Source organism: Lactuca virosa, chromosome 6 (genome assembly GCF_052849685.1).
Source record: "Lactuca virosa cultivar CGN04683 chromosome 6, Lactuca_virosa_CGN04683_v6, whole genome shotgun sequence".
Taxonomy (NCBI): Eukaryota; Viridiplantae; Streptophyta; class Magnoliopsida; order Asterales; family Asteraceae; genus Lactuca; species Lactuca virosa.
The window spans coordinates 165,813,658-165,885,746 of NC_136431.1; the positions used below are offsets into that span (position 1 = coordinate 165,813,658).

A 72,089-nucleotide genomic window follows, 5' to 3' on the forward strand; every position below is an offset into this window, starting at 1 on the left:
CTGTGTAATATTCATATGTGAATAAACTGTGTAATATTCACATATGAATATACCATCTAATATTCATAAGTGAATATATCATCTAATACTTACAAGTGAAAATACTATGTAATATTCACAAGTGAATGCATCATTTAATATTTAAATATGAATATACTATATCATATTCACAAGTGTATATACTATATATTATTCATATGTGAATATATTGTGTAATATTCATGAATGAATATACCATGCAATATTTAGATGTGACAATTTTATATGTTATTTATATGTGAATAATATATAAAAATTATATATATATATTTGTGAATATACCTTGTAATATTCATATGTTAATATCCTGTGTAATATTCATATGTGAATAAACTGTGTAATATTCACATATGAATATATCATCTAATATTCATAAGTGAATATATCATCTAATACTTACAAGTGAAAATATTATGTAATATTCACAAGTGAATGCATCGTTTAATATTTAAATATGAATATACTGTATCATATTCACAAGTGTATATACTATATATTATTCATATGTGAATATACTATTTAATATTCATGAATGAATATACCATGCAATATTTAGATGTGACTAGAATGCGTAATATTCACAAGTAAATATACCATATAATATTCATATGTGAATATACTATGTAATATTCATTTGTGAATATACCATGTAATATCACATGTAAATATATAATATAAACAACATATATCATATAATATTCACATATGATTATACATTCATGTGTGAATATACCATGTGATAACTAGAATGTGATAAATCGCTATTATTATGAACTAAAATTATATTTTTAACATTTTTTATGTGTATTCACATATTTTTCAGGTATCGTATAATATTCACATTTTTTATGTGTATTAACCATATATCATATAATATTCACATTTTTTATGTGTATTAACCAATACAATGTTGTTTGTTTTAGTATAATGTTGATTTTACATGTAAAATAATATTGTTACAATATACAAAAAAACTATTCACAAACCAATTCTTATAGTGTATTATTTATTTTTATATATAAAGGTTGTATTCACAAAATAAATAAATCAACATGTGTAGTTTATTCACATAAATAAAAATAACAGATTACAATGATGTTTTTACTAGTGAGATTGAAGTTAGTAACATCATCAGTAAATATGTCGTAATGATTTCTAAACTTTATTCATATATGAATAAATAGCATGTCATGATGATGTCATCACTAGTAGGAATGAAAATTTAGTGACATCATCAAAACAATTTGCCGCAATGAAGTTGAGTCTCGGAATTGGACGAAATTCACATATTTGATGTAAAATGGTGCGATTTAAAAAACTCACCGCTTCGCCGTGACGTACGGTGTTTTTCGGCCATTCGGGACTGTTTAGGGCCTCAAAATGACTTTTTCCTATTTTTATAATTTTCCGAAAAAAAAAGTTATCATTTATTCACAAATGAATATAACATTAATAAAAATATATATGCTTATATAATTATTTTATTAACCTAAAAAAATTAGTTGTATGTGAATAAATATATATTCTTATCAAATACTTTTTTTTATCTTTAATTTTATATATTTTGTAGTCCTCGGTTTTATTGACAGTTTTATTCATTTGTGAATAATACATATATATTCACATTTGATTATTACATATATATTCATTTGTGAATATTACATATGTTCACATGCGGATATAATTCTTATATGTTATTCACATATGAATTAGAAACTTGCTTAGGACCTCAAAACAATGTTTTTTTTTCGAAAAAAATACATTATCATTTATGAATATTACCTGTATTCATTTGTGAATATTACATGTATTCGCATGTAAAAATAATTTTTATATGTTATTCACATATGAATTACATAGTTACTCTGTATTTTTAAAAGACATACATTGATTCTCGTGTAAAGACATATTCACTTGTGAATATTACGTTATATATTTAGTTTATGCATTTCATCGAACAGTTGGCGTGCAAATAAATTAACTTATATAATTATGGTAAAAAATTAACAATTGAAGCCAATAATTACAATACAAATCAAATACTATCAAAATTGATCAATAATCAGTAGGTTTAGATCAAAAATTGTGAAAATTTTTATGAAAAACGAAGTTTTTCAAGCCTGAAAAGCGATTTAAAAAAAATCTTCAAATATATGGTTATGTTGATGCACTTTCGATTGCTATCTGTTTTTTGATATTGGTGAAGGTTCGATTGATGAAGTTTCGATGACTGACGATCGCAAAATGATGTGACATCGATAAATATGGATTATGTTTATCGATTTTGCTTGACATCAACGAAACTGGACAAGATTGAATCACGACTTACACTTAATAGTACAAATAAATGTTTTTGATGATGAATCACAACATTTTGATGAAATAACGAAGATTTTTGATGAAGAATTGATGTTTTATGAAGTGTCGATGTTTTTTGATGATGAACAGGTGACGTTGATGTTTTTTTTATGAAGAACAGATGACGTTGATGAAGAACAAATGATGTTTATGGAGAAGATATGATGTTGATGAAGAACAGAGGAACGATCCAAATGAATGAATAACAGATGGTGTTGATGAAGAACGAATGAAAGATTCAGAATGACTTAATCTAAATGTGTTTTACATATATAAAAATGACTGACTGAGAATGATTCCCCCATTCTCAACCTTTTATTTTTTCTCGATATATATATATATATATATATATATATATATATATATATATATATATATATATATATATATATATATATATATATATATATAGGCTTAGGTTATTCTATTCAAAGTAATTATTGTGTTATTGTATGCATAAATGTGGGCCAATCAAATTTACTTATTTTAAGAAAGTGATTAATATATATTATTGAATTAAATATAATTGAAAAATATCATCTTAATTAATTACAAGGGTAATTTAGTCAGTTAATATAGATTTAATAAAGGAAATTTGCATATTTTAAGGGATCATAGATTCTATTTATTTTAAAAATCCGATTTTACGAATTATAAGGTTTTTAATTCGGAAATTCCGGCAGAATATGTTTGAGTATGTTCAAAAATAAAAATATTCTTGAACCATAAAATAATAAAAATATTCTTGAACATATTTCTTGATCATGACTTTAAAAATTTCTTGTAGAATAACAAAATTCTCGAACCATCAATTGAAGAATTAAAACAAAAAATTACATTAATTCTTATATAATACATGTAACAATTGCTAAGAATTACATTTATTGTAAAAGAATAAAACTAAAAAACTTTCAAATCGGAAAAAAAAACATCAAAAATCTAACAAATACACTAATTCATTCTAAAAGAATAATGTTGCTGAGAAACACTTTCAATTTTGTTGTCCGTTCTTCAAGCATCAACTTCTTCAAGCATCAACTTCCAATTGTAGTTTAGAATCCAATAACACATTAGCAAATGATAAATAAAAAACTATATTCCTTTGGAAAAATATGCGGACTTGTTAACTGCACCAAAACCAATAACCAAAAATTGTAGAACATGTATAATCAATGAGAAAATATCCATACTCCATTCCAACAAAATTAGAATTCGTGTTTCCATTCCGATAGAATTTGAATTCGTGATTCCATTCCGATAGAATTGGAATTGAATAAATTAACTTGAATGCTTTCTTTTGTAGAGTTGAAGAGCGCACCACTTCCAAATCCACTAGAACACCGTGAAAATCAATGCCTGAATTAGCTTTTGACCTTTTAGTAACTCCTGTCTTTGTCCACACATTCATCCAACAAGTTACAAAAGGGCAATTTCCTATGAATTTGATAATCCTTTTTATTTTGCAAGATTTACACCAGTGGATGTTTTATTCAAAGCTAATGTCCAACCAAAACAGTTCGGTGTCAAATTGTTCCATTCACAAGTATTGGTCCACCTACACAATGGATGTCTTGAGAAATTTCATTTTGTCTCATTCGACCAGTGAATATGGTCCACCTAAACAATGAAATTGCAGAGAAATATCAAGTGAATCATAGATTGAATAAATATCAATAAATCACAATGCTTTGAAAATCAAAATTAAAGAGTTGACCTCTCGATGCTTAGAAAATCAGAATGCAAAAGCAAAGGGTTGAAGCAGAGTTGAGAACAGTAGGGTTGAATAAACCATCACACACATACAGCAAATCGAACCCTAAGGTGCAATAGAATCGAAGTAAACTCGTTAAAAAAAATCGAACTGATGGAAGATTATGGTTCAAAAATCGAACCTTTGATAGAAATCGAAGATCTTACCTGTGATGGAATCGCCGACTGGAGTGGAGTCGTCGGTTGTGTATACGCCGGAGATGAAAGCCTTGCGGTAGATGGGTGTCGTCGCGTGGATGCCGGCGGGATAGCCGGAGGTGAGCAGTCGACTAAGGGTCGTCTCGTGTGGCCGGAGGTAAGCAGCGTGGAGGAAACGCCAGTGGTGAGCAGCGGAAGTGACCAGCACCGATTGACAGTCTTCTGGTGTAGCCCGAGACGCCTACGTTTGGCCGGAGACGAAATCGTTTGGACTTTGGAGGATTCACGATGTAGGCGGAATCCATCTTTGCCCGATCAAAATGAACACGGGTTTAAAAGCCCTAATCTTTTAAGTGGATCCACTGAAAGCAAAAACACCCTTATTTATTTAGGTTATAAATCAATACCATGATTATAGGGATTATTTTTGGAAGTTACTAAACAAATTACTAAATTACCCATATTTATTTATTTAATTATTTAATTTTTTATTTAATTTTGATTGGCCCACATTGATACATACAATAACACAATACTTACTTTAAACATTTGAACCCTCTCTCTCTCTCTCTCTCTCTCTCTCTCTCTCTCTCTCTCTCTCTCTCTCTCTATATATATATATATATATATATATATATATATATATATATATATATATATATATATATATATATATATATATATATATATATATATATATATATATATATATATATCTTTTCTCTTTTCTGTTTTGCTTTTATCATCTTCACAAAAGCTTGAAAAAAACTTACACCAAAAAAGAAGCTTGAAAAAAAATTAATGAAGATCATGAGAGACGTAACAAAGGAAAGAGCTATAATCCATCCCACGTATCTAATCACTAACCCCACCCCTAGCTCATTTTAAAGATTAAAAGAGACATAGAATACAGGGAAACGAATTTGATTTTTCAAACTATCATGGTTGAATTTTTCGTTAAATATTCACGATTCTCGTGACTCCTTTATTTCGTGAATCACCAAACAATTCATTTTGAAGGTTGGAAGAGATTGGAATTTTAGGTAAGAGAGTGGATTCTTTATATTCTTTTTATCATCCCATGGTGGTGGGAGTGAAGTCGAAGGGGGAGGGAGAGCAAAATTCAGTGTCGGGAGAGGGAATGGGGTGGGGTGTGGGTGTGTTGACCTTTTATTTTAATGAAACATAAAAAAATTATAACAATGTTTATAAAATGTTAAAAAAGGGTAAATACTATTTTCAATTTTGACGATGACCAAATCAATAACTAAAAAAGACCATATCCAAAGTTTTAACAATGTTTTAACTATTTCCAACAAAATAACAACCCGCTGAGATCATTTTTGCAATTTTATCATTACTATATTATTTTTAGTACACCACTCTCTGACACTCACCCTCTTCTCACCTCAACCATTTTCACGATCTAAACATCGATGATCTTCTTTTCTCCTTTCGGTGATTGTTGCATGTTGCCATAAGCATGTGTAGCATTGGTCCAACTAAGGAGCTCTTTGAGCAACCAGATCCGCTTCCACAAAACAAGGCTACAATCGAGGAACTTAGATTATCAATTCAAGACCATGCCGATAAATTTGGGAAGTTTAACTCGGAATCCATCGTCAAAGGTAGGGATGAGCATATGGACCGGGGAACCGGCCGGAACCGGTACCGGCACCGGAACCGGAACCCGATGGAACCGGTCGGGCCGGGACTGGGACGTTATTTTTGTGGATTTTTGGAACCGGGAACGGTAGGAACTGGAACCGATATAACCGGAACCGGTAGAACCGGCAAAAACCAGAACCGTATGATGCTATTTTTCGAGGACCGGTTCCAACATTTGAAGACACGACAAGAACCGGTAACCGGTAGAACCGTCGGGCCGGTTCGGTTCTTGATTTTGGCCGAAGCCGATTCCCGGGTCGGGTCCGGTTCCGGCCGGTTCGGTCCTTTTGCTCATCCCTAGTCAAAGGAAATTGGCAATGTAAACATGGAGGGGGTTGTGATATTCTCATTTTATATGGATTTAGGTTCTTCATGTTAATTTTCTTTTATCATTCTTGTGTGTAGCCAAACCTTGGTGCTTTAAAGGCCATTAAAGGCAAAAAGACATAAAAATTAAAGGCAAAAAGACATAAAAGGGGAAAAAAATAAGTTTATTTATGTTAATATATATATATATATATATATATATATATATATATATATATATATATATATATATATATTTTACGAGGGCATCCACAATGTATTGAACTCTATGAAGTTTAATGAATTGCCACATTATCTTTCTACAATTCATACAAATCTATGATTTTTTTTCTATAATGCATTGAACTCTACAAAGTTTAATACAATATTACAAAATGTAATTTATGGTATACATTTAAGAATTAAAAACTTTCAATTTGTCCATTTTTGAGTTCAATGACCATTGAACTCAAAATCCATTGAATGTCAATGTGACATCTCACAATGGTAGAGTTTCATCCATTGAATGACACTAGACTTATCAACTCATTCAACACTCTCATTAAACTACCATTATGGATGCTCTGGGTATGATATGTAGGAGAAAGAACATTAAAAACACACGTCGATTGTGACGAAGGAGGGTATTTGGTGTGTAATTTCACTTCAAATGCGGATAATACATTTGCACGTGATGATTGAAACCTTCTTCGAACACCAACTAAGTGCACATGAATTGTAAACAAGTTGTGTTGTTACCATCATTGATTAGCGGGGATTTGGAGATATGGTTGAGAATGTAGAACGGTAGAAGCCGAGGAGAAGGTGGTGAGGGTGATTCAATACGACGGGAAGAGAGATGAGAATTGTCGATCGAAGTAATATAATAATTATTTAATATTAAATTATATAATGTATCCATAAGATAAGATAAGGCTAATATAGTCAACTTATTTGGAGTACAACGTTACAAAAACATAAATAAGGATCAAAAACTATAAGAAAAAAATTTATACCAAAAATACAAAAATCAATTAAAATGATGGACCGAAACTGTAATTTACTCGTTATCGTTAAGATTGCGTAGATTTTTATTATATGAACTAGCCAACGAACGGATAATCGTCTAGCTTCATCTCTACACCTGACACGCCACTCCCCTTCAGTTGTTCGTCTTCAATTGCAAGCTCCCCTGTCATCCATTTTGTGCTGCATCTTCGGAGTTCCTTGTAGCAGTGTAGAGCGATTCATCAGCTGCTTTCATCTCTGTAGTGATTCAGGATGCTTGAAATCATGCCAATAAACGGTCTTTCTATGGAACCCGCAAAGCTACCTTCATTTCCATATGCTACTAAGAATGGTGGTCCCAAGAACAAGTCTCGTAGGTCTCTACGGTGCAGTGCAGTGATCATTAATTTGCCTACCGATTATCTCCCAAAGGGCAACAATACGCTGATCAATAGGCAAGTCAATTAGAATTTTGATGATATACAGTTTGTGTTCAATTTATCTTCAGATCAAATGATCTCGTCTGTATATTCAACACGTTTGCTGTTGGTTTGGTTTACCTATGTAGGTTTGTGATGTCCAACCCCAAACCAAATGCCCTGGATTCGTCGAAAAAAGGTCTTCATCTGCTTAAGGCGCTTCAAACCCTCTCTATTTGATATGAAACATTGTTTTTGGGTGACAATTCTAGTGTTTATTAGCATGTTTTAGCTCTCTGGTGAATGTTGTTTTTTTGTTAACTCAGTCCAGCTCCATGAAGGCCTAGAGTCATGCTCAACCATGGAGGAGCTGAAGCAATACCACTCCCAGATCATCAAAATTGGCCTTTCGTATGATAACGATGCCATCGGTAGGATCATCAAGTTCTGTGCTATCTCAAAAAACGGCGATTTGGGTTATGCACTCAAGGTGTTTGACAAATTGCCACAGCCAGACACATTCATTTACAACACCATTTTTAGGGGTTACCTCCAATTCCAACATCCCAAAGAATGCATATCTTTGTACTCCCAAATGTTACAAAGTTCTGTTACACCCAATAAGTTCAGTTTCCCTCCTGTCACAAGAGCTTGCTCTTTACACAACGCCATTGAAGAAGGCAAGCAAGTTCATGCCCAGATTTTGAAATTCGGATACTCTTCAGATGGGTTCTCTCAGAACAATTTGATTCATATGTATGTTACCTTCAAGCACTTGCAGGAAGCAAGGAAGGTGTTCGACAAAATGCCTCACCCAGATCCCATCTCTTGGACAACACTAATTACTGGCTATTCCCAACTGGGATACATCAATGAGGCTCGCAAAGTGTTCGATAAAATGCCAGAAAGAAACCCTGTTTCCTGGAACGCCATGATTTCTGCATACATCCAAAGCAACCGTTTCCACGAAGCCCTTCAATTGTTCAACAAAATGCAATCAAACCACATCAAATTAGACAAATTTATAGCAGCAAGCATGTTATCAGCATGTACAAAACTCGGAGCATTAAAACAAGGGGAATGGATTCACGATTACATCAAGAGAAACGGAATCCAAATCGACCCAAAACTCGCCTCCACCATCATCGATATGTACTGCAAATGCGGTTCACTCGAAAAGGCACTCGAAACATTCAACGAGTTAACCAAATCCAAATCCAATTCCAATTCCGATTCCAATTCCGATTCCGTTTCCGTTTCCATCTCTTCTTGGAATTCCATGATCGGGGGATTCGCGATGCATGGAAAAGGTGATTCCGCCATTGACCTCTTCAAGAAAATGGAAACGGAATCGGTATCTCCGGACTACATTACATTCGTGAACTTATTAAGCGCGTGTGCTCATTCGGGATTAATCGAACAAGGTCGTTATTATTTCAAACACATGGTGGAATCTCACGGGATTACACCCGGAATGGAGCATTACGGATGCATGGTGGACATGCTTGGAAGGGCCGGAATGTTCGATTCCGCCATTGACCTTATAAACGAGATGCCAATGAATCCAGATGTGGGTGTTATGGGTGCACTTCTTGGAGCTTGTAAAATCCATAACAATGTCGAATTAGGAGAAAAAATCGGGGAAAAAGTCATAGAATTGGAGCCTCATAATAGCGGAAGGTATGTATTATTAGCTAACATATACGCCAACTCATCAAAATGGGAATCCGTTGCTAAAATTAGGAAGCTCATGAACGATAGAGGCGTTAAAAAAGAACCGGGTTTTTCACAAATCGAAATCGAGGGTAGTATTAATGAGTTTATTGCAGGGGGGAGAGTTCATCGGGATTCGAAACAGATATATGAAAAAGTCAATGAAATGTTGAGTTCGATTAAATCTATGGGATATGAACCGGAAAGTGAGAATGTGTTGCATGATATTAGTGAAGAAGAGGATGTGGAAAACCCGGTTTTTTATCATAGTGAGAAACTAGCGATTGCTTATGGTTTGTTGAAAAGTAAACCGGGGGAGGTTTTAAGGATTACTAAGAATTTGAGGGTGTGTAAGGATTGTCATGAGGTGAGTAAATTGGTTTCCAAGTGTTTTGAGAGGGAAATAATTGTGAGGGATAGAAGTCGATTTCATCATTTTAAAGATGGCGTATGTTCGTGTAATGATTATTGGTGATTTTGATCTCTTAGGGTAGCAACTAAAGTAAAGAGTTTACTTCAACAACCATATTTTGTTTTGTTTAATCTTATGTGTTTGATTTTTATAAACCATTGTTCTAATTTACACACTATATACATTCCTTTTTCACATATAATCCATAAATGTGTGTTGATAAGTGCTATGGAATACAAAAATGCAACCCGTCTTTGATCTTGTGGCAACATGGTTTTACAAAAAACAACTTAATGTAAGTTATATGAATGTAGCGGAAATAACAGATTAAAATTTTATTCCTTAAGCTATTGATTAAAACTGTCGGTATTCGTTACTTGATATTGTAGGGTTCCTTTGATATATGAGGCAGTGACAAAATCAGTTTGCGTCTATTGATTTCTATTGACAAAACCTGTTTTCCAAGTGTTAAAACTGGTTAATCTGTAAAATTTGACAATAGTGGGAAGAGTTTGAAGACTTTCCGCTCATCTCCCGCCTTCCTAGCAACCATTTCAGGGAACATCTATTTGAGAATTTTCTGATAATTAGAATTGGATTTCAGGTTTGTTATAAAAAAAGGTCAAGTCCAAATTAACTTGAATAAGATCAATTACATATTACATTCACATGGGCTTTAAGATTAGAACTGACAATGGGTCGATCTGAGTTGGATCCAGGTTCAACTCATTTATTAATTGGGTTGAAGTTTTCAACCCAACTCAACATATTTATTTAAATGGGTTGATATACACAATTCAACCAAACATTTTAGATAAATAGGTTATTGTTAGCGTATATATTTTGATTTATAGTTTTTGTATTTAGATTATTAGCTCATACGTGGCCCTTGGCCCATTGAGGTATATTTGTATAAATATGTTTATTGAAGTAGAGGAATGCATGAGGTTTTATCACAATTACATGGTATTAGAGAACCCTAGCCATTGAATCGACACTTCTTTTCTTTCTATTCTCGATTTTGTTTCCCTCCCTCTACTTCATCAATCATGACTAGCAAGGATTCATCCTCTTTTGCGTCTCTTCTTGACAAACCTTCTTCCTCCATTAACATCAAACATGCAATTCCCTTAGTTCTTGATCTTGAAAGAATGAATTATGACATATGGCATGAGCTATTTGAAACCCATTGCAAGGGATACGGTCTCTCCAAACATCTTCTTCCCACCGTTGACAAGTCTCTTGAAGCCATTGAAAAATAGGAACGTTTGGACTCCATTGTAAAATCTTGGATCTACAACACGTTGTTTCAGCCTTTCTCCACATGAATCTGAAGAAAAACTCCTCTGCATATGGACTTTGGAACTGTCTGGAACTACTTTTCAAAGAAAATAAGCATACTACCTCCATCCAACTTGACAGTAAGATCTGAAACATCACTCAAGGTGACTCTTCTATCAATGATTATTGTTCTCGTATCAAGACTCTTGCTAATTTGCTTGAAAATCTTGAAAACCCGGTCTCTGAGATCAATCTTGTGACTGATGCTCTCAATGGGTTGTCTGCCAAGTATATTACATTGCTACTACCATACGCCATCGTGATCCTCTACCATCCTTCACGCAAATGCGGTCCATGTTATTGATTGAAGAACGCCAAATATTACAAGATCAGTAGCTACAAACTACGACTGCTCCCACTTATTCTGATCACGACTCTTCTCCCACCATTTTCGCCAATGATAGCACCTCCAACACAACCAATTAGCACAACTATTACCGTGGAGGCCGCTCTAGTGGTTGGAATGGTCGTGGCGGTCGAGCGGGTCGTAATGGCCGCATGTTCAGTGGGGGTTCACGTCAACAACAATATCCGGTGGATGCGCGCACCTCTTGGTTGGGGGTACAAATGGTATCCTCTGTCAAATATTGCCTAGGTGTAACACTCGAGAATTTGGTATGTTTCCTTTATCCCCTTAATACAAAAATCATATCATGTTAGTCCCTAGCTAGTACGTGGGGCGTACTCTATAAGTACACTTAGCATACTAGCTCATTTCCAGATCGCGGGATTCACCCACGTACGCGGGGCGTACATGGAGTGCGCATGGCATACATAGTGTTGGGGCAAACCCTAAGTTTTTAGGGTTTGCACCCTATTTAAGCAACTTATACCACCTTTGGACATTCTATTGATCATCCTCCATCACCCTATGTCCTAATATCGAAACCCTAAGTGTATTTGGTGAGATTTGAGCTTGAAAGTAAGTTTGTTGGTGTTTTGTGGTGAAGATGAAGAAGAGGAACACTTGGAGGTTTCTTGGGACTAGCTTGAGCTTGTAGATCCAGTGTTATCTTCACCTTAACAAGCCTTTTGAGGTAAAAATCTCTCATCTTGATGGTCCTTTATGCTAGATCCATTTTATGATGTTAATTATGCATTTTTGGTTTTTTTAAGTCATGTATGAAGCTATGGTCTACTCCAGAAGCTATAGATGTTAGATCTTTGTTTATTTGAGGTCCCTTGTCGATAAAAATGCAACCTTTATGGGTTATTTTGGACCATGCAAGTGTTAAGAGTCTTATTAAGCTTTTTTTTGAGTTTTGGACCTTATTAAGTCATGCATGGGTGTAAAGTTTCCAACTTTACGTATTAAGTCGCCATTTAGAACCATATATGAGAGTTTAGCATGTTGGCTTAACCAATTAAGTGCTTAATGGGTTGGGTTGGTAATCTGGGGAGTATGTTGGGCGTACCCTGGTACGTTGCGTGTACTGACCCCGGAAGGAGTACGCTAAGCGTACGCGCTGAGTATGCCCCGCGTACTCAGCAGACTGACCTTCGGATTGACTTCTTCGATTTGGGCTTTTAGGATTTGGGCCTTGTTGGGCCATTGGACTTATGACTTTGGTCCATGGATAGACTATGGACTTTCTTGGGATTAGGACTATGATGATTTTTTGGGCCCAATTTGGAAGTTGGGCCTTATTGGGCCTTGTGATGCCATTTAGGAATTTGGGCCTTTTGAGCAACTGGGTTGGGGTTTGGTTTTGGGCCAAGTAAGAAAAAGGGTAAATTGATCTTTTACCCTAGATATTGGACAAGTAGCTTAGATTCTTGATTATGGGTCGTGATCCAATTATTAATTGGATATTATTTGATGATGTTAGCACAGGGAATTTTCGGACCAGCCGATCGAGATTTATTTGAAAGATTTAACAGCTAGATGTGAGTTTCCTCACTGTGTTTAACGCGTCGAAGGCACCAATGCTGATATGTTTCATATGTATGGTATGAGGTATTTTGGGGAACTCACTAAGCTTTGTGCTTACAGTTTTTAGTTTATGTTTCAGGTACTTCTGGTTTGAAGGGGAAGAGCTCGGGATGATTGCAGTGCACACACCACATCGTTCCGCATTTTTTTAGTACTCTGATGTACTTGGATATTATTGATACACTTTGATTCACTATGGTTTCTATGATGTTGTTAGGATGATGGTTTTAATTAATTTAAAAATCGAAATTTTTAGCCTTAATTTTTGGGATGTTACAAGTTGGTATCAGAGCCATAGTTTGAGGGATTCGAGAATACTCTCGGGTGTGTCTAAACTCAAACTGAGGGTTCAGTAGAATTTTTCAAATTTTTTTTTATAAAATGGGTTTTCTAATAAAATAAAAAGGGTGTGATGCATGCAATCGACCGTAAGTTTTCCCAAAATACTCATACAAGTTTTATGATATGCTTTGATTTATGAATCTGTGAATTGCATGCTAGTTAGGGCTGAGGATCTGCTCAGGGTTTGCATGATAGAATGCTTGGAGAGATGCCGTTATTGTTGGATTAGTGTCTAAGCCCATAACTATAATTGGTATGTACTTGACCCGATTTGGCATGGGCCATTTGGGTTGCATGGCATCGGAACAATTTGGATAGACTTTTGTGAGAAAAGGATATTTATGATTTGTTAATATATTATAAGTTCTAATATATTAATATGAAATCATATTATTTAATTAGTATTGATCAAGAATTAATTTGGAATTAATTTTGTGATAAAAAGGAGACTAATTAAATATATGGGGATTGATTGTGTAAATCATTCATTCTTATATATGTGGGCTTATGGTCCATAGTTCTTCATGTTGGGCTAAACCCATGGATACTCCATTGAGGTTTTAACCCATGGAGCATGAAGAATATGGAAAGACATGGGTTACATGGTGTAACCCTAATAGCCACAATATATAAGGACCCCATGGCTCAAGAAATTGGCACTAGTGTGTGTACACATGAGGGCTAGCCGATTTGAGCATAAGAACTTTTTCTCCCAAGTTATTCCAAGATGTTGGTGATGTTGTGTGAACCATTTGAGGTGTCACACTTGAGGCACTAGGCTCTTAAGCTCCATGGAATCAAGCTACAACAAAAGGTATGTCATTCTACTAGATTCTTGTAGTATAGTTGCTTCATATTATGCTAGTTAGGATGAAACCTTGGAACATCAAATATTTTCATGTATAATAGAGAAAACATAGATCCAAGGTTTATAGGGTTGCATGTACACCATAGGAGTGTTAGAATGTTCAAAACCCATCATTGGTATTAGAGCCTAGGCTTGTTTTCAATTATACTTGATGCTATTTGCAAGAAAAATCGTTTTTTTTTTTGGAATCTGCCAGTTCACTGCAAGGTGGTAAAATTTACCACGAGGTGGTGCCTGTTCAGTGGAAAAAAATTAGTTTTTTGGCATGTTTTGGATTAGAATCATTACCACAAAGTGTTTTTGTTCATAAAACTTGATTTTGATGTTATGGTAATGTTTATTCTCATCCAAATAAATGATAATTGTCAATAAATTCATGTTTTGTATTAGTTTAATGGTTAGACTAATTTCATGAAAAGTGTTTGATTTGAATTATCTTGTTCTTATGAGTTGATTTAGATTAATAGAAAACTTATGTGATAATATGTTTTCAATCCAAATTAATCTAAAAGTTGTTCATAATATGTGTTTTTGTAATTTGTCCTCAATTTATATGAAAAGTCACATTTATGATTATTAAAACTTATAAGATTTCCATAAGTTATGAAAAATGGAGAGTCTCATTTTTAAATGTTTTAAAGTCTTCCATTACTTGTCCTCAAGTTATGGAACTTGAAGAGTTTTTCATTAAAACTACTTTAAACACATAAGTTATGGAATTGAAATTTTTTTTAATAGTTCAAAACTTGCCCTCAAGTTTTGGAATTTGTAAAGTTTCCCCTCATGAATACTTTAATTCCAAGTTAAACCCTTAGAATTTTAAAAGTTAAAATTCAACCCTTATACTTTATATTATTATAAGTTAATAATATATATATGTATAAGAACAGAGTCAGTCTTACCGTTAGTAGGCCTCATTCACGAAGTCGGTCTATAAGGGGGGTATAAGGTTGTTGCCTATAAAATGGCAACTTAATGGGTGTCCACTCTCACCCACCGCTTCCTTGACTGGTGGAGGGTCGTTAGCCGAACGGGTAGGACAAGGAATATAATTCTCCTTTCATTAAAAGTACTAATGATAAATACTAAGTAACTAAACACTTATAAATTCCCAATCTTAGTTACTTAGGAAAATGTGAATTTGGTGCTAATCCATGAAATTACACTTTGCACTTTGTTTAAGTCGTTAGTGGAGTGTGTGTGGTTAATCGACACACTAACCTGGATTTAACAAGGTAGGCAAAGGGTAACTTAATGTTTATCATAGTATCGGTGGAGCGCGTGTGGTTAACCGGCACATCGATTGGGTGGTAAATATTAAGGGTACCAGGTATATTTGCTTGGTTATTCACACCTTGTTTTGTGATCCTCGGCATCCCACTCACAAAATTTGAGAGGGCACAATCGAGATTGAAACATGCCATTGAAAAGTTCAATGAATCTCAAAAGATCTAGGAGTTTCAAATCCAATTAAAACCTAATATTTCTATTGCGTTTTTTATGGTGGAAATTGGTGAATCTTCATTCGCCTACCTTCAAATATTTTATAGCTTGGATTACGGCATCCCTCTTCCAAGTTATAAAAGTATTGTCTTGGGTCCTAGCCTTAATATTTCATATTGGGTGTTATATTAAGGACTTAAATCAACTAACTTGAATATCTCCCATTTTAAATGTCTGGTTTAGACAACTATGATCTTCCCAAATCTCATGGAAATCACACTTCTCTACCTCCACCTCCTCCAATTATTCTCCCTAACCCACAAGTTCTTGAATAGTTCAAGGTCACTCAAGCCCTATTGGCAAGAAAGGTCTATGTGTGCTCACATCTTGGAGATGAAGTCACATATTCACAAGCCGGGAGAGTTGGGTGTCAAAGTCTTGAGAAAGTTGTTTGTTCAATCACTTTCTAAGTCACAAAGTGAGTTTCCTTTGGGACTACTATGAAACAGACCATGACATGACCCTTAATGATCTTATCTATTTGCTAGGAGCTGCTGAATCAACAATGATTTGTAGCACTGGTAAAGCAAATTTGATTATAATATCAACTTCCCAAACTTCCATGGACATTGACAATGGTAACATTGAAAATCCAGAAAAGCTTTCTCTTCCCAATGGAAAGGGATCGGCCATAGTCAACTCGGTTGACCAAATGGTAAAGAGAAAGGCTAAGTCTGAGACAGTCTCGTATACCATTCCCAAAGAGTCCATATGCTTATATTGCCAAAGGAAGGGGCATTGGTTGCGAAGCTGCCCTATTTACCTGAAAGATCATAAAGTTTGTCAAGTCAAAAAGTTTGACTCTACTTCAGGTAAGTCCACTATCTAACTCTATTAAGTTCCTATTTGGAGATTCTTATTACATGATGTGACTGGGTCACATGTTGAAGTTTTAAGAATCAAAGAAAATAGAGGAAGCTTAAAGAAGAGTAAGCTGATTCTGATCGCGAAGATGGATTTCGATCGCATGGTTCGGTGATCAGAATTTTTGAGCTGCTGCTTAAGATGTAGCACCCGATTCCTAGTATGTATTTAATTTCAAGAAGTATTGCAATTTACTCTGGGACTCGGCGAGTTGGTGGCCCAACTCGTCGAGTAGACTCGACTTATGATCGGGGGTTTAAGTGACCTACTCGACGAGTCGGAAGACCGACTCGACGAGTAGGAGTTGTCTAGACAAAACCCTAATATTTAGGGTTTTCGCCCTATTTAAACACTTTATCTCGTCCCAACCTAGCCTCCATCACCCTCCCAACTCAGAGAAACCCTAGATTGAAACCCTAAACCATTTTTGAGTTATTTTGAGCTCTTTTGTGCCTTTTGTGTGTGTTTGAAGTTGAAGGAGAAGAAGAGAGCTTAGGAGCTCAAGAGGAAGCTAGTAGATCCCAAGGTTTTGCTTCATTCCCAGTCCATTCAAGGTAAAAAGCTTGAACCTTGACCATCTATTTCCTAGATCTTGTTTTGGGGCTATTTCTCTACCTTTTCTAAGCTTTTGAGAGACTATGCTCAGATTTGCTTGTATATGCGGGTTTGTGCTTCAGATCCGGAACCATTGAGGGTTCCCATGGCATAAAGGTGCCAACTTTATGGCCATGGGAGACCCATGCATCATATAAACCCCATTTTATAGCCTTTTGAGCCAAAAACCACATGCATGGACATCAAGTTCGTAGCATTAAGTATAAAAGGGACCCTAGGAGGTCAGATCTATGATTTGGATGCATTAAGTCCCACTGAAATCGACTGTATAGCTTTGGACAAAGAGGAACTCGGCGAGTCGGGACGCTTTCCCCCCCCCCCCCCAAACGTTTGGAAATGGTTTTAGTTGAGTGGAATGAACACTCAGCCTGCTAAGGGTTTGTTTTGGAACTAGAAATCATAGGACTCGGTGAGTGTATGAACAGACTCGGCGAGTCCAAGGCAATCTCCCAAATCATGAAGACGGACTCGACGAGTTGTTCATAGAACTCGGCGAGTCATAGACTGGACACTTTCATATGATGAAGATGAACTCGACGAGTTCAAGGATGAACTCGGCGAGTCGGTTGAAGGTGGTCTCGATGCTATGGATGAAGGTGAACTCGTCGAGTTCTTGCTAGACTCGATGAGTAAAGTCGGGGGTTGTATCATTTTGAAAGAATAGGGACTCGACGAGTTGGTGGACCAACTCGGCGAGTCAAGTCAACTGGATGTTGACTTTGACCAATGTTGACTTTGTCATTGACTAGGATTGAGTGACCCTTGTAAGGGTTACGAGTATGAGTATGAGTTGATAACTTGGAAGAGTTGTCGTGTAGGGATTGAGGAGTCGAGGAGAGTCGTTTTCCACATCGAGATCAGTGCAGACACTACGCGACATTGAGGTGAGTTACCTTCCAGTAGAAGTGGGTCTACGGCCACAATGTCGGCCCACTAGTAGGAGTTGTTTGTTAGATGATTGTCTTCGTGATATTCATCTAGGTTTGCTACTACCTGATGTGAGTATGTGCTAGCAAGATATGTTATATGTGATAGAGGTAGTAGGAGCGGATTAGTCCCCCAGTTCGGTTGTTAGGACCGAAGGGTAGGTCGGGCACCCCAGATATGCCTGACAATATGCTTATGTGATATGATATTATGTGGTAGTAGTAGGAGGTGAAACAGTCCTCGTATTTCGGTTGTTAGGACCGAAGGGTAGGTCAGCACCCCAGAATGGCTTGACATGGGTAGGTCAGCACCCCAGAACGGCTTGACATGGGTAGGTTGGCACCCCAGAATGGCCGGACCGGGTAGGTCGGGCACCCCAGAATTGCTCGACAGTATGTATGCTATGTGATTGTATGGTATGCGGTATGATGGGGGAACTCACTAAGCTTCGTGCTTACAGTTTACAGTTTTGTTTCAGGTACCTCTTCAGCAAAGGGGAAGGAGCTGACGCGGTAGCGGCACATCACACACATGCATGATTTCCGCACTATGGGAATTCTTGGGATTGTACTCTGATTTTTATTACTATTGATGATATGGTTTGAGACACATTGTTACAGTTTTCTAAATTGATTTGACACTGGAAATGTTTTTGGTAAACTATTCTATGAGTTACTTAATTAAAAATGAAATTTTTGGCCTTGAAAATTGGGATGTTACATAAGAGTTGTCATAGATTGCTTAGGAATAGATAACAACATGTTTTTCATATGCATTTGCATTGTAAGGATAAGTTTTTCCGCAAGTTTTAAATAAAACAAAAGTTTCGTTTTTTATTTATTATAAATATCCTTACAGTGACATTTGTGAAAAATTGTTGTTTATATGATTCCGTTAATAGCAATATTGGAAAATGGATTTGATTCTTTTATTTGTGGTAGTGTCATAATTTACCAAATAAGGAAAGATTCTCATCAACCAAGTTTCAGTTGGATAGAAACTTGGAATTATGCAAGTTGTATTGTATGGTGAATGAGAATTTTCATCTTTGGAAAATTAAGACTAGTTCCTTGTTCACATGTATATGTGAGTCAAGTGAAGGAATAAGGGATCCAGTACACATTCTTGTTCACTGATCAAGTCCACCACAAAGATCGATAAGAATATTCGTCAAGGTTTACTAAAGTTTAGTAAACATGTTTATACTTACAAGTTTAAGTATAATTCTGAATCATTGGAAAAGTTTCAATGTATGGCAGAACGAATGAGAAGAATCAAAATTAGGCAGAAAGATAAAAGTTTCTCCAATCTGAAAAGATGGGAGAGTACTTTAGTATCGTGTTTTGTGATTATCTTAGTGATTATGAAACCATATCACAATTGATCCTCTAAGGACATCTTAGTACATTTGTTTGACTAAGAAGAGGAATCGTGAATTGTTGAATTGGTTAAATCAAAAGATGAATCATACTTCGTTCCAAAACAAGTCTTAGAGTCATACTCTAAGATTGTAATTTGAGTGACACATCTTAAAGAAGGTTTATTAACACTTTTCAAATGTAAGAGTAAAATGTGACCTACTCTTGTACATTTGAAAATTGGTAAGTTGTGATGTTTTGGATAAAATAGAGACCTACCAAGTCCAATTGTATGAAGTGTTTGTCTTGATGAGAATCCGCACTATCTCTTGAATAATTGTTTGTCAAGGAATGGTTTTTGACAAGAGAGTCTTATATTTCAAGAGGACAGTGGGAGTTTAAAAGATCTTGAAAGAGTCTGATCAAGAATAAAACCTGTAGTTCATCACTAGCACACGAATTGAGGTTTATAACCTATCGTGTTGACATATTCCTATTTTTGTGCCCATTCCAGTTAAAGTTGGCTTTGCATATGAGTTCTGAGAGTTCTCAATTGGTTGCATAACAACTTGGAAGCAATGGCAGGCCCTTGTGCTTCCAGGTGGCAAGAATTTAAGATTGCACAAGTTCAATCCATATGTGTTTGGATTTGTCACTAACCTTGTCTTGTGATTATGGTTTTGACAAATTCGCATGGATAGGAACACATACACCATAAAATCTAAGTGTCATAAGGTTTCTCTCCGACTCATGAAAATGATGGTGAGGAAACGCTTTCACTAAGTAGATTTTAAGTAGATAGCAATTATGATATTTGCAGTCTTAAAGTCGTTAGTGGAGCGTGTGTGGTTAACCGGCACACTAACATGGACTTGTGAGAAATGGCAAAGGTCTAAACAATTGAGACTATGATTACGACATCCCTTTTCATAGTTCTAAAATTGTTTAGACACACATATGAGCTATCTAAGGGAAGGTGTATGACTTTGATAAAGTTTTATCAAAGCATCTCGTATCAGAAATCTGAACTTTGGTAAGAAAGTTAATAAAGTATTGATTTCTAGAAGTCCAGCTGATTCTGAGTACATGTCAAAGCTAGTGGGAGCATAAGTGTTATGCTAATAATCATCATGTTAGTGGGAGCATGATCATTATGATAAGTGTTGCAAGTTAGCAATATTAATTATAGAAAACAAAAGTTTCAATTGGGAAAAATTGTTTTGCTATAATTAAGGGAGAGGAAAAATACTTCATTTCAAATCTAAAAGCTTAAATCGTGAGATTTTAATCAAATTTAGTAAAGCATATATATATGAATGTTATGTTGGAATGGTTCAACATAAGGAAATTCTATATATGGGAACATTATTTCCGTTCTAAAATTCGATAATGATTACGGCATCCCTTTTCATAATCTTAATTATGAGAACTTGGCAAATAGAAATAGAAATAGAAATATTATAGCAAAAGACTGATCTAGTATCATGTCTTTATGTGAGACATCATGAATCGTGTCCCATATGCTTCGGATATAGGATCGATTGCATGTGCTATAATATTCATCTGTTCTAAATTTTTCCAAATGCCTAGAGCATTAAGAGGGAAAAAGTACTAGAACTGGATATGACTAATTTGATTAAGCAATTATTGAGAACAATCTAAGGTTTACCAAAGATTGGTTTCTCAGGGACAGTTGGAAGTATAGTGTTAATTTTGGAAGGACCATATTGACATATTCTGAAAAGAGGCAACTCTTGTTCAGAAGTGATAGTCAAAATGGGAATGTGGAAATGTTCCAATAGATGGAAATTATTCATTAGATCTGTGTAAGATTAGGAAACTTAATGCAAGAAGGATGTTCAAAGCATTGTACTTTGAATTTGAGACTTCGTTTCTATGGAATGATCTCCATTGGAATACTCTGTAATGTCTGTTGACAAGTCTTTGTGACTTTGTGCATACTCATTACGAGAGGATCAATTCATATAAGTTTAGAATCTAATAGATTTCGCTAAATGGTAGGAATTTGGAATTCTTACATTTACGGTAAGGATTTGGGATTGTGAAATGAGTATCATTGGAATTATGTTCAATCGATCTATTTCACAAAGTAAAAGATCATAGACAAACTTAGTGTGCATACTTGGTGTATGGCATAACTAATTTTTAGACAAACATAGTGTGCATACTTGGTGTATGGTATGACTAGTGTTTAGAAAACATAGTGTACATGCTTGGAGCATGGGACAACTATTGTTTTAATTCAAGTACAAAGTTGATTATTTGAAACAGTATGCAATGAATGATGTGTAATCAATATGGTGATAAATAAAAGGTGTTCTATTTATATTCATAAGTTCTGAGACCATATTGGATTCGATTATTCTTGTGTTTCACTTTGCATGTTTTGACTTCCAGAATAAGTAGGTCGTTCTTCCTGAATGACTAAGTTATTCAAACCATCTACAGTCGATAATACGTTGGAAGTAGGTATTAAGGCAAGACTGTCATGAAGCTGGTTTGTAGATGTCCAAGGTAGTGGACATAGCAAGAGTTGCTACAACATTCATGAGTGCTCATAAGTTCTAAGTATTGGATCAAAACCACACTCATTTGACTCACTTCATGGATTTTATCACGAGTGATCATGAGACGATAATATCTTATATTCTTCAAACCTAGAGATATGAGTTATTGCCTATGAGTTGGTTATACATTGATTGTACGAAAACGCATTGGTAACTCGATGTTATAAAACGTGCCTTTGTGTATGATTCAACAAGTAGTAGAACAAGCATATGAGTCGAAGTTTATTCATTCCTTTTATCCTTAAAGGGATAAAAGCGATATCTGTGGGCCCCTCGATGATTTAGTGATGACACCCCAAAGTGCTTGGCCAAGCCTAGACTGATTTGATTTGTTCAATTAGTCAGTCGTCATAAATTGGAAATCGGGAAACAACAAATGGACAGAGAGAATGATTATAATCCATGTCTCAGTCCATATGATATATAGAATAGAGGAATATATGATCCCTTATCTAATGGACGCGTCATTGATTTGTTCAGAGTTCGACAGCAGATTTTAAGAGCTACGATTGCTAGTCGGGTTTTGGGTCATACGCAATAATAGTTTTAGACTTATCCAAGTGGGAGACTGTTGGATTAGTGTCTAAGCCCATAACTATAATTGGTATGTACTTGACCCGATTTGGCATGGTCCATTTGGGTTGCATGGCATCGGAACAATTTGGATAGACTTTTGTGAGAAAAGGATATTATGATTTGTTAATATATTATAAGCTCTAATATATTAATATGAAATCATATTATTTAATTAGTATTGATCAAGAATTAATTTGGAATTAATTTTGTGATCAAAAGGAGACTAATTAAATATATGGGGATTGATTGTGTAAATCATTCATTCTTATATATGTGGGCTTATGGTCCATAGTTCTTCATGTTGGGCTAAACCCATGGAGTAACCCATGGATACTTCATGGAGGTTTTAACCCATGGAGCATGAAGAATATGGAAAGACATGGGTTACATGGTGTAACCCTAATAGCCACAATATATAAGGACCCCATGGCTCAAGAAATTGGCACTAGTGTGTGTACACATGAGGGCTAGCCGATTTGAGCATAAGAACCTTTTCTCCCAAGTTATTCCAAGATGTTGGTGATGTTGCGTGAACCATTTGAGGTGTCACACTTGAGGCACTAGGCTCTTAAGCTCCATGGAATCAAGCTACAACAAAAAGTATGTCATTCTACTAGATTCTTGTAGTATAGTTGCTTCATATTATGCTAGTTAGGATGAAACCTTGGAACATCAAATATTTGCATGTATAATAGAGAAAACATAGATCCAAGGTTTATAGGGTTGCATGTACACCATAGGAGTGTTAGAATGCTCAAAACCCATCATTTATATGCCTACTGTATGAGCTTGTAGACTTGCATGCTAGTACTGATCAGTCAGTGATAGGATGGTCTATTTAGGTTATGCTTGATTCCGGTTAATCAATGCTCAAATGTTGCTTGGTTTGTGCTTTTTAGGAGTTCTCACTAACTTCAGCTAACTAGTAAGCGAATATGCTAAGTTACATATTACGGAGACTAAATCGTTTTAGAAGGTTAGGCTTTAACGCTATTGCGCAGCTCTTATTTGAGTCCAACCGTTGTAGTGTGAGACCTTTCATTCGAAGAATTATCTGTGTTCGACAACATGTAATTGTATTCGTGAGCTAGTTAGAGGATGTTAGAGGGAGCTCCTTCTGCAGCTGATGGCGAGGAGTAGTATGGTGGTTGCCCTTGGAAAACCTAGGAAGAGATTTAGTGCTGGGAGCCTTGTCTTGTTGAGGATTGTATGTATGGATAAGAAGTGACTTAGAGGATTCAAGGAGATCCTTGAGGAGAGTACGGATAGATGTGGAAGGTAGCATTGTGTGACATCCCCTAATTTCTCGGCCAGAAAAGACCGATTTAATTTATGCTTTTTAAAATAAAGTCAGAGAAATCCTTTTAAAAGATGTTGCGGAATTGGTCCCCAAAACAAAACATGATAAAAGTTTATCAAAACCTTTCTTTATGAAATATATAATTTCCTTTTATATCAAAACCTCGGCATGTCATGTTCCGATATAGATCAAAAGCATAAACAAGACATTATAAGCCTTACAACAGTTATTTACAACTACTGGCCTATAATCCAAAAATCTCTCATCATCCTCCGACTATGCTCGGGGTCCACTACCTGTAACATAAAAAGCTGAGCGGGTCAGGCTTGGGAGCCTGGTGAGCATATAGGGTTTTCAACCCACATTAATAATAAACTTATTAAGTTCATCAATCAACAATAACCCTGATTACCCATTCCCGTTATCCTCACTTTACGTCCCTAAACACCTATCACAAGGGTCCTAGCCTAAGGATTTTCATCGGGGCGACAACACTGCTTTGGGGGTTTCCCAGCAATTTATGTCAAATAAGGCAACCATGTGGGGGATGGAGCACAACAAATGAACACCCAAGTTCATTAACACCTACAGGTTGCGGGCCTGCCAGCGTTCCACTGGACTGTCTAGAAAAGTTCGTGGTCGTCATCCATACTCCGCTAGATGACTGGATCACTATCACATCGAGGGCTCTCATCATTTTATTTCATCACACATCAACTATCTACCCATGTTTTACCCAACATATTTGTAGATAAAAATACATATACAGTTTAAAACTTGTATAAAACATCTATTCAACAGTCACATCAATTAAACAGTTAATATAATTACACATAGCACGTATTTTATAGAAAATACTTCATATCTAGGTGTAAGATAAAGGTGACTATACACTCACTTGATTTACTGATAATCGGGCAGCACTTCGTTTCTTAAAACGATCGTTTATAATAAAACCGGGAGTTTTATTGAGAAACCGGGCTCTGCGAGGATCGGGCTTCAAAACCGAAAAGAAAAATTTTCCGGGTCTTCGGGCACTTCAGGGCGTGTTCCGGGTGTTATAATTGATATCGGGGCTTCGGGGGATGTTAAAATGGTAAAAATATTGAAAAATGGGTGAAAATGCCAAATCTTTAATTCTAGCCGGGAGATCTCGCAAGCCTTGTATTTATAGGCGAGGTCCGAAGGTCGGCCGAGAAGGTGAGTCAGCAGCGAGGGCAGGTAGCATCAGGAGGCTCGGACACGTCTCGCATGCGAGGCCACGCGTCAGGCTTCGGACGAGCCTCGTCACCGGTGACTAAGCTGCTTCGGACACGGGGGGTGCACACGCGTCGGATGTGCGAGGGCTGAGACTTCGGTCGAATCCGGAAGCAACACGCGGCTTCTGTTTATGCGAGGTGACTCAGCATTTTCGGACACGTGGCAGGCTGCGAGCGAGGGTGACGTGGCCGAACACCAGCCATGCGAAATTCCTCGGTTTATGGGATTTTTTCTTGATTTTTGCGCCAAAACTTCTAAAATCCATAACTTTCGCATACTGGCCCCGTTTTTGACGTTCTTTATATGCACGCGTAGGTAAAATTACGCTCTACAACTTTCATTTAGACTTCGTCGGCTAATTTTGACTTTAATTTTTATATTATTATTTTTAACAGACCGGGACAGGAAATCCGTTAAAAATTCATAACTTCTTCATCTGACGTCCGTTTTCGTCTGTCTTTTTACCGTTGTACTACTATTGACGAGACCTTCGATTCTCGTTTAGGTTGTGTCGGCTAAAAATCACTCGATCTAAAATTCGAGTTTTTAGCTGTCTACTACTAAGCTGAAACTTAGAAAAATCATAACTTCCTCATACGAAGTCAGATTTGGGCGTTCTTTTTATACATACCCACGGTTTAACGAACACTACGACTTTCGTTTAGATCACTAAGGCTAAACAGTAGTTTATCAAAAACTCACTTTTTACGTCATTCGGCACCGTGCCGGTTTTGTCGCGAAACTTCAAGAGGTCATAACTTCTTCGTTATAACTCGGATATCGGTATTCTTTATATATCCGTAATCCTTGTCACACCCACTACAAGTTTCTTAACAGATATCGGCTTTATCTAATATTTATTTTCAACGCTCATTTTTATTGTTAATTAATTAAATCCTAATAATTAAGCATAAAACACATAATTCACATAATATTCACATAATTCCTTTTCATTTCTTCAAAATGAGTTACAAAGGTTAACCTAGACTATAACGTCAATATTAATGCCTAGCCTAGAAACACGGGCGTTACAATTCTCTCCCCCTTAGGATGATTCCGTCCCCGGAATTACACATCAACAAACAACTGCGGGTAGCGACTCATCATGTCACTCTCCGTTTCCCATGTGAGATTTGGCCCATTCGTATGTTTCCAACGCACAAGCACTAAATCGACCATCTTGCTTCGCAACTTCTTAGTCTTACGGTCAACGATTGCCTCAGGTTCTTCAATTAACCTCTTGTTTTCATCCAACCTTAATTCAGAAATGGGAATTATGTCGGGCACATCTCCCGTGAACTTTCTCAAATAACACACATGAAAGGTATTATGAATACCCTCCAGTTTTTCCGGTAATTCTAGCTTGTAAGCTTGATTCCCGATCCTCTGAAGAACTTTAAATGGTCCAATAAACCTTGGACTCAATTTTCCCCTTTTACCAAATCTTATAAGTCCCTTCCACGGCGAGAATTTAAGTAAAACCGAATCTCCAACTTCGAAGGATATCGGTTGTCTTTTCTTGTCAGCATAACTCTTTTGTCGATCTTGAGCTGCCAACATCCTTTCTCTAATCACTTTTAACTTTTCAGCAGTCTGATGGACTATTTCAGGTCCCATAAACTGCTTTTCCCCAGCTTCCAGCCAACATGACGGCGTTCGACACTTTTCTCCATACAAAGCGTGATAAGGTGCCATCTTGATGCTCGAGTGGAAACTATTATTATAGGAAAATTCTACTAGAGGTAAGTGTTCATCCCATTTACCTTGGAATTCTAGGGTACATGCTGTCAGCATATCCACCAATGTTTGAATTGTTCGTTCGCTTCGACCATCAGTTTGCGGATGGTAAGCTGTACTCAAACATAACTTGGTACCTAATTCCTCTTGTAGACTCCTCCAAAACCTTGAGGTAAAACGGCTGTCACGATCGGATACAATCGTTAACGGAACACCGTGTAGCCTCACAATTTCCTTCACGTAAGAATTCGCAAGTTTAACCATAGACCATTTCTCGTTGGCTGCTATGAAATGCGCACTCTTAGTGAAGCGATCAACGACCACCCAAATCATGTCGTGACCGTTCCTTGTTCTGGACAATTTAGTCACAAAATCCATAGTAATGTCTTCCCATTTACCCATGGGTACAGGTAAAGGTTCTAAACTCCCATACGGTTTCTGATGTTGTGCCTTAACCCTAGCACAAGTTACACACTCGGCCACATACTTAGCAACATCGAGTTTCATTGTCGGCCACCAGTAATAGGGTTTTAGATCCCTATACATTTTTGTACTGCCGGGATGAATCGAGTACATGGTCTTGTGAGCTTCTTCCATCAGAAGATCTCTTACTCCTCCCGTCTTAGGTACCCAAATCCTATCTTTGAATACCTTCAGTCCTTGACCGTTTGTATCAAACACCAACGTTTTACCCAAACATTCCTCCTTTCGGTCATTTTTCTCTAAAGCTTCCTCTTGAGCTTTCTTTATACTTTCCATAATTGTCGAGACAACTTCAATTCTCAACGATCTTGGCCTTTTCTTTTCAAGATTTACCTTCCGACTGAGAGCATCAGCGACAATGTTTGCTTTACCAGGGTGGTAAAGTATCTCACAGTCGTAGTCCTTGAGTAATTCTAGCCAGCGCCGTTGCCCCATGTTCAATTCCTTCTGATTAAAGAGATATTGAAGACTCTTATGATCAGTGAAAAGTTTGCATTTAGTACCATAAAGATAGTGCCTCCATATCTTTAAGGCGAATACTACCGCTGTCAACTCCAGATCATGAGTGGGGTAGTTCTTTTCATGCTCTTTCAATTGCCTCGATGCATACGCTATCACTTTATCCCTTTGGGTCAGAACACAACCTAACCCAACTCCAGAGGCATCACTATAGACTGCGAAGTCATCAACTCCTTCAGGTAACGAAAGAATCAGTGCTTCACACAATCTCTTCTTTAATTTCTCAAAGGCTTCCTTATGCTTCTCATTCCAAGTATAAGTAGCTCCTTTGTGGGTCAAAGCTGTTAATGGAGTAGCAATCGAAGAAAAGCCTTGGATAAATCGGTGATAATATCCAGCTAATCCTAAAAAGCTTCGAATCTCCGTAGGACTTTTTGGTTGTTCCCACTTCATCACAGCTTCAATCTTTGTTGGGTCAACCATTATTCCTTCTTGGTTAACCACATGACCTAAAAATTGGACTTCTTGAATCCAAAATTCACATTTGGATAACTTTTCATACAGATTCTCCTTTTTCAAAACTTCTAGCACTTCACGCAGATGCTTATCATGCTCCTGCTTGCTTTTCGAATAAATCAAGATATCATCTATGAATACTATCACTGATTTATCAAGGTATGGTTTACAAACCCTGTTCATCAAATCCATGAAAGCTGCTGGGGCATTGGTTAGTCCGAACGACATAACCAAAAATTCATAGTGTCCATATCTTGTTCTGAACGCAGTCTTTTCGATATCCTGCTCTCTCACCTTTAGTTGATGGTATCCTGACCTAAGATCGATCTTCGAGAAATAGCTCGAACCTTGCAACTGATCGAACAGGTCATCGATCCTCGGCAACGGGTACTTGTTCTTTATTGTCGCTTTATTCAGCTCTCTGTAATCGATACACATTCTCATGCTCCCGTCTTTCTTCTTTACAAATAACACAAGGGCTCCCTAGGGTGATGAACTAGGTCGAATAAAACATTTGTCCAATAACTCCTGAAGTTGTGTCATAAGTTCTTTCATCTCTGTTAGTGCTAATCGATACGGTGCTTTTTCTATCGGCGTCGTTCCTGGTAACAAGTCGATACGAAATTCTACTTGTCGATCAGGGGGCAATCCGGGAAGATCTTCGGGAAAGACTTCCGGATAATCACACACCACCGGAATATTCTGCACCTCTTTCTTTTCCTTCTTAGCATCGATCACGAACGCTAGATATGATGTACATCCCTTGGCCAAACACTTTCTGGCTTTCATTAGGGATATGATTCCAGAGTTTACTCTGCGTTTGTCTCCATACACCATAAATGACTCTTTCCTTGGCGGGTTTACTTTTACTATCTTCTTCCTACACAATATTTCGGCATCATTGGCGCTAAGCCAATCCATTCCTAAAACTATGTCCAAACCATTTAACTCGATAGGTAATAATTCCTCGTGGAACTTATTCCCATCCAAGTCAATGAGGATGTTTTTCATACGATGGCTAACAGGTACAAACTTGCCGCTAGCAATCTCGACTATTATAGCATTAACTAGTCTATCTACAGGCAAAGCTAGTTTTCTACCAAATTCATGCGAAATAAAGGAGTAATTGGCTCCAGAATCAAACAAAATTTGGGCAGGCAATTCGTTTACGAGAAAGGTACCTGAAGCGACATCGACTTCTTCTTTTGCAGCTTCAAGTGTCATCTGAAAGGCTCTCGCCTTCGGCTTTGGTGGAAGATTGGGCTTTGCTGCATCCTTCCTCTCGGACAGTCTTTCAAAACGTGCCCTTCTTCGTTACATCTAAAGCATACCCTCTTGCTGGACGGACACTCGTTGGCATAATGCCAAGTCTTTCCACATTTGTAGCAAGTCACCCCCTCACTACATTTCCCAAAGTGCTTTTTCTTGCACTTCTCACACCATTTCACTTCGCCTCCTCCTCCTCCAAACTTCTTAGACTTTGAAAATTTGCTTTTCTTGTTGGAACCTGAAGTTCCTTCAAATTTTCTCTTTTTGCCAACTTCTGCCCTCTCCAGACCCTTCTCTCTGATCTGAATCTCAACATTCTTAGCAGCCCAGATGGCGGATTTCAAAGTGGTTGCTTGCTTGACCATCGGACCAAAGTCTGCTGGTAATCCGAGGGCAAACTTGTTGACCTTAGAGAGTTCAGTTGGAACTAGATGAGGAACAAGCTTCATCTTTTCCGTAAAACTAGCAGCGTATTCAGTAACTCTCATCTTTCCCTTCTTCAAATTCTGGAACTCATTATTGATTTCCAGAACATCCTGCTCAGAGCAGTATTGCAATTTCAGTTGTACCACAAAGTCTTCCCAAGACATCTTTCTAGCTTCTCCCTTGGGCATCGAATCAGCTAGTAACTTCCACCAGCTTAATACACCAGATTTTAACAGAGGAATTGTAAGTGCGGTCTTTTGTTTGTTGCTACACTCACAACTTTCAAACATCGTCTCCATTTCGGAGATCCAATTCATGACTTCCACCAGTGTCGGACTTCCAGATAGACACGGCGGTTTGGATGCCATGAAATCTTTGTATTTGCACCCACGTCCATCAACTCCTCCATCCTAGTTGTTTTGTCTAACTATCGGTGGGTTGGCTTGACCAAGAGTCCCACTGTAGTTCCTTCCTACTGATTGCCCTTCATTCAATTCGGGCTGTTCAACAGGTATCGTAGTTTCTTCCCTACTCTATTGTAGTAATCGCCTTGTCTCCTCCATCTGGCGATCTAACATCATCTGCATCATTGCTTGTACCCCAGCCATCGTCATTGGCTCAGGTGCAACTCCTACAACAGGTACTTGCTCAACTACTTGGGGTTGAGGTTGTTGATTCCTGTTTCCGTTTGCATTTGCAACTCCACTGCGAGTTCTTGCCATTATAATCTATATACCGAATAAGGCGAATTTAGGTCTTTATCCTCGATAGGTATTTAAATTCCCTTATCACTCCGAAACGTTTACATTTTAGTTCTAATATCGTAATCGTACGCTTAGAATCCTACACACATAAGGTTTCCAGATCCGGTCGGCAACAGACCATAGATCCGAACAAATAATGGCATATATGGCAAACATATAACATTTAGCACATAAAAGCATTTTAGGCACCTTTCCTAAAATAAACTAGTACTCGTGTCTAAAATATGGTAGACACTCATCTCACAATCATCACTTAACATTCTAAGTTTAAGTCTACAAATCCTACAATTTCTTAGTTCGCTTAAACTAATGCTCTGATACCAACCGTGACATCCCCTAATTTCTCGGCCAGAAAAGACCGATTTAATTTATGCTTTTTAAAATAAAGTCAGAGAAATCCTTTTAAAAGATGTTGCGGAATTGGTCCCCAAAACAAAACATGATAAAAGTTTATCAAAACCTTTCTTTAAGAAATATATAATTTCCTTTTATATCAAAACCTCGGGATGTCATGTTCCGATACAAATCAAAAGCATAAACAAGACATTATAAGCCTTACAACAGTTATTTACAACTACTGGCCTATAATCCAAAAATCTCTCATCATCCTCCGACTATGCTCGGGGTCCACTACTTGTAACATAAAAAGTTGAGTGGGTCAGGCTTGGGAGCCTGGTGAGCATATAGGGTTTTCAACCCACATTAATAATAAACTTATTATGTTCATCAATCAACAATAACCCTGATTACCCATTCCCGTTATCCTCACTTTACGTCCCTAAACACCTATCACAAGGGACCTAGCCTAAGGATTTTCGTCGGGGCGACAACACTGCTTTGGGGGTTTCCCAGCAATTTATGTCAAATAAGGCAACCATGTGGGGGATGGAGTACAACAAATGAACACCCAAGTTCATTAACACCTACAGGTTGCGGGCCTGCCACCGTTCCACTGGACTGTCTAGAAAAGTCCGTGGTCATCATCCATACTCCGCTAGATGACTAGATCACTATCACATCGAGGCCTCCCATCATTTTATTTCATCACACATCAACTATCTACCCATGTTTTACCCAACATATTTGTAGATAAAAATACATATACAGTTTAAAACTTGTATAAAACATCTATTCAACAGTCACCTCAATTAAACAGTTAATATAATTACACATAACACGTATTTTATAGAAAATACTTCATATATCTAGGTGTAAGATAAAGGTGACTATACACTCACTTGATTTACTGATAATCGGGCAGCACTTCGTTTCTTAAAACGATCGTTTCTAATAAAACCGGGAGTTTTATTGAGAAACCGGGCTCTGCGAGGGTCGGGCTTTAAAACCGAAAAGATAAATTTTCCGGGTCTTCGGGCACTTCGGGGCATGTTCCGGGTGTTATAATTGATACCGGGGCTTCGGGGGATGTTAAAATGGTGAAAATATTGAAAAAGGGGTGAAAAATGCCAAATCTTTAATTGTAGCCGGGAGATCTCGCAAGCCTTGTATTTATAGGCGAGGTCCGAAGGTCGGCCGAGAAGGTGAGTCGGCAGCGAGGGCAGGTCGGCCGAGACGCGGGAGCTCATTTCGTCTGAGATTACCCGCAACATACTTGAGCAGACTCCTGTGATCTTTGGTACGATCAAAGAGGATATTCTAGAGATTTTGGATGAGCGTTTGAGCGCTTTTTCGGTTTGAGATGTTGGCATTAATGGCAGCTCGCACGTTGACTTTTAGGGAGTTCCAATCATGTGGGGCTGGAAGTACTTCGGGGAGAAGGACCCGATCGCAAGAAGGCGATGGTTAGCGGATGTCGCTAACGCCTTCCGCACTAGCATTTGTCCCGATGGGGAAAAGGTCAGACTTGCTTCTTGTCTTCTGAAATACATAGCTCGAGATTGGTGGGAGGAGGTTGGTCGCTCCGTGGGTGATGTGGCGGTTGATTTGATGACATGGGATGACTTTGTGACCAGATTTCGAGCTGAGATTGCACCGGTGATCGTGGTGCAGCAGTTGGTGAGGCAGTTCTAGGACCTTCTGTAACGCCCTATTACGAATTGATTCCTAATTCGAGGCTGTGGCCCGAAGATCGGTCATCATAAGGATTAGGGCCTTTGAAAAGGTGAGATTTAGGTCCATTTGGGTGCGAGTGATGTATTTGAAGTGATCCGGGTGTTCGGTTCGTGTTTTGGAGCCTAGGGGTATTTCGGTAAAGTGTCAGTTCGGGTTTTTGTGGAAATTAGATTTTTGTTCGGAAGGTATTAAGGATGGTATGAGTTGATAGAAGTGTAGGGCTTCTCGTTACCTTTCCATGGATATAAGGATCGTCGGAAACGGGCTTATAACGAAGAAGTTATGGCCTTCGGAAGTTTGGTGGTTTTAAGGTTTAGCCGGGTACGTGGGGCGTACTAGTGAAGAGAGAAGTATGTGGGGCGTACCTCGGTGTATGTAGGGCGTACCGACCAGGATGGTCGCGGGTGCTCTTCGGAGTACGATGGGCGTACCATATATACGCTGGGCGTACTCCAATCAGACCCAAACCCTATTTTAGGGTCTTGGACCCTATTTAAGCTCCTTATCTCATAACCTAACCCTGATATTTTCATCCTCCATCCCTCTAAACCCTAGAAATCGACCCTTAGCCCCCATTTGGGTGATTTTAGAGCTTCAAAGTGATTTATGTGTGTTTTGGTGCTTGAGGAGGAAGAATGAACTTCTTGAAGAGTCATTGTTTGACTTGGAGCTTTTGGATCCAAGCTTTGTGCACCTAGATCTAACTTCTGGAGGTATAAAGTCTCAACCTTGGCAACTCTTTCTTGTAGATCTAGCTAGGTGGCACTTTGTTATAATTTTGGTCCCTTTGTGGTGATTCGTGTGAGTAGAAGTTACTCCAGAACCTTTGAGCTTCATGTTTGGCCTTTGTTGGGGTTATGGAGTCATAAATTTTGGATCTTGATGAGTATAAACCTTCCATGCATGATTTGGTAATCTTTTGGTGAAGCTTGGGACTTAGGGTTTTGATTTGGGATTATTTTTCTCTATATTTTTAAGATTATTATTGTTGTTTAAATTATGTATTTACGATTCTGCACTTAGTATATTTTAAGAGCTTTGAGATCCCATCTTAACAAAAGATTACGTAGGGAACGCAAATAACTCGGGTGGAAAATGGTTTCTCGCGAACAAGTATCAAGGCTTGTTACGTAGGGACGTTAACTCTTTTATAAATATTCCTTGCAAAGAATAATATATAATCCTGAAAGTTTAAATTATGTCATGCTTAGTGTACACGCATGTTCTCTTCAGGAGATTGTTAGTAATTTTCTTAAAATTCATAAAAGTGTGATCGTATTGTAATATAAAAACTCTCAAAATTTGTTGGTTCTATTTATGTAGTGATTTTTTTTTGCTTTATGAGCTTCATTTTTGCTCTTGTTACATGTAATAACAAGTTTTATATTACCAATAAATCAAATTTGGAAAGAAAATAATAATAATAATAATAATAATAATAAACAACCTTAAGTATACACAATATTTTACGTTTTAACCCTAAATAATTTTTTTTTTTATATTATACGTATTCATGTAAAAAACATATTTATATATGAAATTTTTTTAACTAAATATCGTATAAATATATATTTTTAGAAGTATTAATACATATTTTGTAGAATTGTATATATGTATTTTTACATATCTTGGAGTACGTCATTCAAAAATATGTTTATATGAAAGAAAAAAAAAGTAGTTATACTTCTTAAAAATATAATAATACATACATTTTTGAAAAATATAAATGCAGATTTTTATGTATTTTTATTATTAGTTTATTTTTTAAAATGTGATGTATTTTTATGTATATAGAAGTAGTTATATGAAAAAAAATATAGTTATACTTCTAAAAAAAGCATAAAAATACATATTAGTGAATAACTACAATTAGTTTGTTGGTACTTGTAAGTGTACAAATCGTACAGAAACATTGAACATGAACGCGATACACGAACAATAAGTACCACTTTCATTGATAAAAAAAATATATATATGACAATGTAACTATAGAGAGTGTGTCATCAAATAGAGGATAAGAACAAAAGCTAACAAATTTATTAGCCATCACTACTACTACACCAGCTTCTGCGACGCTCTTATGTTCACAATAAATCATGATGGTTGTACAATAATTTAAGATAGTTCGTTGTCCAAGCGATGTTCACAATAAGTTTCAAAGTGACAAATTCAAGAACACATACTCATAAAAATTGTTTTTCACGCTCGTTTTTAAATACATTGATTACAACGATCTTCAAGAACGCCAAGAGTTAAGGATGTGCTATCTTGAAAATTGAAATCATTGTTGGAAATAAGATGAAAGGTAATGAAATAAAATCAGATACAGATTTGACATATGCGAGGGCGACATAGAAAAGTAAAAGCATAAATGAATAGTATTTTTTAAATAAAGAAAGAAGATAGGAATATGTTTTAAGAGGGTATCATTTTGAAGCATATTTTGAAAACACAGGTTATTTCGGGACAGCATCTCAAAATTCCCCAAAACTTTATGCCCAAACGTTGCCAAAAACAATTGAACATTAACACAGGAAAACAGATTTCGTTGACACATGTGGGGCCTAGATTACTCTAACTAACAAAATCTTTTTTTTTTTAAATTAACCTAATTATATAAGAGTGTAAACAACTCGATTTTGTAAAGTTAGTTAGAACCACGAGCATTCTTGACAATGTGTACAGTCACGACAAAACAAACACAAAGTTCAAAAAGGACAAAACCAAACCAAACAATACTTAAAAAAAAAAAAAAAAAAATACTCGAAACATCCTCCATGATAAACATTTTTCAATTTTCAGGTACTAACATAACTGGTCTCTGAAGTAGTAGTAGACCCACGTTGTAACTGATGTAAAACACTCGTTGGAGACGAAGTATTAGACGTTGAAGATGATCTTAACGCTTCAGCAAGTGGCCCACCCAATGAACCTGCATGGTGTGTACCCCATTGCATGCCCCAACTCAACGGAGCACGCTCTCGTTCCCCATTCATTTCTTCTCCACGTGGCCCTGTTTCATCGTTTCCAGTTGACAGTTTCAAAGAGAAATCAGAAGTTGCATCTCCAGTGACTGAAATGGAGAGACTCGTAGCTAACGTTTCTTGTTCTTGAACAGTTCGTGGCCAATCATTAAAAAATGGACGAAGAATTCGTCCACCTGATAATTTGTCTTCGTTTTCAGATGATCGATATGCAGCAGCCTTGTCGTCAACCCTACAAAAAAAATGATTATATTTAACTTTTGATCATTTGAAACCAAAGGAAAATTAAAAAGTTATTTTGTGTTGCGTTGAGTGTTGAGTGTTGACAGTGGAGATGAATCGATGATCAGTAGATGTGAAGTTACAGATGGGAAAATAGTAGTAGCGTGGGTACAGTGTCCATATGAGTGGCTGGGGTGAGTCTAACACCAGATCGAAGCTAGATTCCAAACAGCTTTTTTCCCAAACACTCTAACGTTGGACCCACGGTTTTTGTCTACATCTACAAGTGGGGTCCCACCAAGGACTCAAAAATCCACCCTTGTTTCAGACATATCTTTGACAGATCTTTTTATTTCAATGCGCTGCTACTTCCAAAAACCCTTTTATCATCAACATTTTAAACAGAAATACGAATAATTCCAAAACAACCAACAGGAACCTTCACTGTAACTAAGGACCATTTTATGCATTTCAAGGTAAAAAAAGGTCAAACTTTAGGGTTTAATAATTTAAATACCTTTGATTGAGATGAAGCTGATCAAAGAAAGGAGAATGCCCGGAGACACTACCACCACAATTAGTAGATCCTGTGTACGTCTGAGCTCCACCGTAACCGGCGGCGGTGGTGGTGGAGGTGGTGGTGGTATAGACGGATGTTGGTTTTTTAACAAGTCCAACGCCATAATCAACGTCACCGCCACGACTGCCGGTTGCGGTGGAAGTGGTGGGTGTGGGGATTTCCACAGGCTTTCTTGAACGATTGCGACCACGGTGGATGTGGCGCTCACAGTACTTGTGACCGACCACCACATCTCTTGAACACCGCCATTTTTTTCCGTCGGTTCTTCTACATCTTCCTGGCTCTGGATCCATTCCTCCTCTTCCCCAATACCCTCCTCCTGTTTGGCACACTGATACATATATACGATGAAATAAAACCCATGTGAGATTATGAAAATACATTTTGGGGTTGGACATGTTATACGAGTTGAGTAAAAGAGAATTAGAGTGACTTACAAGATGGGAAGTTGGAGAGAGGATAAAAAGGAGGGTTGGTGTTGGAGGTAGAGTTGAGCAAAAGGTGTAAAAGTTGAGGAGGAATTGGTGAACCGGTAAGCATGTATCTGTATATCAATGCCTGTACTTCAAGCTCCTGCCATTGCCCTACGCTGAAGTAACCACTTACCCCCTGCATCATCTCTTCTTCAACACACAAAATAGTAAGTTACCAAAAGAGAAAAATCTAAACTTTAAAGCAACCAACTGACCCACATGGAGAGAGAGAGAGAGAGAGAGACTTACTTGAGGGTTTGGATGATGATGAAGATGTGGGTTCAGAAGAAAAAAGTGGAAGAGCAAGCGATGCAGAAGAATCATCAGGTTGGTGTTGATTCTGGTGTGCCCATTGCTTAAGATGGAAGTCCATCGAAGGGCTGGGGAGACAGATGAGATATTTGTTCAAAGTTGAACTGAGAAAGAGATTGAGACAGACAGTGAGATATATAGCTGCTTCTTCTGCTGCTTCTTTGGAATATGTATGGGTGAGCAGGTTCTTTGTTGTTTGAAGTATATATATATATATATATATATATATATATATATATATATATATATATATATATATATGGGTGCTCCTATTAAGAGATACCTTAGACATCCTATAGACAACTTTATTAAAAGTCAACCAATAGATAACTATTTTTAATCAGCTTTTTCAAAAAACAATGTAATTTTAACAAATAAAAATACCTTAAAAATTATGTAAGGTGTCTAAATGGTAAAATAGGGTGTCCATTTAGCCAACCTCTCATATATATATATATATATATATATATATATATATATATATATTATAAAGCTTTTTTTTTTTAACAAAAATAAGGCCAGTGGACTCTGCAGCGGCGTTGTGTGGGGGGATGTGTGAGTTTGGAAGTCATCCAGTTGATAGAAGCGAAAGGCACTCGAATAAAGATATTAAGACATAAGACATGACAGTTGAAGCCTTTTAATATGAATATGCGAAAATAATAGTATACAAAAATGTAAAAATGGTTTGTGGTACGGTTTTTTTTTTTTTTTTTAAGTATCTAAACTTTAAAGTTTTGTATGGATGGTTTTTTTTTTTTTTTTTAAGTAAATTTGTTTGTGGTTTTGGTTTTTTGAAAAACTAAAAAAATTAAGATGTCTTCTAATAAAAACTAGATTATGAGTGAAGACTCGTGTAAAACATAGAGAAACATATATATATATATATATATATATATATATATATATATAAAGTTTGCACAATAATTAAAAAGAAAGTAACAGAAATAGAATTAGCGTTATTGGTAACATTGAAAAAAACAATGAAATGCTTGAATATCTATAATCGATGAATAACCTCTTTGTAAACAATGTTTTTTGTTTTATTAGCTGGACGACCTTCATTGTCACATATGAGTATCTTCAAGGCTATATGTTTTTAATTTATACTCTTCTTAGGTTCGGGAACCAATGTCGGCTATTTTTTTTCTTTCTTGTTGATGTATCAATGAATGCAGTAAAAATTGGTGCTACATTTGGAGCTTGCAGTGCTATCAGTTGATTTGTTAATGATCTTCCAGTAAGTTCATGTTCTTTTTCTAAAAAAATTACAACTTTTTATATTTTCTTCGAGTTAATGTTTTATTATTGATTTGTGATAATAATAATAATAATAATAATAATAATAATAATAATACGATTGGTGTAGGATGGTCCTCAAACACTTGTGGGAATTACATTTGACTCATTGCAACAGGTTATTTTAAAAAAAGAAAAATTAACCTTTCAAAAAGAATTATTCCTTCAAGCTCTTTTGCATTTTTTTATTGCAGTCATTGATTTTTTTAGTTTCAAACATACATGATGTTTACACTCCTCTCCCCTCTGATGTTATTGTTCAACTTTCTAAGGTGATGAAGTGACCAAAGACTGGTGTTGACGATCATTGGACATTAGCAAATAACATAAATGCTTTTTCAAGAATCTTGTAAGTAAATCTGTTTCTAACTCAAGTTACGACAATATCCTTGTGTTTGCATGTCGTGTGTTTATCATAACATTTATTAAGGGTATTAGCATCAATTTATACATATCTCCAAATATAAGTCAATTTTAATCAATGGGCAAAATGCTCCTTTTTCTTGAGTTGGCAAAAAACTTTAACCAGGAGAACACAAGTGCGACCTATATGAAAACTATCAAATGTCGTCTAGAATCTGAAATGTCATAAGTTGTCTTTTTAGTTGAATTATCTGTCATTTTTCATTTTCATTTAAGTTCTTTTTGGGATTAAACAAAAGAAAAAACAACATAATTTCGTTGTATGAAAAAACATTCAGTGTATAAGGCTACAATTGGTATAAAACCCAACAGTGATAGTTCATAACATTGTCCTAACTCATCTAATTTTGTATCATACACTAAAAGAACAAATAAAATAATAAAAAAGCATCTGCAATGAAAACCTTGTTTTGTGTCGCAATAAGTTGGCATAAAACTCAACAGTTCTTGAATATAGGAAGAGTCTACTCCTCAAAAATGAAATTGTAAACTATAATAAGTAACCAATTCGTGTAGATGTGCAGTCCCTAATCAAATCCAACCGTCCGAGTATACCTGAAGGGCTAATTTTCTTATGAGAGAGCATGACAAAATCACTGATGAGAAATTCCTTTGGTGGCAAGTTAAAAAGATTTTTAAATGTCGAATTCCTATGAGGTGACATCAGATTGAGCTGTAATGAAGTTAGAATAATTCATATAGATGTGCAGTTCGTAATCAATATATTGCAAAAGTTAAAAGATTTTTACAAAAAAATGAAAATAAAACGCCCTAAAAAAGAAGCGTAAAAGGGATCCCTTTTGACAACATATGCATCCGACTCAACTATATTGGATCTTGAAAATAAATAAATAAGCCAAACCTGAGATCCTTTTTGACAACATATGCATCCGACTCAACTATATTGGATCTTGAAAAGCAAATGTATTGGTTAATGCAAGTGAAGGATATGAAATAGATTTTCCAACATCCATTTTTGGGTAACATTCACTTTCATATCCCTTTTACACATACTTCTGTTCTCATCATGTGCGATTCTTGCTTTTATTAAAAATATAAAGTTATACAACCATATAAACGAGATAAGAATTGCACTTTTAGAAAGTATGCATATTATGGAATAAGGTTAGAACATGTTTGGTCTTCAAATGTAAGAATCTTAAGAATGACCTAACTACAAAGATTCCCAAGTATAGTGTCCCACGGTTGGTTTTTTATTCTAGTGAAGGGGATTGTATCCAATTACCTCGATGGTATATTATCTAAGAAAGTAAGAAATAAGGCTAAAGGGAACTTGATGGCAAAACGCCATTCTTTCATTGGTTATACTGAAAAATATATAAATTTTATAAATTCTTGGAAGTGGATATATTATGTTTTGATAATCAACCTTCTATACATAAAAATCCCAAATATTCCCAATGATAAACTTTAATAGTACACGGCCATTACAATTTTTTTGTCTCAATAGCTTAAGCATCTAATAACGGCTTAAGGATATGAATATAAACAAAACAACTACTACAATACATACCTAATAACCTTAGATGCTCCAGAGCTTCAAATATTATTCTCATACCTCTTCTCTGAACTTTTACATATTGACGGCATGTCTCAAATGGGTTGAAGCGCTTCAAGACTTATGGAATTGTTCATAATCTGAAATGATAACAAAATACTTTTGAATCTTAATCCAAATATAAATTCTATTCGAGTACCTAAAAAACTACATTATGGTGTCACTACTTTACAATATTAGAAAATTAAAAAAAAAATCATACCTTTTTTGCAACTTTTTCATAAATTGCATGAAAAGATCTATCAATCTTTTTCTGGTCAATGATTTAATCTCCCTCATCATACCAAAATCATAGTATATTAATCATTCATGATTCATGATTCATCCAAGCCAATTGCACAGTTTCTAGGATGAGGATCAACATGAAAGAAACCGGTTGGTATCTACATAAAATAAGAAAAATATATTAAAATTTTAGTAAAAAATAAAAGCATTTTTTAATTTTTTTTAATGGGCGTGTTCATCGGAGTGTTGGGCGTCTTATTTTGGGAGTTTTTCTAAGTTTTGTGCCCCAAGATACTCTTTTTTAGTCCAAAAGAAAAGTTTCATTTTATTTTAGAGGCAAAATTATAAAATTATTTGACCACTTCTATTTTTTATGATCATACAAATAAATGTTGACCACTTTTTTATATTATTTTACCAACTACATAATCAATCTGAACTCTAGAACTAATACATCACCTAATATCTTTTGACGACAACATCTCTGTCTATTCTATCGTTTTCTACAACTAAAAGCAAATACAAAAAGAGATATTTAACAATCATATTACTTGTTCCATCACTAACAACAAAAAAAATCTTGCAAAAAACATATTTGAAGATTGAATTGCTACCTGATGCAAATCGACTCATCTTTTTTATTCCTTTTTTTTTATTATCTTCATCTGACGGTACCATCAAAAAAGGGTATTTGCAAGATGGTGTTAGATGTTCTTTAGGTACTGGGTGCATGCCAGTTGACATCAAGAACACATATCATAATTATGTTCAACAAAAATCCAAAATCAACATCAAGATAGCCCAGAAGAAAAAAGTAAGCACACAAAAGCTATATAAAAAAACAGAAAATAGTGAAAATTTTTTAGGGAAAGGATGAAAAACAGTAACAAAAATCGTATATAATGCAAAGCAAGAGGTTGAAGTGGTGTAGAAAACAAACCTATGAACAAATCAAAAAGACGAACACATTAACTGTGTGTATGTCATCTTTCCAGTTTCTGCAACAGATAGAAAGAGGGAGGCGGAATAGATGAGTGCTTGCGGATGTGATCATAAGATGAAAGGGATTCGAGGTTACATAAGGAGGAATCAAAGAGATAAGATTATGGATTGTTTGCACATAAAGATATGGGAAGAGAAATTGTATCTGGATTCGAGGTCGTAGAAGGGAGAATCGATTGAATCGTTGTGAAAGAATACGTACACATCATTAAAATTAGTGGGAGGATCTTTCTTATATATCTTCCAGCACCATTGATCTTCATATCTTCTTCCATGCAATAAATTGAAAAAAAAATTATACCTGTGTTTCTGATTTTTCAAACCAGAATAAAAGAAACGGGTAATAAGGGGTGGGGCGGTGTATTATTTTATTTTATTTTTATGAGATTTAATTGTCATTAATAGATTTCTTAATTTTAAAAGTAATTTTATTTTTGGTGAGATTTAATTGTCATTAATAGATTTCTTAATGTTAAAAGTAATTGTTATTAATAGATTTCATAAATTTGGTGGACCAAACAAAAGGTGTTGACCAAATGATGATGTCAGCGTAACGATCTAAATGTGGAAAAGATAGGAATAAAACACAATCAATGATCATTATTGTTGAAGGTGATATTATAATATTTCTCTTTTAATAATATTTAGAGATTTTGTGTTATTTCTATTTAATTTAAAGTTTTATAAATAAAAAAATATGAGGTCATCTCTCTCTCATACATATTATATCAACGCTCCATTAATAATTAATGAAACTATACCACTACCATTAAAGAGCAATACCATCGAAGACATCATATTTCGATAAAAGAATCTCAATTTCGTTTCAAAATACAACCACCAAGGTTTGATGACGATCAACCCAAACTAATCCACCACCATTGAAATTCCATTACCGCAAATCGAAATCAAGTATAAATCGAAACATTGATGATACAGTTTAGTGCATCTACTGAAAGTAAAAAACAAAGTATTAACACAGTCGAATTTTCGATTAATTATTTGACCAAATCAAAAGCATCCCACTGTCACCATGGGCATCGAATCTCACAGGGGGGCATATTCAACGGGGATAGCATGGGTATGGCCATCAGAACATCACCATGAGAGAGAGAGAGAGAATGAACTGGGTATATTCATGATTGATGGAAGAATGAACTCGGTATCAATGGTGATATAGTTATGTTATTATTTTTTTATGATACCGAGAGAGAGAGAGAGAGAGAGAGAGAGAGAGAGAGAGAGAGAGAGAGAGAGAGAGAGAGAGAGAGAATGAACTGGGTATAAACTTGACGGATGAACACCCACATACAAATCAAGTTATAGGGGGGTGAACACCCACACATTGTGATAACCAAGAAAACATGTCATTAGCCGCCGTTAGAACTTAACGACAAACACAAAAATGTAATAGGACAACCATGTAACCATTCAACATATATAAGTAAATATATTCGATTTCGTCCTTAATTACGTCAACATTTAAGCTCAAAATTTTGTGCGCAAAAAATTGTGTCACCTTAAAAGCAAGTTTATATTTTTAGAATATATGTGTTACCGTGATTCCAAATTATAAATTTTTTTAAAATCTGACTAAGTATAAAAGATATATGATTTTTATAGTAAATAAAAATCTACCGCGCGTAAGAAATTACAACGTCAAACATGGAAAATGGTTGACCTTTGGCAAAAGTCACCAAAAGGAGAAACGTAGTATTACTCAAAGTAGGAATTTTGAGATAAAGAACGTCTAAAATGGAACTCGTATGAGAGAGTTATAATTTTTATAAAATCATAACAGTTATAAAATACAGTCGAAAAATGAAAGCTAAAACTAGCCAAAATGACTAAAAGGAAAGTTGTAGAGTACGTCTAGACCTACACGAATATGTAAGAGTTGTTGAAAATGGAGTTCATATTCGAGAGTTATGGAATTTCAAAATTCAATTTTCACCGTCAGGCGCACCTACGTGCAGTGCATCGTGCGCACCTAACACTTGATCCGTCGGGATTGACACTCCCACCTATTGTTGCTAGCTACAACCTGACGGCACGTCGAAGAACGTATAACTTTTTAAACATGTCTGCGATGTCTGATTAAGCTTTGTGGTTTTCAGGGAACTATCAACAGTCATAACTCGATTATAGGAACTCATCCTAACATTTTTAAACTAAAACTAACTATCTTAGACTACTACTAGGAAATTGTAACATCCCAAAATTCAAGACTAAAAATTTTATTTTTAATATAACGATTCATAAAACGATTTATAGAGAACATCATCAAGTTATTTCATTTCATAAAAACCATAGATCATATGTCTCAAAAGCATGTCATCAGATAGTAATAATGTCAGAGTATAAATCCCAAGAATCTCATATGCGGAAAATCATGTGTGTGATGCGCTGCTACCGTGTCGGCTCCTTTCCCTTCGAAGAAGAAGGACCTGAAACAAAAACTGGAAACCATAAGCACAAAGCTTAGTGATTTCCCCCTTCGTACCACATACCATATAAACACATAATGCCTTAGCATATCTGGGAGCTGGCTTCCCCTTCGGTATCTTTCAACCGATAACTGCCTAGCATAACTGGGTGTTGGCCTCTTCGGTATCTTGCAACCCATAAATGCGTAGCATAACTGGGAGTTGGCCTCCCCTTCGGTATCTTTGAACCGGTAACGGCTTGGCATAACTGGAAGCTGGCATCCCCTTCGGTATCTTTGAACCGGTAACTGCCTAACATAACTGGGAGTCGGTCTCCCCATCAGTATCTTTCAACCAGTATCTGCATAGCATAACTGGGTGCTGGCCTCCCCTTCGGTATCTTTCAACAAGTAACTGGGTACTATTTCACCCCTACCACTACAACATAGTATCATAACATACTAGCACATAAAGCATAATAGATAGTGGCGTACCAGACAATTATCACGAAGACAATCATCTAACTAACAACTCCTCCTAGTGGGCTGACATTGTGGCCTTAGACCCACTTCTACTGGAAGGTAACTCACGTCGAGTGTCGTGTAGTAGCTGAACCGTCCTCGGCTCCTGTATCAACTCCTCTCAAACTCCTACACATAATTATCTCCTTTAATTACCCCTTGCATACTCATAACCATTCTAAGGGTCAATTCTTGGTCAATGGTCAAAGTCAAAGTCAACATCCTGGTTGACTCAACTCGCCGAGTTGGTCCATCAACACGTCGAGTTCCATAATCCATAAAACCCTGAAATCTCGATCCTACTCGTCGAGTCCTTTCATGAACTTGTCGGGTTCATCCTCATAGCACAGTCGGGACGTTTTACTTACAACTCGCCGAGTCCCTCCTCGAACTCGTCGAGTTCCTTAATCTTCATAACCCAAACCATGGACAACTCACCGAGTCATCTTCTAGACTCAACAAGTTTGCTCGATAACATAAAAGGTTGGGGGACCACGACCCAAATCGCCGAGTTGTATGAATCAACTCGTCGAGTCCCCCATGGTCTAAATCTATTTAGTCGTTTCCAGTCGGGCTTACTATATTCAAATCATAGATCTGGTTCCCTAGGGTCGATATATCACGTAAAGTTTCTAACTTTACGTCCATGCATGGGTTATTTAGCTTAAAAGCCCTAAAATGTGGTTCACAAGTTGCATGGGACTCCCATGGCCATAAAGTTGGTACCTTTATGCCATGGAGTCCCTCAAAGGCTCTAGATCTGAAGTTATGATTCCCTAAACATGTTTGCATCCATGAATGGTTCGGAAATATACTCTTTTAAGCCCTAAACTACTCCATGATGAGATCAAGTAAATGAATAGTCAAGGTATAGACTTTATACCTCAATAAGGCTGCTTGGACAACGAAATCTTTGGATCCAAAGCTTCCTCCTTCAACCAAGCACTTCAAGCTTCCACGCTAGGAACCGGGCATTATAGAAATAACCTAAGAAAATAGTGATAATGTTCTTAACTCAAAGGAGAAAACTCTGGATAACTAATATAACTAAACAACCACAAAATGTTTTCATAAGAATAAAACTTGTGGACTCACCAACATTATGTTGACTTTCAAACCACATGTTTTCTCAGGAGAATATGCCCGGAAGACGAAGGAGGTAACCCCGGTGCTGCAGCTAGAAGTTTATGTGTTCTGTTATTGTACTTCGCTTTTGTGACATACCTGTATCTCGAACAATTATGTAACATATTTTATTTAATGAATAAGAATTAACGTTGCATGATATTCCGGTATATTATTCAATGTATGACTATGGCCTGAGATCCAACATCCTAACGTCGCACAGCCCGATGTTTCCTATACTCGGCCGGGGGTGTGACACACACAAATCAATTTCCAGAAATCAGAACGCACACACACATCTCTCAAATTGATTTTTGGAAACAAAAACACAAAAAAACACACACACAATTTCAAATTTTATTCAAATTTAGAGTTCCGGTTCTTGAGTTACCAATAACAAAAAAACCCATAAATGATTTCCATTGAGTTCTAATTGAGAAAAAGCCAACACAATTGTGTTACTATTCTTAAAGCTTTGTTTTAGTGTATGTGTATATGTGTGTGAATCGATCAAGAACTAGGGCATGAAATCCTAATTTTGATCCACACAAGTAAGATATATATATATATATATATATATATATATATATATATATATATATATATATATAAAGAGATAGAGACAGACAAAAGCAAACATTGAGAGAGAGAGAGAAAGAGAGAGAGGTATGCGGGTCAATTTTATATTTAATAATAATAGATTTAAAATGTGAAAGAAAAATGGAAAATAAATATATTAAGGGTATAATAGTCTTTATAGTTTGGACAGGGACCAAAACCACAAGCAAACTTGCTAAAAATGACCACCAATCCATAAGTATAGTAGCTTAGACATTTTTACTGAAAAAATGCATACCATAGGGACTTTGTTTTGCAGTTTTGTCATAATAGTATATATAAAAAGTAGACAAAACTTCAAAAATGTTCCTACGATATGCATTTTTCAGGAAAAAATTGTCTAAACCACAATATTTACAAGATTTTTGAACTGGTGGTCCTTTTGAAAATGTTTGTACGTTGAAAATGTCCTCCGACTTAATAACCATTAGATTGTTGTTGTTAACTGCCTCATGTGCCCCCCGCGCGAGGAGAAATCCGTCTTTTCACATTTGGGGGACCATTTTCAGAATGAAAAAAATATATATCCTGTTTAAATTTTGTCCCCCACCGGCAACAACATCCCCTGTCTCTCTTCTTCCCCTTCTTCTTCTCGAGCTCTTACATAAGGAATGGTGCATCAAACTTGAGAATGAAGACCAGCATCACAAGTATGAGATTGAAGAAGAACATCATTGCTTTCAACTTTTGTATCATGCATGTTAAGGGAATATGAACAACAAAGTCTAGCTAAGCATAATTGGATAAAACCAAAGTTCAGTTCTTGATTTTGAATATTCTTAAGAGCAATTTTCCAGTTTCTAAAATAGACAAAGAAAAGAAAAGAATGGGATATATATATATATATATATATATATATATATATATATATATATACACACACACACACACACACACATATATATATATATATATATATATATATATATATATATATATATATATATATATATATCAGTTTTGAAACATACAAAGAAGCATTCTTTATTCATTATTCCTTTGACTTGAACGGAACATATATAATCTTTAATTGTTCAAAAACAAACAAAGCAAAACACAATCCATTTGGAGCCTTAAAAGTAGAGAAAAAAGTGCACGATTTGTTTTTATCTTTACGTTCCATTACCCACTCCTTAATTTTCACACCACACTATGAATGCTAATTGAATAGCATCCTTAAACTTTCATCAAACATGTAGCATGCATTCAATCGATTCACTACCAAATTAAAATGCAAAAATTAAGATGAAAATCAATGATCAAATCTGAGATCCCTACAATGTCACTACAATCATAACATGTTTTGTTTTACAAATAAACAAAGAAATATCCTGAAAAGAGTCGATTTCTAGAAAAGAGGGGAATTAAGAACAAGATTTCAGGAAAGAGTCGATTTTCTAAAATCAAAGTCTATACCTATGGAGCGGTGACTTCAGGTGATAGAGGAGATCGACGACGAGGCGAAGGTGAAGTAGAGAAGAAGGCAGAGGTGTAGGGTGAAGCAAGGAGCGATGCATTCTGTTCTTTTATTTTAGGTTATCAACGTTATTTTTTTTCAGCAGTGAATATGACAACGTAGAGGTGGAAGGCATTAGTGGAGGAAAGAAATGGCGATGGGGGCACAAAGGGAAAATTTGTTTGTGATTTTAGATGAAGGGAAATGTCTTCTTTTACGCAAAAATGGTCTCCCAGATACAGAAATACAGATTTTCCCTTGCGTGGAAGTCGAAGACGAAGACGTGGAGATGGAAGGCGTCGGTGGACGAAGAAGACGTTGAAGGGGGCATAAAGGGCAGTACTGTTTGTGATGTTCGATGGAGGGAAGCATCTTTTGTTATGCAAAAATGGTCTCCAAAATACCAAAAGATGGATTTTCGTTTACGTGGAGCACATGGGGGAGTTAACAACAACAATCTAGCAGACTTTAAGTCGGGGGACCTTTCAACATACCGACATGGTCAAAAGGACCAGTATGACAACTAGGAAATTCCCGTCAACGACCAACACTAGAGATTAGCATCGACAAATAATAACAACTAGAGTTTTTCATATTTCGGGAAAATATGATCAGATATACTATGATTTTTTTAACTAAGAGAAATGTTAATAGGGTTAAAAATGAGTGACCAAAAAGTTATACCACTATTAATAATGGGTAGTGTACTTGGAAAGTGCACATCAAAGTGGTCTCAAGGATATAAACTTTGTAAAAACCTGACTCCGATTTCAGGAGTTAAGATTTTATAAAAAGTAAAAATCAACCGTGTTAAAACGCTATTATTGTCAAAATGCTATAAAGAAATCAGTTGAGTTTTGGCTAACGACACTTACAGGAAAATCGTAGTACTCCGAGAGATAAGAACTTTAAAAGGAAAAAGGTCGAAAAATGAGTTTGTATAAAGAAGATACGATTTTTAGAAAAATATAAAATACGGGTTAAAAATAAACGATAGAATTTGGCAACGCAACCTTAAGGAAAGTTGTAGTACTAGTAAAGAGCTATACAAATATATAAAGAGGGTAAGAAACAAGATTCATATAAGGAAGATATGAATTTGTTTTAAAGATTTAGAGTTGCACGCCAAGTGCGCGCCATGCTCGACGTGCACGTATGACACTCATATTTGGCGAGATTGGAGAGACGTGGACCAACAGAAGTGTGACACATGGCAAGCTATGGATGGAGCCACGAGTCATCTGTACGACACGCACGAAGTGTGCCGCTCACATAAGCACTAAAAATAAAGGTGCTCACTTTCTGAAATTTTCACACCCAAATCTCTTTCTCTCTCTCTCTCTCTCTCTTTCTCTCTCTCTTGATCTATCTTGGAAACCCTCTGAATTGCGCTCGAAAACTCTTCCAATGGCATGGAACTTCGGATGCAATAGCAAGGATATCCTCGATCTTGCTACTAAGGTGAGTTTACAACTCCATTTCTCTATTTTAAAGGTTTTACCTGGGGGAGGGGGGATACATGCTTATCAAACTGATTTATTAAAATATATTTATATCTATAAATATTAATAGTTACATACAACATGAAACCTTAGGATAATGTAACCGTAGATACTATACCAAGTTGTAAGCTATGATATTATGCCTAAGAGTTATGATGTTTGATAGTCTAGGAAGAGATATTACATAGATGTTATAATGGCCAATTCCCTAGGATAACATAGTTCCTAGAAGTAATGTTGGTCAACTATAGGGATATGCACTGTACATTATCGTTACTCTGTTCAAATATCATGTTTCAAATTAACCATAAATTGGGTATATAAGTATGGAAAAATAATATATATATATATATATATATATATATATATATATATATATATATATATATATATATATATAAAGATAATTATGCGATCTATAAATTTTAATTATCAAATTCAAAGTAAAATATTTATATTGTGATAGTTTTAGGAAATCATTAAGTAAGAAAGATTCACAAAAATAAAATACCTAAGGTTAATGTGTTAGTGTGCTATTCAAATTCATCCTCAGCCTGATTAAATTCGGCCACCCCGAACCTATAATCATTAATCTTGCGAGAGCCAGAAAGGTATGTATAGATATATATGGGGTTTGACACCCCCACCTGCGATTTCTAGCTACAATCCCAACACGATAACTTTCTTTATTATACAAGCAATATTCGATGTCCGATGAAGCGTCGTGCAGGGAAATTATTAGTGTACAACGTCGATTATGGGGGCTCATGGTAATACATTACAACAACCATAGAGATCCGACTACCTCGAGGGACGCTTTCGAGTAGTTAATAAAATAATTTTGGGTCAATAAGATATCCTAAGATATAAAGATAAGAAGATAGGATCGACAAAATATCCTATAAATATAGTAAGATAGGAATGGTAAAATATCATATAAAGATAGTAAGATAGGATTAATAGAATATCCTAAAAAGAATATAGAACATTAAAATTCAAAGTACTCGGAAGACTTATAAGTTACAAGATACAAGGAATTTTGGAAGAGATAATATAGTAAAGTATAGGAAATAAGGAATATAAGTAAAATGATCATAATCATTGTAAAAATTCCTGAAAAGTTTACAAATGAGTTTATTTTATGCTTATCTAAAAACCTGTGAATTCACCAACATCAAGTTGACATTTTCAAAACCGCATGTATTTCTACGATGGAGTAACGATCAACACAAGGAAGGACAATCAACTTGAAGATAGATAGGTTTCATTTATTTCTTATAATAGATATCATTGATTTATAGAAAAGTAGCTATGGTTCGTGCTCTGTGATTTGGGTAATCTATGTAACCTCTGTCACCACTCAACGTTTCTGCCAACGACCGGGGGAAGTGTGACGGAATGGTATCATAGCTACTTGCTATATCGAATTAGTACTTCTTTAGGAATTACGACTATCGCTTAGGATGTATACTCCGATAAGGTTTTTCCTAAAACCTATAAATAAAAGTATTACTATTAATTACCCTATTGATAGATTACTTACGGGAGAGGTGATTAGTTTGAACTGTTGCTTGGGTTGCTGGATTTCAGAACGGCTATATGCTAAAATGATCCTGCCCTCCGACACTTCTCATCTGTCCAATCCTTATTTGATAGTCTAGAAGTACAAAATAATAATAATCGCCAATCCTGAATAAGTATACAAATCAAGAACGCAATATATATATATATATATATATATATATATATATAAGTCAATAATCTAGGCTAATTCAATATGTGAAGGTTGAGTAACAACTAAACGTAGCCTGATCACCTATGTTTAGTCTTGACTGAACCAATACACCAACTGAATTTGGGTCGGTAAATGATAAAATACAAACCATACATACATATATAATACAAGTCAAAATCATAAACATACATAAATGTATCATAAGATATCCCACAAATAAGTAGAAATAAGTATCAAAATACAAACCAAACACATCAACCCTCCCACCTACTCGTCACTGCTCTCATACTCGCCCTCCTCGTCCTTTGTGCTCTCCTTACTATCATCATCGACATCTCCAGGATGTATGCCTGAAGTGCCAACACCATCATGACCAGCACCCCTCGGCTGAACATCAGGTAGAACAGGAAGACCAGCCTGAGGAAAAGGTGGATGGTCCATTCCAACGTGCTGTCTCACCCCAGCAATCAAGGCGATAATCCAGCGAAGCTCCTACTCTATAACATCCAAACGCCGCATCATATCATATAGAGTCGGCTCCAAGTAATCAGGGTCGGTATGCCTAGGTCTCTGACGACTCTCAAAGGCATGCTCAGGGATATGCTCCAGCTCCACCTGTCTAATCGGATCCACGACATCATCATCAGGAACCCTCCACTACCGAACAACTCCTCGAACCAACACTCACATCTTCCCTAGAGCGGTAGTACCCATGTCTCTAATAAGAATAGAAACCATCCCACTAGTGTCAACCTCATAAGACAGGGCCAATCGAGTGACCCAATGAACACCACAAATCGTGCTCGAAGGCATGGAACCTAGAGCCATACCAGATAAAAAGATAGCAAGTGCAAAGGGAAGATTGAGGCAGAGCTTAGTCTGAGTAAGGCACCACATGTAGAAGAGGTCTCCATAAGGAACCTTGTCACATTCCTCATGATGATAAATAGTAGAAGTGACCAATAGGTGAAGCAACTGATAAATAGGAGATATGAAGGCACTCTCATTAGTTGTCTTTGAAACATAGGTCCCCCTAGCATGACCCCAGACCTTCATGTAGTCATACTGCAATGGTGGCTCAGTAATACAACTATCATGATAAGCATAGAAATGAGGAATCGAAGTCTCCTCCGCTATATAAATCCCCAGACGTCTCCCCAGCTCAACCAGGCCGTAGGAGCACGATACGCCTCCCAGGAAAAAAAGAGAAGAATGATCGATCAGCCTACCTCGTCGACGCCTTATTGAAGCAGATTTTCGAAAAGAACTCCCAACAGAGCTCTTTGTAGATCACCTCCCGAATCCGAACAACCCGACGCCATACCTGGCAAGTAAATGGCTAGAGACCGTTATCATCACGTAGGACCCGAGTAATGAATGGCTCCAAACGAGTTATCAACCCAGACTCATCCGCAACCCTCCAGGAAAGAGCCAGAGGAACACTGATCTTCTTGGACAGAAGAGCAATCAGGCAAGAGATGAAGGAACTCCGATCAGCAAGACCATCAGGGAACTGAGGAACAGATGCGATGGACAGTTAGGAGGTAACTAACCTACAACTTGTCAACCTCGTCTCGACATATCTATAGAAAAAATACATAAACGCAGATAAGGATGATATAGATAAGATAAATTCTGCAAAAGGTGTTGAATGGACCACACACGCAAAAGTGCACGCTGCATGCGAGTGCATGTGGAGCACTTGCTTCTGCGAGACGTGCTCTAAGAACACGACAAACAGTAGTTCGAAAAACTGTTGTTTCGCCTAAAATTCAACACAATAAACTTATAGGGATACTCGAATAAGCTTTTAAGATGTAGATAAATAACCCATTTTGTCTAAAACATCACATATCGGAAGATTTAGCTAAAAATTTAGGAAAATTTTCAGAAGCTAAAACCTCAAAATTAAGGATTGATTTGTGGAATTAGCATACATTCAAGTATCAAGGAAGTATAATCAGTAGTATAAGTAGCTAAATTAACAGTTCACTTCATGAAACTCGACCAAAATCCACCCAAATGCAAAAAAAATTTAAAAAAAAACCCTAAAACCCGAATTTAAGCAATATACCAAGTTAGGATTATTACAGATGATATGTGGAAGTAGAGGAGTCAAATTAAATGCAAAAATTTGAAGCTCAGGATCAAGCACGTGGTGTGCACATCGTGCGAGTGGGGCACAATCAACACGGAAAGCGGGGAGGAGGGGCAAAGGAGTGTTTGAAGATGAAGCCAAAAATCGACTTTAATGTTGATCTGATTCAGGTGCGCACGACGCATATCGTGTGCCCATTGCACGTTGTTCAAAATTTTCAAATATACCCTTTTGATTAACCCTCAGATTATATTATACCCTAAAAACCCTAAAGGCTTAATTTAGTTAGAAATTAAGTAGCAATAAAGGAAAATGTTCATAGGATAAAAGGAAAAAATTAGGAATAAAAAGATTGGTTTCTACGATAGTAATAGTGGCTGGCTATAACCAGTGTTGTAAAACACCACGAGTTGGCCAATTACTCCTCCGAGTACTCGCTACTCGGCCCCTTACCGAGGCGAGTTACAGAATCCCGAGTACTCCCTGATCGCCCTTACTGAACTGAGCAGTGTTGTAAAACTCGGTCAACTCGGTGATTAATATGTATAATATACTTAATGATTTATTATTTAACACACACATGTGATTATTACTATATATATATATATATATATATATATATATATATATATATATATATCCTAAATTTTCAGTAATTATTCACGAAGTGAAACAATTATGTGTTTTTTAGTTTTTGTGTATTCACATTTATCTATTTTTGTTATATATTTCAATCAACTTATGATTTTGACATATATAATTTCCCTAAAAATATTTCTACATGAATTACCAAATCCGAGTACTCCCCGAGTACTCGCTACTCGGTAGTCGGCCGAATAGGTACCGAGTAACGAGTTCTACAACCTTGGCTATAACAGAGGAAATCAAATATTCCTACTAAATCAAGACATATAAGGACTCGATTTCAACCCCATTAGTCAGATATAGGACCGAAAAATAACCTACTTGCTATCATTTCAGGATAACAACCCTTCAATGCTAACCTTGCTTGACCCAAACATCATTCAGACCATGATTCAACGTCAAGTCTCTGATGCGTTAGGGAACCTCAGAGTAAATGTGAAAGAGGGAAGTAATAAGAAATATGGTAAAATGATAAAAACCTATCTGGATTTCATTAACAGTAAACCAATACCTTTCTATGGAGATAGATAAGTAGATAGTTTAATCCACTGTATAAAGGAAATGGAGATCAAGTGTGCTAACGAACATAGAGTTAAAGTTCACAGCATGCACGTATATAGGAAGAGATATCATCTGGTGGGGTATCCAGGTCTAGGCTTTAGGCATAGACAAATCCTACACAACCCCACAGGAAGAGTTAAAGAAGCAGATTATAAGAGAATTCCATTCTGGAAAAGATATGGCACGAGAAGAACAGGAATCAGGTCTAGCCTTCTATATTGTACGCTTTGAGTACCCAGTTGCCATATTCCCTGAATTGGTCGACTCATATATCAATAAGATCAATGAATACCATCAAGGACTAGCTCCCCATGTTAGGAGCAAGGTGCATGCACACCAGCCTAATACCTACGAGGAAGCTAACTATTTAGCCTTCAGTCTCAAGGAACATGTGATCCAGAATTTAACAAAGAGCAAGAATAAGTACAAAGAACTCAAAAACAAGTGGGAAGGAACCACAAAGCGCTAATCTAGTCAACCCTTATGGAGGAAAATAGAGGAAAGGAAGCCTCGTGAGAGATCACCCACTCCACCAAGGGGATAATTGGGAAGACTCCCCTTGTGTAATAGTTGTGGACTTCATCATATAGGAAAATGTGAGGAACTTAGGTGTAACAATTACAACAGACTGGGACACATCGCAAGCATTTACATGAGTCAACCATGCCAATAAAAGGGAATATTGGGTGTTAGAATAAAGAGTTTTGGGGAAAATCCCATAGAAATAATTATGTAATGTTTAAAAAGGGAATTTGAAACCCTTAAAGTTGTACTTATTATATAAAGATCTACTTTTGAGTATAGGTAGTAATAGATAAATAAACATAAGAATCCCTTCGGAAATCAACACCAATATTAAAATAAAAGGATTAGGTTTCCTGTTAGTGTAAAATAATGACAAAATCAAATAGAATGTTAAAAGACTAATGATAAATTCTAATGATGAATTTAAATAAATAGAGGTATAAATAAAAAGGAAACTTAGTTGTCCCAATAAAAAGGAAAAGGATCGATCGCTAAGTAAAAAACCGGTCTCCCTTAATAACATTACCCTAAAGTCTGAATTTCGGGACGAAATTCCTAAAACAAAGGGAGAATGTGACAACTGGGAAATTTCTGTCAACAACCATCACTAGAGATTAGCATCAACAAATAATAACAAATAGAGTTTTTCATATTTTGGGAAAATATGATCAGAAGTACTATGATTTTTTTAAGTAAGAAAAATGTTAATATGGTCAAAAATGAGCGACCTAAAAGTTATACCACTATTAATAATGGTCAGTGTACTTGGAAAATGCACAATAAAGTGGTCCCAAGGATATAAACTTTGTAAAAATCTGACTTCGATTGGAGTAGTTATGATTTTAGAAAAAGTAAAAACCAACCACGCTAATAACATTATTAACGTCAAAATGATATAAAGAAATAGGTTGTGTTTGGCTAACGTCACTAAAAGGAAAATCATAGTACTCTGAGAGATAAGAACTTTAAAAGGAAAAATGTCAAAAACGGAGTTCGCATAAAGAATATATGATTTTTAGAAAAATATAAAATACGCGCTAAAAATAAAAGTTAGAATTTGGAAACGCAACCTTAAGGAAAGTTGTAGTACTAGTAAAGAGTTATACAAGTATATAAAGAGGATAAGAAAATGTGACACTTTGGAGAGATGTGGAGTATTAGAAGTGTGGCACTTGGCAAGCTCTGGGTGGAGCCACGATTCGTGTGCATGACGCGCATGAAGTGTGCAACTTGCATAAGCACAATAAATAGAGGTTCTCACTTTCTGAATTCTTCACACCTAGAAACCTCTCTCTCTCTCTCTCTCCCTCTCTCTCTCTCTCTCTAGGAAACCCTCCCAATGGTGTGACACTTCGGATGCAGTAGCAAGGATATCCATGATCTCGCTACTAAGGTGAGTTCACGACCTCATTTCTTTATTTTAAAGGTTTTACTAAGGGGGGGGGGGATACATGCTTATCAAACTGCTTTATTAAAATAAATTTATATCATATCAATAGTTATATAAAGCATGAAACCTTAGGATAATGTAACCATTGATACTATACCTAGTTGTAAGCTATGATATTATGCCTAAGAGTTATGATGTCTGATAGTCTAGAAAGAGATATTACCTAGATGTTATAATGGTCAATCCCCTAGGATAACATAGTACCTAGAAGTAATGTTGGTCAACTATAGGGATATTCATTGTACCTTCTTGTTACTCTGCCTAAATATTCTGTCAACCATAATAAGGGTATATATGTATGGAATATATATATATATATATATATATATATATATATATATATATATATATATATATATATATATATATCACACACACAAGATAATTATGAGATCTATAAATTTTAATTATCAAATATAAAGTAAAAGATTTATATTGTGATAGTTATAGGAAATAATTATGTAAAAAAGATTCACAAAAGTAAAATACCTAAGGTTAATGCATTAGTGAGCTATTATTATTCATCCGTAACTTGATTAAATTCGGCTACCCCGAACCTATAATCGTTAATCTTGCAAGAGGTAGAAAGATATATATAGATCTATATGGGGTTTGACATCCCCACCTGCGATTGCTAGCTACAATCCCAACACGATAATGAGGGATCATGGTAATACATTACAACAACCATAGAGATCCGACTACCTAGAGGGACACCTTCGAGTATTTAATAAAATAATTTACGGTTAATAAGATATCCTAATATATAAAGATAAGAAGATAGGATCGATAAAATATCCTATAAAGATAGTACGATAGGAATGGTAAAATATCCTATAAAGATAGTAAAAAAGGATTAATAGAATATCTCAAAAAGAATATTGAACATTAAAATTCAAAGTATTCGGAAGACTTATAAGTTACAAGATACAAGGAATTTTGGAAGAGATAATGTAGTAAAGTATATGAAATAAGGAACATATGTAAAATGATCATAATCATTGTAAAAATTCCTAAAAAGTTTTCTAAAGTGTTTATTTTATGCTTATCTAAAAACCTTTGAATTCACCAACATCAAGTTGACATTTTCAAAAGTGCATGTATTCCTAGGATGGAGTTAGGATCAACACAAGGAAATAAAATCATCTTGAAGATATATAGGTTTCATTTATTCCTTGTAAGAGATATCACTGGTTTATAAAAAGGTGGTTATGGTTTGTACTCTGTGATTTGGGTAATCTATGTAACCACCATCACCACTCGTCGTTTCCGCCAACAGTCGGGGGAGGTGTGCCAACCACCAATCCAAAATTGTTGTGGTTTGGACATTTTCCTGAAAAATACATACTGTAGACACCATTTTTACAGTTTTTTCTAAACATAAGGCTAAACTTTATAAATGGTTTTTGTAGTTTTTTAGAATCCAGGCTTTAGTCCTAAAATTCAAAAGAATTTTAAGATGTCCTTGCGGTTTTCGATATCTGTCGTGGCCCCTCATCCACACGAAAAGACTTTAATACCTTTTTTAAAGTATTTTATATTTTTCATTAATAAAAATTGGTTAAAAAAGAAATAAAAAATAAAAACCCTACCCCTAATTACCCTACCTCATCCATGAGCTTCTTGTAACACACACAAAAACACAATTTCTTTTTCTACCTTTCTCTACATTCCGCCAGAGACAACACCACTGACATCGGATCTGCAAACAGTCAGTACTCACCATCTTCGTCGAAGATAACCTTCGGTTGTCATATTCGTCACCATTAGGCATATATGTCCCATACCTCTGGCAGTAGCTTGCAACATCTTTCCAACGACGGATCTTCAACGTATTTCCATCACCGCTAGCGACTCCAACGATGTCAACACCAAGGACTTCGAGAACGAAGCAACCAGAGAAGATGAATGGAGGTGGTGATGTTCCAGATCAACATAGATATGAAAATCGGCCACGACGACGACGTAGATATGACAAGGGGGAGGCTTTTCAGATTGAAAATGTTCCATGAGGTTTTTGAGGGTTTGTTTTTGCCAAGGGTGGAGCCAAGATTTAAGAATAAGGGAGCTAACTGCCTCACATCAGAATAATATAATTAAGTTATAATGTAAGACCTGAACAAAGTAATATGTCTAAAATTTTAAATGCAAAAAATCACAAATAATTCAACATTTGTCTCCATTAACCTCAATCTTCAAAAGTTTTCAACTAACTATAAGCATCGACTCATATTCATCCATTAACCTACAAGTATTAAAATAATTAGTTAGAACATATATATATATATATATATATATATATATATATATATATATATATATATAATCAAGATCAAATAAAAAGAAAATTTTTGAGTTGCCTTCATATATATATATATATATATATATATATATATATATATATATATATATATATATATATATATATATATATATATTTGTGTGTGTGCGTGTGTGTGTTGGATTAAGATCTCTAAGCTCATAACTAATTTGATATATTCTTTAATTAAAATGAAAGTCCTTTTTGGGTTGACCTCATATAGCTAGAATAATATAGAATGATTTTTGCAGAAAGTGGAAAGAATTTCTTAATTTATTATGATTAATAAATTATTTAGAAATTAATTAGAAATTGTAATATTTAATTAAGAATTAATCATAATTTATTTGGATTTAATTTTGGATTAATTGGCATTAATTAAAGGTGCAAAGACTGAGCTGTAATTATTTAATAGTTGAGCAATGGAGAGCTTCCAGAACCTTCCTACGTTGGACAATTTTTGAGTTCCCTAAATGGGATTCGCGAAGTCTCTAATTGATATAAGGAAATTAGATATTCACTGATTTGAAATAACATTATTTTATGTTCAAATTTGTAGTTATCAAGGTTTCCATGTAGCTATATAAAGGGTCATAAACCCTCTAATTTTCGGTGATTTCTCTCTTAAATAAGCATAGCCAAAAATTCCATTCTCCCCCTCTCTCCAAAAGTCAATAAGTTTCTATGGTTTGGGTGTGAGCCATTAGAGGCATCATAGTTTTGGTGCTAAAGTTTCTGATGTTTCTACAAGGGAATTAAGGGTATTGTTTGATATAAAAATATCAAAGGTATGTATCCCTTACTTATAAATTTCTATTAGAGCATATGGATCTAGTAGTTTCATAGTATGTTGTTATTTATGTGCAAAGACATACATCCTTTAGGTTGCATGTACTCTAAAGTGTTTTAAGTGATTTTTTCCACATAGATTTGTTACCTACGAATTTTAGCAATGTTATTAGAGCCATTTCTTGCAATATAGAGTGAATGATAGATGAGACAAAAGAAAATTCGAAGGGCGTGCCACGTCTTTTGATTTTTCTAGTTTTTCCGTTATTTTTCTACCTTATTCGAATCGAGGATGTTTTTTAGTGATTATCTGCTTTTGACCTGTTAAAATCCGAATTCTAATGTGTTAGATATGATTAAAATCATAATCCTAAATTTAAGAGATAAATAAGGAGACCTAACTTTTAGTTATATGACAATTAAATAAGATTATCCTTTATGGATTTTGATATAATAAATTAATTAAAAGTTAATCAAAGGATAAATATAAAATTCATAATTGGATTATATGATTCAATTAATTTAATTTTTTGATTAAAAGATAAAGATAAATCGTATAAGGTTTTAAAAAAAATTATTTAATTAATAGGTAATTTGGATAATTAATATTTAAACCCTGAAGTATTAAAATGTTTAAAATACACCCTATATATATATATATATATATATATATATATATATATATATATATATATATATCATTAAAAGTCAGTCGAATCTCTGGTACATCTCATTCATGAAGTCATGTTATAAGAGAGGTATAAAAAACAACCTATTAAATAACCGTTGAATGGGTGCCCTTGTCACCCACCGCTTTTTTGTGTGGTGGAGGGTCGTTAGCCGAACATATTTGATAGGACATAAATAAGATTAATAGTATAATTTATAAATTAATAAAACCTTTCACAAAATCCCACTCTAGTTACTTTAGGAAAAGTGTTAAATGTATGCTAATCCATGAAAACGCACATCATTCATTTATTAGTCACTAGTGGAGCATGTGTGGCTAAACGACAGACTAATTTGGGACTATAAAGATGAAATCATGGAATACTCGAATTTATGATTATTGATGGAGCATGTGTGGTTAACGAGCACATCAATGTGAGATCACAAACAACATGAAGTATGTCATGCAAGTCTACATGGTTATTCACATCTTATTTGTGATCCTTAGCATCCCAATCACAAATAGAATAACACCATCCAAGATTAAACATGGCATTGATTAGATTCGATGAATCTCAAAAGATTTAGGAATTTCATACTATAATAAAATTGGTAATGTGCCTTACCTAACTTGATAAATTCGCAATCGGATTACGAGATCCCTCTTCTTATTACGAATTGTATTTAGCATGATAGCCTTGAATATTAATTTGGGTTAAAATATTAAGGAATCATATTAACTAACTAAAACTTCTCTGTTATCAAAGATGTTTAGATTCAACATTGTTCCTGATGCTTTGCATCTTCTTCATGCTTTATCACCACACCTGAGCAACCATCCCTTCTATCTACCCTTATGAGGCTTGAAAGACACGACATCACGAAAGCCTTAATAAATGGCAAGCATACAGAAGGAACTTATGTGTGTTATTATGTTGACCAAGTAAAGACTTACATTGACAGTCTGGTCAAAATGGTGGAGAGATTCCTGAGGAATTTTATGTAGATATGATTCTAGTCTCACTCCCAGATACTTATAAAAGTTTTGTAGAAAACACCCATCTAAAGAATCATAAATCCACAATCAAGGAACTTTCAAGTTTGTTAGAAGCTGAAGAAGCCAAAATCATCGAAATGGAAACCATGACCCGTTCCAAAGCTATTGAGAATAGTAATGACCTTAAGCAAAATATGATTTCTCTTCTTAAAGAAAATGAAAGACTATTGAGTAAAATGGCTAATCAAAGACTCAAGAGAAAGGATAACCATAAAATTTCTCAAGATCATGACTCAATTGAAATTTATTGTCTTTGATGTAAACTGAAAAACTATAGGAAAAGGAACTGCCCTGAATACCTAAAGAATATTGAGGATGAGTCGGTTCAGGCAACTAAATCTAGTTCAGGTAATTACTAAACATCTCATACTACTAAATCTGTTGGTTCTAGATACTAGATGCGATTCGATTCACACATATGCTTGGCTACAGGAACTGAAGAGTATGATCTTGAGCGTCCAAGATATCAATCCACTTATGGAACTGAAGATAGGTCTTTTGTTACATTGGTTGGAGAGATCAAGTTGAAGTTTATGAGTATAGTTATGACTAGTTTAGTTTTATTAAACTGTTGTTATTCTTTTGATGTGACTAAAAACATAATTTCATTTCAAGCTTTATTTAGAAAAGGATATCACTACTCCTTTGATAATGACAATGGTTCTATTTTTGTTTATAATAATGGTATTTTCATATTCAAAGCTTTTCCTTGTAATGGCATGCATGAAACTATTATATATGTTGATAAATTAGGTAATAATGAATTTAATATTGATTCTTCTAATGTTATAGCCAAAGTATGCTTATGAAATTACTGTATTGGACATATAAACAAGAAAAGCATCTCCCAATTCCAAAAGGATGGAGTGTTGGAATCATTTGACTTAAGGTCGAATGATGATTGTGAATCATGTCTGTTGGGCATGATGACAAAATCGCCTTTCACTAGAACATGTGAAAGAGGTGAAGGATTGTTAGATCTGATCCATACTGCACATGTGGGCCTTTCAGATATGCCACAAGAGATTCTAATCGCTACTACGTGACATTTAATGATGATTATAAGAGATATGGATATATCTACTTAATCAAGCATAAATCAAAAACCTTTGAAAGGTTCAAAGAGTTTAAAAAAGAAGTAAAGAATCATTTGGGGAAGAAGATAAAGATACTCTGATCTAATAGAGGGGGATAATATCTTAGTATCGAGTTCATTGACTACCTCAAGGAATGTGGAATTTTTTCGCAATTAACACCTCCTAGAACACCACAACTTAATGGTGTGGTTGAGATGCAAAATCGAACCTTGCTTACATGATGAGTCGAGCCACTCTTCCTATATCCTTCTGAGGGTATGCCTTAGATACAACCACCCATATCCTAAATCTTGTTACTACCAAGAAGATTGCCAAAACACCTCATGAAATATGGACGGGGAAACCTCCCTCACTCGTACATATCAAGGTCTAGGGTTGTGAGGTTATTGTGAGACGAGAAACTCATGACAAGCTTAAACCTAGAGCTGAGAAGTGTATTTTCCTTGATTATCTACAAAAATCCTTTGTATACTTGTTCTGCAGACCTAGTGAAGACACGATCTTTGTAGCTTGAAGAGCGGCCTTTCGCAAGAGAGAGAGAGAGAGAGATAGCTCATATAAAAAGTGGAAAGTGGGAGTGCAATTGATCTTGAGTAAATTCAAAAATTCACCCAATGTAGGAACCTTAAATAACACTAGCACTCAAGCTGAGCTTCAAATCCCATTTGAGCCTGTTAACAATTAATTACCTCTTCGCCGATCCGGTAAGGTTAGTATTCCACCCGAATTTTATGGTTTTCATATAAATTCAGATGGCGACACATTTATCATTGATAATACAATGGTAAATATGGATAAGCCAACTAACTACAAGGAAGCAATGGCAGGCTCTAATGCTGCTAAATGGAAGGAGGCAATGGACATCGAGATTCACACCATGTATCATAATTAAGCGTAGAACTTGGTTGATCATGTACTTGATGGGTTTTATAGGTTATAAGTACATGTATAATGCATAAATACACTTAACATTTAAGAGGGCACATGTAACCTATAAGGATCTTTGTCATAACACTTTGAAGGCAACATATTATGAACAACAAAACTAGATGAACCCTAATATAATCAAAATCATGGAACTAGGGTTACATACCTTTGATTTATTTTAGTAAACAAATTACTTCAATCCCTTGTAGTTGTTGGTCTTGGAAAGCTTACACCAAAAGGATGATGCTTCTAATGTCTCACACCCAAACCCTAAAACTAGAAGACAAGTGAGGAGAGAGGGGAATAACAAGAGAATTTTGTGTATAACCCTTATGGAAGCGAGAACCACGAAATTTGATGCCTAAGGGAAGGTATTTGTAACTAGGGGGACTCGAGGATAAACCTTGATTTGAATAATAAAATATTCAGATTTTTTTATCTATTTAAGACGGTTATCCTTATCAGCTCCAGGAGCCTTCCAGAAACCCAAAAAGCTCCACCAAAACCATCCATCCTATGGAACCATCTAAATTGCCTTTCCTTGCTCAACCATGAACAATTATAATTCAGCCCTTGCACCTTGAATTAATTCCAAATAATCTCGAATTAATTCCAAATTAATTATGATTGATAATTAATTAATTCTTATTAATTTCACATTAATTTATTAATCACATAATAAATTAACAAATCAACTATCTATTTCTAATTAATATATTAATCATATCATAAACTAATAAATTTATCTTCCCTCTACAAATTTCATTCTAACCAAGTTCTAGTTACGAGGGCAACCCAAAAAGGACTTTGCTTCTAATTATAATAATAAATCAGTTTAGTTATGAGCTTAGACACCCTAATCCAATAGTCTCCCACTTAGATAAGACTATAACTACCATTGCAAGTATAACCTTGAACTAAACAGAAAAGTGTGCTTTCCAAAGCCACTGCCTAACTATGATTCAAATTAAACGTTGGCCCTAAGTTAAGTGATCAGTTATTCCTTCGTTCTACAAGATATTGTATGGACATGAGACATGTATTATAATGAATCTCACAGTCCATGCTTCTATTTCTCTATTTCCCGATTTATGACGACTAAATTCAGACTAGGGATGAGCTTTAGAACCGGACCGGTTCGGAACCGGAACCAGTTTTCCTATATTATAAGAACCGGCAACCGGACCGCCGGTTCCAGTTCCGGTCCCGGTTTTTCGGTTATTTTTCAAAATAGAACCGGTTGAATTATTATAGATGATATGCTATCTTCCGGAGCTTGTAAATGATTCAATATTTAACCAAATTAAGACCTTTTACAATCTAAATTAAAGTAAAAACACTAAATTACACGATGAAAAAAGAATCAACTAATTCCGACTTCGTACGAGTGAGTTAAGCGCATTTTAAAAGCGACATAGATTCCAAAAAAAATGTTGAAACAGAAAATACGCAACATTGATATGCTGTCTTCCGGGGTCTATAACTGATACAATATCTAACCAAAATATGTGTTTTTATAGTCTAAAATGAACTACAAACACCAAATTACATGATGAAAAAAAAAACTAAGTAATTCCAAAGTCATATGATTGAGTTATGCTCATTTTAAAAATTGGGACAGATTCAAAAAAACAAAAAAAAAATGCTGAAATAGAAAAAACGCAACATCGATATTCTTTCTTTCAGGGCATGCATCCGATTCAATATCTAACCAAAACATATGTTTTTACAGTAAAAAATGAATTACAAACTCCAAATTACATGTTGGAAAAAAAATCAAATGATTCCGACTTCATATGAGTGAGTTATGCGCATTTTAAAAAACGAGAAAAAATGTCAAACCGGTTCCGGTTTTAGAATCGAGACCGGTTTTCATAAAAATAGAGAACCGGTAACCGGACCTTATTACCATTCCGGTTCCGGTTCCGGCGGTTCTAATGCTCATCCCAAATTCAGACTACTAATTCAACAGATAAATTTAGTTCGGGATCGGCCAAACACTTCAGATGTCGACAACAAATCAGTGAGGGCCCCAAAGATATCGCTTTTCCTGTTGAGGCACAAGGAACGAATAAACTTTGACTACATAATTGTAACCTTTACTTATCAAATAATACATCATGTTACATTTTATAACATCATGTTACTGATGCATTTGCACAACACCAATGCACAACCGACTTGCAAACTACAACTTATATATCTCCATTTAAAGAATAGAAGATATTATCGTCTTAGAATTACTCGTGATAAAATCCATGAAGTAATCTCCAAGCGTGGGTTTATCCAATACTCAAAATCTCCATTTTCTAAGTACTCATGAAGATTGTAGCAATCCCATGCAATGTCTAATCTCTATGGACAATCTACAATCGATTCACGACAATATTAATTCACTACGTACTTCCAAAAGTATGAATGACTGTGGAATTTGAATAATAAAATTATTTAGGAAGTAAAACATGCAAAATGAAACACAATAATAAACTAACTATGGTATCATACCTATTTAATATAAATAAATATCTATTATTTAATCACCATAATAGTACAAATTTATGCATTGTATATTGTTTCGAGTAACCAACTAACTACTTGAATTAAATAACATCAATCATGCCATGTTATGAACGTGCATACTATGCCTCTCTATGCCCTTCCTTTGTAAACAGATCGACTGGACATTACTCCAATGGTGCTCATTTCATAATTCCAAATTTTTATCCTATATCCAAATCATATGGGACTCGACTTATTATGTCCTACAAAAGGAGTTGATATTTGTTCATTTTCTTGCTATGATATTTCTATACATTGAATCTCCTATGTTGAAACATTTCAACATGTTATTCATATATGTCTTTGACTAAGTTCCATTAAACCATTTGATCTAAACCTTTAGATTCCAAATTAAGTATGAGTTCCCTCTCCCTTAAGACCAATATAACGAAACATTTTCCAAACTTTGCAATATGCGAAAATAGAGACATTGTTTCCTACGTACAGTATCATCACCATGCAATACTAACATAACAATTATGATCCTACTATATTTGACATGTACCCATAAATCAACTGGACTTATAGAAATCAATACTGTGACATGCCCAAATTCACAGTCATTTTAAAAAATTTATTTATGCTTATTTGAAAATCAGAGTATCCTTTTTAAATAATAATATTGCAGAATTTGTTCCCAAAAAAACATGATAAATATATTATCAAAGCATTTCTGAAGAAATGTATTTTTTTTATTAAAACTTTGGGATGTCATCGTCAATACAGAAACATAAGCATAAACAGACCTTACATTCATTTACACTAGTCATCTACATCTCCTTTAATCTCTTAGTGTAATGTAGCTTCGTATCGATACCTACGATACAAATAAACTAAGTGGGCCACGTTGGGAAACCTGGTGAGTACATAGGGTTTTCAGCCCACAATAATAAAGTTATTATGTTTCATCATCACACAATTAACCCAATTACCCATCCCCATTATCTTCTTTATTTCTTAAGGATTTACCCTAAGAATAATCTATCATTCACTATTTCATTCCTAAAGATTCTCCTAAGGAATAGGCACGAAGTCCATCGTTGCCTATAGCATAGCTACCAATGTTATCTATTAGCCGCAACTGCCAAGATTATCATTTAGGCGCAGATGCTAGGATTTTGACGTTCTCTATTAGGTGCAGCTTCCAAAATTATCATTTACGCGCAATTGCCAGAATTATGATGTTCTCTATAAGGCGTAGCTGCCGATATTATCCTTTAGGCGCAGCTGCTAGGATTATGATGTTCTCTATTAGGCACAGCTGCCGATATTATCCTTTAGGCGCAACTGCTAGGATGTTTAGAGTACATCGTAGTTCCAACACACCTACAGGTTGTGGCGCAGCTGCCAATGTTCATCAATATCCTCTTTCATTCCTCATTATTCATCTACCCATCTTTACCCAATATTTTTATAGGTATAAAATACATATATAATTTACATCAAATAAAACAGTATATTCGGTTCATCCAACATAGATAACAAGAACACCGATAATATGCACACATAGCACATAATTTATATTAAATACTTCATATCTATGTGTAAGATGAAAGTAACTATGCACTCATTTGTTAAAGTGATAATTCCAAACTCCGGCAGCGCTTCGCTTCTAACGATTCTAATTTCCTTCGACGAAACCTAGTATTATTACCACTAGATTTTATTCTAATATTTATTGCGACTATTTATGAGAGATATTGTTTTATAAGTGTTAAACAATACTTTTCAACCACTATGTACAGACATGGGTCAAACATGAAACACCAGAGGGCAGGACCATTTTGGCATTATAGCACTTCTGAAATCTAACAACCCTATGCGGCCCTTCAAACCAGATTCCCCGTCCCGCGAGTAGTTAAAAGATATTACAATAACACTTTTTATATTATATTTTATAATATATATATATATATATATATATATATATATATATATATATATATATATTGTTTATAAGTTCATAATAACAATAATAAAATTAAACATAAGCTATACTTAGAGTAGGGTAAGCATATCTCACTTACTGGGCGTTTGGCTACGAACCGGGCTCTGCGGGGGCAGAGCTTTCGAGCCGAAAAGCTCTTCTTCTAGGTGCCTTCTAGCGCTCCAGGACTCGCTTCTAACACCTAGAAGGTTCTAGGGAAAACCTTGAAGGTTTGGGAGTAATTGGGAGAAGAGAATTGGAAATGTGTGAAGAAAATGGGTGATTTGCGCCTCTATTTATAGGCTGAGTTTGGGGCGAACGTGGGGCGTTCAAGAGACGAACACAGGGCGTTTGTGAATGTAGGGTGTTCCCTAGCTGAACGTTGGGCGTTCGTGGCCAGCCGTCACCATATGGTGGCAAGCCGTGGTGAGGAAGCAGTGGCTCAGATCGCGCCACGTGTCGCCTCCTGGTTATTCCAAAAACTATTTATCTTCTAACATCCGTAACTTCTGCATACGAGGTCCGTTTTGACGTTCTTTATATCCACGTGTAGGTAGCGACGGGATCTACAACTTTCCTTTTGACCCCATCGGCTAATTCCCGGTCGATTTTAAATTGAATAATATGAGAAGATTATAGTGTTAACGACAGTGTAAAATTCATAACTTCTACATACAGACTCCGTTTTCTACTTTCTTTTTATCGTTGAGCTCCTATTAATGAGATATTCAATTCTCATTTAGGTTGTGTAGGCTAAAAATCAACCGATCTAAATTCGATTTCCGGGTTGTGTACTGCTATGCAAAATTTTAGAAAAATCATAACTTCCTCAAACGAAGTCAGATTTGGACGTTCTTTTTATGTACTTTCTCGGTTTAACGTATACTACGACTTTCGTTTAGATTGCTAAGGCTAAAAAGTAATTTATCACAAATTCACTTTTTACGTTACGCGGTACCGTGCGGTTTAACCGTAAAACTTCGACGGGTCATAACTTCTTCAATATAACTCGGAAGTCAACGTTCTTTATATGTACGGAACCCTTGTGACATATACTTCAACTTGGTTAAGATTATTTATTCTAAATAATCTTCTATCAAAAAGTCATTTTAACGCTTATTGTCTCTAAATTGACTAGCCCGAATCTGCGGGCGTTACAATTATCTCCCCCTTAGGATGATTACGTCACGGAATCATCAACAAAACAGGGCTTGTATAATGACTCCATACGTAATCTTTTCTAACTAGGTTATAATCGTAACTCTTTTGTCCTTTCAAATGAGTATCTAACTCTTAGACTTCTTGACTGCTAGCGGTGCTCAATCTTGTACCCGCTCTTCATCTCGCGTTGGACTTTCAATCGTAACCTTCGAGTTAAAAAAATCGTTATTGGAGACTCCTTCTTCTTCTTAACAGACTTAAGATAGGTTCTTTCATTCGATTACCATAACAGAACGATGGTTCATGTTCTAATGACCTCTCATCGTATGATGCAACGCTTAGACTCAGGTCTTTTAGAGTTAAATTCCATAGTGGAATATACCTTCCTTCATGGTCTAATGTGATATAATCACATTATAGCATGTAGCATTTCTATCTACAAGCTTCTTACTTTAACAACGATCGCGATACTTTTACTAATCGCTTCGATTATCTTTCATATCGATCTTCTGGCTCAAGTCAAGTGTTACATCGATCTTGGTTCTCTGAACCATGTAACACACTCATCTTAGTCGGACTTGATTTGATATGACCACCAAGGTCGGAATAACAATCATCTTCTTAGTCATTACCGAAACGATGGTAAAGGCATACATGAACAAAACAAAATCAATTACTAGTGCCTTGTTAACCTTGTGACCTTCCCTGATCCAAGTGCGAGTCCTGTGCTTCTGGTAGTATAGGCCTCTACTACCTTTCAGACCCACTCATACTCGCCCCAGGTATTGTCTCGCAATCCCCAAGTTCTTATTTCCTAAAATCACAAAACAATTTAACACATACGAATGTGTCCAAATAATCATAAAAAATTCCCTAGACTCTACTAGGATTTCTTTCATGCATATCTTCAGTCATCAATTCTGCTTCAACTCGGTTGGTGGTGGAAATGCCAGATGATGGGATAACTTCATGGATTATACCAAAAGTTCTTTCTTTCAACTAATCGAAAGTGTACTTCCCCCTACTGGACGTATTATTTATTATACATATTCTAAATGCAAGATACCGCTCTTATGATATCTTCTGATTGGTATCATTCACTATCTTAAGCCTTCTCATTTCCTCTATTTGCTCAGTCTAACATGGTTCACATTATTGCTTGAAGTTATGCCTTTGTGATAGGTTCGGGTGCAGGTGTAACGACCGATGCTTAACACATCACATGCTTAGGCTCAGGATGTCGACTTCCGTCGCCTAATCCACTTCAAGTTCTCACCATGTCAATTTATACACCAAATCAGACGTTCAGTGTGCAGTGACGAGAATAAGATAAGAAAGCTTTATTTACGATAGACGTATAAATCTCCTTATCACTCCGAAAAGTTACATGCCAGTTCTAATACCGTAATTAAACATTTAGAAATCTGAACACATAAAATTTCTAGATCCGGTCGGAAACAGACCATAGATCTGATCAAACGATAGTATCATAAAGCATCACAAATCATTTATCAAATAAAATCATTTTAGGCATCTTCCCTAAATAAGCTAGTGCTTGTGTCTATTCAGGTGTACTACCTAAAATATATTAGATACTCTCCTCACGATCATCGCTTAGCATTTTAAGTGTAAGTCCAGAATAAATCCTTATTCCTAGTTCGCTTAAACTAATGCTCTGATACCAACTGTGACATCCCCAAATTTACGGTCATTCTAAAATTTTTATTTATGCTTATTTGAAATTCAGAGTATCCTTTTTAAAGAATAATATTGCGGAATTTGTTCCCAGAAAAACATGATAAATATATTTATCAAAGCATTTCCGAAGAAATGTATTTTATTTTTATTAAAACTTCGGGATGTCATCGTCAATACATAAACATAAGCATAAACAGACCTTACATTCATTTACACTAGTGATCTACATCTCCTTTAATCTCTTAGTGTAATGTAGCTTCGTATCGACACCTGTGATACAAATAAACTGAGTGGGTCTCCTTGGGAAACCTGGTGAGTACATAGGGTTTTCAACCAACAATAATAAAGTTATTATGTTTCATCATCACATAATTAACCCAATTACCCATCCCCATTATCTTATTTATTTCTTAAGGATCTACCCTTCAGAATCATATATCATTCACTTTTTCATTCCTAAGGATTCTCCTAAGGAATAGGCACGAAGTCCATCGTTGCCTATGGCACAGCTACCAATGTTATCTATTAGGCACAATTGCCAAGATTATCATTTAGGCGCAGCTGCTAGGATTATCACGTTCTCTATTAGGCGCATCTGCCAATATTATCATTTACGCGCAGCTTCCAGAATTATGATGTTCCCTATTAGGCGCAACTACTGATATTATCCTTTAGGCGCAGCTGCTAGGATTATGATGTTCACTATTAGGCGCAGCTGCTAGGATGTTTAGAGTACATCGTAGTTCTAAAACACCTACAGGTTGTGGCGCAGCTACCAATGTTCATCAATATCCTCTTTCATCCCTCATCGTTTATCTACCCATCTTTACCCAATATTTTTATAGGTATAAAATACATATATAATTTACATCAAACAAAACATGTATATTTGGTTCATCTAGCATAGATAGCAAGAACACCGATAATATGCACACATAGCACGTAATTTATATTAAATACTTCATATCTATGTGTAAGATGAAAGTAACTATGCACTCATTTGTTAAAGTGATAATTCCAAACTCCGGCAGCGCTTCGCTTCTAACGATTCTAATTTCCTTCGACGAAACCTAGTATTATTACCACTAGAT

General features: G+C 35.6%; 2 protein-coding genes across 4 annotated transcripts; one reads left to right on the plus strand and one right to left on the minus strand.

The window, feature by feature from the left end:
• Window positions 1–7,387: 7,387 nt before the first annotated feature.
• LOC145120513 (pentatricopeptide repeat-containing protein At5g66520-like) lies at window positions 7,388–10,009 on the plus strand. 2 transcript variants are annotated; one of them, XM_079056320.1, is made up of 3 exons: window positions 7,388–7,742; window positions 7,856–7,905; window positions 8,033–10,009. In XM_079056320.1, exons 1-3 carry the CDS (start codon window positions 7,561–7,563, stop codon window positions 9,892–9,894), a joined length of 2,094 nt encoding a protein of 697 aa, XP_078912446.1. In that variant the 5' UTR covers window positions 7,388–7,560; the 3' UTR covers window positions 9,895–10,009. The 2 variants fall into 2 exon arrangements, with proteins under 2 accessions (XP_078912446.1, XP_078912447.1); XM_079056321.1 differs by having other exon boundaries at window positions 7,389–7,742; window positions 7,856–7,922.
• Window positions 10,010–35,524: 25,515 nt separating this feature from the next.
• Window positions 35,525–37,783, minus strand: LOC145122780 (growth-regulating factor 3). Of its 2 annotated transcripts, none has more exons than XM_079058352.1 (4): window positions 37,542–37,783; window positions 37,257–37,439; window positions 36,757–37,150; window positions 35,525–36,249 (listed from the first exon to the last, which is right to left on the minus strand). In XM_079058352.1, exons 1-4 carry the CDS (start codon window positions 37,663–37,665, stop codon window positions 35,832–35,834), a joined length of 1,119 nt encoding a protein of 372 aa, XP_078914478.1. In that variant the 5' UTR covers window positions 37,666–37,783; the 3' UTR covers window positions 35,525–35,831. The 2 variants fall into 2 exon arrangements, with proteins under 2 accessions (XP_078914478.1, XP_078914477.1); XM_079058351.1 differs by having other exon boundaries at window positions 37,257–37,442.
• Window positions 37,784–72,089: the final 34,306 nt, after the last annotated feature.

Coding starts and splice junctions, on each gene's coding strand:
- LOC145120513 (XM_079056320.1), top strand. CDS start 7,561: ATGCTTGAAATCATGCCAATAAACGGTCTTTCTATGGAACCCGCAAAG. Junction 7,743..7,855: donor AACAATACGCTGATCAATAG/GCAAGTCAATTA, acceptor TTACCTATGTAG/GTTTGTGATGTCCAACCCCA. Junction 7,906..8,032: donor CCTGGATTCGTCGAAAAAAG/GTCTTCATCTGC, acceptor TTGTTAACTCAG/TCCAGCTCCATGAAGGCCTA.
- LOC145122780 (XM_079058351.1), bottom strand. CDS start 37,665: ATGGACTTCCATCTTAAGCAATGGGCACACCAGAATCAACACCAACCT. Junction 37,443..37,541: donor ATCATCATCCAAACCCTCAA/GTAAGTCTCTCT, acceptor TGTGTGTTGAAG/AAGAGATGATGCAGGGGGTA. Junction 36,250..36,756: donor CAGCTTCATCTCAATCAAAG/GTATTTAAATTA, acceptor TTTTTTTTGTAG/GGTTGACGACAAGGCTGCTG.